Source organism: Passer montanus, unplaced genomic scaffold, assembly GCF_014805655.1.
Source record: "Passer montanus isolate IOZ18808 unplaced genomic scaffold, ASM1480565v1 scaffold169, whole genome shotgun sequence".
NCBI lineage: Eukaryota > Metazoa > Chordata > Aves > Passeriformes > Passeridae > Passer > Passer montanus.
The window spans coordinates 401,943-474,031 of record NW_024364159.1 but is presented as its reverse complement, the minus strand read 5'-3'; the positions used below and the strand labels follow the sequence as shown (position 1 = coordinate 474,031).

At 46.5% G+C, this 72,089-nt stretch overlaps 1 protein-coding gene across 1 annotated transcript; it reads right to left on the bottom strand.

Annotated features, from left to right (window-relative positions):
* Positions 1-46,981: 46,981 nt before the first annotated feature.
* CXXC4 (CXXC finger protein 4) lies at positions 46,982-71,130 on the bottom strand. The gene is made up of 2 exons (XM_039703790.1): positions 70,075-71,130; positions 46,982-52,563 (listed from the first exon to the last, which is right to left on the bottom strand). Exons 1-2 carry the CDS (start codon positions 71,128-71,130, stop codon positions 52,519-52,521), a joined length of 1,101 nt encoding a protein of 366 aa, XP_039559724.1. The 3' UTR covers positions 46,982-52,518.
* Positions 71,131-72,089: the final 959 nt, after the last annotated feature.

Here is a 72,089-nt window from a genome sequence, read left to right as displayed (position 1 = left end):
ACAAATACATGGCTTCAGTGGCTGCACCTTTTGTCCCCTTCAGGCTCTAAATGCTCATTTCTCTCCACTTCAGGGAAGGACATTACTGGCAAGAACAATTCTTCACACTTTTGACCAAACCAGCTACATTTCCCCAAACCAGGCTTTCAGCTCAAGCAAATAGTGCTCAACTGCTCTCCAATAAATGATCTTACTCCTTAAAGCTTCAAGGCAAAGCTGCCTGCTGAGCAGAAAAATACAATGGGTTCAGTGTGGTGCAAGTCACCGCAGACTAGGCAAGTGACACCACACATGGAACCCTTTCTGCAAAACCCATCTGTCCTTACAGACTTGTGAGACAATGAACCCAGAATAAGCATTTGGTTAATCTATTACCACTTGGGTGCCAGCAGTGATACAGCAGGGTTCAGTGTGTATGTAGGGCAAAAATCCAACCCCCCAGTCTTCTCAAAGTAATCATAATTTGAAAAAATAATTTTGTCATGGCATGAAAGCAAGGGACACACAATGAATGTCAGCATTTGCCTCATTGGCAAGAAACCCAAGTGGAATGGGTTATAGTTTCAATTATGATGAGCTCACCTAGTCTTGTCCCCTTTTCAAGGAAGAATGTGGCACCTGGAAAGAGCAGTAAAGGAGGGGTCCAGGCGATGCATGACTCTTTTTTTGCACATGCATAAGATTTTATGCAATCCCAATTTTATGATTCAATATTTATGAAGTCAAACTTTCAGGTGATAAACAATGTGATAGTGCACTAGCACATTTACTTGAGTCAGAAATGAGAAATGCTCAAAATCTTATCTTGAATAACTAGTTCTGGTTGGACTATTTGCAGTGAAGAATCAATTTGTTGAATTTAGTCTTTTTGCCTGCTTGTAAGTTGTCCTGAAACAGATCAAAACTTCCATTAATACATCCACAGTTCAAAATTATCTATAAAGCAATGCAAACATATTCCAGACTGAGTTGCTGGTAAGCTATTCATTTACTACTTCAAGTATTTGATATTAAATATTGAACTGTTTTTCCTTGGGCCCATAGCTCACCTGGTTTGTCAGTTCCCTGACTGGGAGAGCACAGCTTTTTCAGGTACCATATTTAAAAGAATTAATTGCTAAGATTTTCTTCTCTGTCCTTCACTTGCCTCTATCAGCTCTTCTTTCTAGTCTGTGATCTTCAGCGGCTGAATTTCGTAGCCTCTCAAAACAAAACAGCATCTTCAGTTAGGACTATCAGGCCAGCCTGGGATATTGGCTAGTGACATGAGGGAAAAGAATCGCACAAAACAACCACGTCCTTTCTGCTTTTGTTTTGCTATAAAATCAACACCATGTGTAGCTGATGTGAAGTTTACATAATTATTGCTTCATCTTTCAAGATCAGTGTATGAATAATCCACATTTTGAGGTGTTTTCAGAGTGGAATGAGAACTAGAGTTAAGTAAGGCAAAAAATGTCATGCTGTCATGTCTACTGCTTGATTAGAAATGGGCAGCCAGCCGGTGGTGAGGCTCTCACCACGACAGAAACAAAGACCCAGTGTTTTCCTGCTCAGCTTTCCCTGCAGTGGCTGTAGTGTTAGAGATGGATCTATCCAAGCTGCGTGGCTGTGATGCACAGAGCAACTCAGCCACACTTTGCAGCAAGGACTTAAAAAAAGATCCAAAACCCAACAGAGACTTAGGAAAAACAAGGGACATAACCAACCACAAGCCTCTAGTTACTGCCATAATCAGTGCAACTGCAAAAACAGCCAGCTCAGATGTCAGATCTGGTAGCCCAGCACTGACTGCAATATCAAAATCTTTTGCTGTGGGAAGCTGGGAAGCACAGAGATAGGAATGGGCATGGATTTTTCCCCAGCCTCGCCTGGCTGCCCTGCTGCCCTCCTCCCCATGCCACACAAATGAGCTCATGGGTGCCATGGCCCACACATCTGCCCAAACTGTTTTACACCACAGCTCAGCTACTGAGCATTACAGTAACTGCTGACAGGAAAGAGCTTAAATAATGCTCTCCAGCAATATCATTTTGATCATCTGTGGACTCAGGAAAAATTTCTATGCTGGCTTACACAGGTTGCTGTTTTATTTGCAGCTCTGTAAGCTTTGGATTGTTATTTTGAAAGGAAGGTGACTGCATATAAAGCCAGCTCTGCAAAGCGCTGGGAACAGGACAGGCTCTCATTTCAGGAAATGTATGGCTAGAATGTGGCTGCCGTAGGAAGGATCTGGGAAGCCATCACACATGCAAAACCTTCTCTTCCAGTAAGTGTTACTAATTTTCTCACAGATCCTCCACTGGTGTATTTAATTGAGATAAATAAAAGAGAGCCAAATATCTAATGCTTAGTGTTTTTCTTTGCACCCTCAACACTTAGATGCATTTTATTCATTTATCATATGCAGATTGGCTATTATTATGCAAGTACTTGCATGGCAGATAAGTAAATCCAGGCCCTGTGAAAAGCAAGCCCTTTCCATTTCAAGAAGTCAGCTATCTGCTAATTCATTTTACAGTGTGCAATCTTGACTGGTTACTTTTGCTTTTCACAGCTTTCCCATTTTAAAGAGAAGAACATGTTGTGGTGAAGTGTGTCCATTCACAGTCTGCAGCTTTACCCCAGCTTGCAGCAGCTCTTTGCAGCAGAAAATGAGAGGGGTTTCTTAGTATTCCTGCAAGAAAAGTCTACATTCTTGAAAACAGTGTGAATAGGAAGGCTCTTCCCCCACATAATGTGAGTGATACCGAATTCTGTCCTTCTGTGGGTGCAGTGATGTGAAAAATAGAAAACCTGTACTGCCTGACCCCATGGGTCTGTTCTACATCTGGAGAACCAAACGCAAATAAGACACGTCTGAAAATGGAAGCGTATGTCACTTGGAAGAAAGTGGGGAAAAAGACACCTTTTTTCACGCTAACATTTTTACATTTTTAAATAAATTATTCCATGGGTTCGTGGAAACAAAGAATGGTCGTGCTAAGGACCAGACTCTCCCTGCTCCTTGATGAGATATGCAGGACAGGGGAACACAAAGCAGGATGCAGGGCACCTGCATTCTCCCTGGGAGGACAAGGATATGAGTATGCTGCTGGCCCTGGCCAGGCACCCAGTGCTCTGCAAAGAAGTGTAGACTTGCTGTAGGTGACAGGAGAGGGATTTTCCAGTGGACACTTGGATACAATTTTGGGAAAGCCGAGCCATTCCTTGCTGACTTTATGGCCACCTCTGAAGAGCCAAGCTGAGACTTGCATAGCACAGGCACATTAGTACCACCCTCCTTCAGAGCAACCTGCTTCTCACAGAGCCCTGCTAGGTCCTCTCACCATGTTAGGAGTGGAAAGAACAGCAGCTGCTCCAGCTTTTGGTGTATACCACCGTTTAATCAGAATCTGCCTCCAAGTTTTAATGGCATAAAGAGACTTATGGGCTACAAAGTACTTCAAGAGGTCATCCAGCCCATTTCCTTGATTTAAGGTTGGATTAGTTACAGTATATCATTCCTGCCAAAGCTAGATCTAATCTGCTCTTCAAGATCTTCAGCAATGAAGATTTGACAGCCTCTGAAGGCTGCTGCCTCACCATCATTACCATTACAAAGTCTCTCCTTGACGCCTAACTCGATTCTTCCTGGCAGCGATTGAAGACCGGTGCTCCTTTGCCAGCCACCAGAGAGGAGATTATTCCCAGCTACCTTGCGGTGGCCTTTCATCTCTGCAGCGATTGGCTTCACACCTCCTCTCAGTCCTCATCTCTCTGGGCTAAACACAAACTCAGTCCTTTCTTGGTGGCACATTTCCTTCTCTTCTCGCCTCACTCCATAAAGGTGTGTGCAAGCAAACAAGATCAGTGCAGTTACAGGAATTGGGGAGAAGGCTTGTGCCTAAGTGAAACTGCTCAAGGAAATTCTGGTGTGCTGTCTGGCATTTGCACAGAAAGGTGTGCAACTATTTACTGAGCAATCAGTAAACATGGTTTCTAACCACGGCAACCTCTGTGCCATGCATCCCACATTGGTAGACAGCTGCTTCAAATAAATAGGCAACAGATCTGAAATAGCATCACAACACTGCCTTAATTATTAGCCCATTGATCTTGTATCATGTGTAAATAGGGACCTTAGAAAGCACTTATGGAAGAAGGAAACATGAATCTTAATCATCCCAGACAGAAAGGGGAACTGTAGAGAGACCAGGCTAGGAAAGGTATTACAAAAATTGCTTCCTCTCTGAAAAAGAGTACACCGATTGTCTAGAAAATATATCTATCAATCCAAATGCAGAGAAAAAACAAAAAAGTGAGTGATGTGACAGAGTATGCCAGGTGCCACCTGCTGTTACAACCTGCTTTTGCTATTATGATGTGTCACACACATGCGCCAACAGTGATGATAAATGTAACATGCATATGATGCTTTAATATCCAGGTGTTCATTCTGGATAAATGACCTCTGGATCTGAATATTGTTTCAACCCACAACTGGTGACTCAGTCATGTGAATCTCAAACTCTGCACATTACACTTGCAGTCAGTTGGAGGGCAGGTATTAGTGGATAGCAAATAGGGACAGTAGCTCCAAAATCCATGTTAAAGCCTGTTTATGAATACCCATTTAAATACACCATCTGTGGGGGCACCTCATCCACCTGTTTCATTCCAAACAGGAACCAAGGATGCCACCTGACATTGATTACAGCTTCCTGCCCTAACCTACTGCCCAAAAGCTCACCTTTTCATGGCTGGATACATCAACTGCTGGTGGTGACAAGGACCACTCTACCTGTGACAACATCTGCTCTCAAGTGACACAATGCTGCCCCTGCTCCGAATTTTAAGCCCCTGCGCCTTCAGCCTTAAGGTTTACCTATCCCTGCATGTCACAGAAGAGCCATCTGAGCATGGAGCATCTTTAAGGATGGTTTCTGAGCTTGTATTGGCCTCGTTAAAAAGCCAAGCCACTGCTGCAGTATTTTCTGTGTTGTGGCTCGTGGTTAACCTACACAGACTGGTGTGGTGGTGGTGAGACTCGGTGGTTTGCTGGCCACAAAGCCCTTCCTCTCCATCTTTCTGCAGCAACTTAATAGAAGGAGCACCAAAAAAATGGGATGGGAGGTTGTTTTTCCAAAAAGATTATTTCTGGAAATAATGTAATGGGAAGGTAGGGCAGGACTTGTGCTCCTCACTGACCTTGGAGAGCCTTGGCTGCTAATGGCAGGCGGTGCTCAACCAAAATGCACTCACTGATACTGGCAGGAAGACAATTGCAAGTGACAGCAAAAACTGCATTTTTCTTGAGATTAAGGTTCTCAAAATTCATCATAAAAACCCCTTAGCATTCATGTCTTTTTAGAAAAATGAAAGATTTAGGGTTTTTCATAATTAAGAAAGCTTTCAGTAGAAATATACATGAAATCAATGGGCACGCTTCATTAATTCAGATGAAACATGAACTATTCTGTACACTCCTGCAAAATGCCAAATTACCTTCATGAGAAACAAAGTAGATTCTGCCCCCGAAATTACAGGGTTTCACTTTGCAGCCAGTTAGTTGGGAAACACATGGCTTTCCCTGCAGCTCAGCCCAAACAATACAGGAAGCCACAAAAGCAAAATACGTGTAAGCTCCATTTGGCAGCTGTCTGGGGGATTGTGCCCACAAGGCAGGTGAGAAGAGGGATGGACATGTCACGTCCCACAGAATAGCAGTTATTATCTAAGCAGACTGAGCCACGAGAGGTCAGAGCCAGCACTCACCAGCAGCAGGCACAAGGGCGGCGTGTTCACCTCTGTTTGCACAGTGCCAGGAACCTGGCCTCTGTCCCAAAAGAAAGGTGACACCACAGTCCAGGATTACAACCTGGGACACGGGGGAGGACTTCACTGTTCCAACAGTCTCCCTCTCTGCACTCCTAACCCTGCCAGCTCCTTCAACCACCTGCGGAAATTGAGATGGCCTGGCAAAGGGGCAGCATCCGCCTTGGGCTCAGTGCTGAAGCATCCTGACCAAGCTGGTCCTCACAGCGCCGAGCACCTCTCAGAGAGCTAGCCAGCAAATCCTTCATTGTAAAATGTGTCCTTGGCTGCTTCCTCTGGTTTTCAGTGTAGATTTCTTCCCCTTAACCATGCATGCCTGCGTGCATCCACCCTCAGTGTCTTCAATTGCAGCAGCATGCTTAAATATTCTTCTACAGAACACAAGGCAAAGACAACTCACGGCCAAATCCTACCTGAGGCACCATTTGCTTCACCTCAACATGTGCTCCATACTTAACATTGTTAACATAATGTCTAACAAGTCTCCTCTTGATTATGTTGGCAAGAAGAGGGAAAAAAAGAGCAAAACACTGAGTTTCTGAATAGATTATTCATAGAACAATGAAATAAACTCCAGTCTAACTTTTCAAGTGTAAAAAGATGCAGTGTGTGGAAGCTGAGTGCTGAACTGAAAGGTGATACCAGCAAAGTGCCCCAAAGGAATGGGGCAAGGCAGACACAGGCAACACAAGGACAGGGCAAAGGAGCAAGGGAGGCACACCGAGCTCTGCCTTTATTTCACTCCACTGGTGGAAGAATTCAGGTTTTATGGTTGGCAGATCACACTTGTACCCTGCTTAGACCCAGTCAGAGGAAAGCACAAGCAAATATCAACTATATAAGAGGCTCAGGTCAGCCTTTGCCTACTGCAGACAAGTATGCACTAACAAATGCAGAAGGAAATCTGGCTCCCTCTGGACAAATGCAGAGCATGGAATAAATGTCATGACTGGCAAATTGCTGCACAAGTGAGGAATGCATTTAACCCTTTCCAAACACCCCTAAAAGCCATTCCAAGATCTTTTACTTTTCCGAGACTCCTCCACTGGAACATGTCTGCCTGTTGTGTTTGGCCTTGTATAAATGAATAGGCAACCAGAGAGGAGTATCCCCAGAGCAGGGTGCCTACATGGCCATAGCCCACCCAGCAGCAGAGTTTCTGGGGCCATCCAGCCTCACAGCCCACCTGGGAGGCATTTCCTCTCACAGCACCATACATGAAATGCAGATGATGTGTCTGAATTACAGCCATGAAGGTTTGGTCTCTCACAGTCCCAGTGACAGGTGAGTTATTTGCAGCTTCACACAATTACCCTTTCTGCTAATAATTTTCAGGCCTTCACAATAATTTTACCACCTGCTTAAATCTTCTCCTGTCCATCTTTCCTCCCTGTCAACAAATAGCTTGTGCCTAGTTATGCTTTTTTAAAAGTTACTTTAAAAAAGCCAGCACAGTAATTCCCTTTGAACAGCCAGACCACGTGGGCTCAAGCTTGAGAGTTTGAACAGCAGCTGTTGCAGAAAATAACCTATTCATTAGGCTTCCAAGGAGAGCCGATCAAATTACTCAATACAAATAATTTATCTAACAATTTTCTCTTTGCAGATAATCTACATGCAGGACACATTCACTGGGGCAAAACTAATTATTTTTTTTATTATTTTTTACAAAAATTTGTTAAAAGTTTTGCTGTTTCTGTACACGGTTGCTAGGAGCGTTCATTATTCGTGGGTCAGTATTTGTGCTGTGAGATTGGCACGTGCTATTGTTTCCACACTCTGCTGAGATGACCTACACTGTGAAACAGGCCTGAATAAAATTGCTGAAGCTTTGTCTTTCCTCTATAGGTAGCATTCTGAGAGGTGGATGTGGAAAAGCTGTCATGGGGAATATTTATATTGCAGGGCTGTTTCTCCCCACAAGTATGGGGCAGGAAAAGGGGGTTATAAAAAAATTGGTGTTATAAATGGATTCCAAATTGAAGCCTGCAGGAGTTCTTTCTTTGGTCTGAGACAGAAGAACATACATGTGTGTGTGTGTGCATGTGTGTGTGTGTCTCTGTGTGTGTGTGTGTGTATACATATATAAATAAAAGCCAGTATATGTTGGCTGTTTAGCAAGTTTACATTCCATTTTCTCTTGTCATGCTGACACAATTTATTTGCTTTTGTGTCTGGACTGCTATTTGCAAAGGGTGCAGTGACCACCCCTGGCCGTTCTCATTTGATTAACTGTCTAAAAGCCAGTTCTTTGGGGGCAGGTGGGAAGTTCCTCATTGGGTGGCCGAGAGTCCGTAAATAACAAGAATTTGCTTTTTCTGCAGTGCTTGGGATCCACCAATCTCCATTTCATAGCACGCTGTCAGTGCTGCTGGTGGGGGTCCATGAGGGGGGTCTCTGGTCCCCACCTCCCTGCACAGGACCCCTGGTTAGAGCCCTCAGCTGCCTTTAGAAGGAAGAAATATCCCTCCATGCGATGCTGCGCGCGTGTCAGCCCGCGGCACGATGATTGATGACACAGCTGCTTCGCCAGCCCTGTCGGAGAGCTCTAATTTAATTAATGGCTTTCGGCGTGTGCGCGACACAGCTCCTGCAGCACCTCCGTGCCCCGGGGAGCGCGGGCACGGCAGGGCGGCTGCTCCTGGCACCGGCAGGCAAATGGGAGGCTGGCAGGACAGATGTGCGCGCACGAGGGCCAGATGCCATCGGGCCCTCGCGGCTTGGCGCTAACCTTCACGCCGGCAGCGGCACGTGGAGCCCTGAGCCTCCCTCGGCAGGGAACAGCAGCAGCTTCGGAGCTGCTGGCATCTGCCACCTGTCTGCCATGTCCTCGGGAAAGCCGCGAGGAGCAGGTGAGAACCGCCCTGGCTGATGCCTGCTCCGCTTTCTGCCGGCGACGCACAAGCGGAAACACCTGGACCCAGGAGCAGGTGGGAAGGAGTCGTTTGTTTTCCCTTTGATTGGCAGCAAGGGGAGATCTCAAAGGGTTAATGGTGTCTTCTCAGCCCAGATGTACAAAAGGAAAAAAAAAAATAAAAAGGCATGCTAAGCTTTCCTGATGTCTGGAGAACTCAGAAGAATGTGGCAAAAGTATTTCCCAGATGTAAAATACTGCAGGATGTGTTTTATCTTCTATCACTGTGCCTTTTGTCCTTGTCAGGAGTAGGGGATGTGGAACCAGACCACAGAACAAGAAAATAGGTTAGAGAAAAGCTGGCTAACATGACACTCCCCTGCCCCATCAAAACTCCACCCTGGTTTAGAGTCTGAACCTGTACCCAGACCTCCCACACCTAACTCAGTCTTGCCTAAAGAGAAAGAATACTGTAAAATATCAACTAAATTAGAACCAGTTTTCGGGAATAGCTGCCTTGGGAGAAGGAATTGCGAGAGTTGCCTGCAGGTCCCAGCTTAGTGGGCTTTCCCCTGTCTCCCCATAGGCCCAGTCACTGATGAACTTTTAAAGTCCACCACTGATGAAGGCTCAAGTGTAACCTTTAAGCTTGATACCATCTTCACTCCTTGACATAATAAAGCTCAGCCTTCAAGAGAAAAGCTGCTGTAATCCAGATCTGCAGTTCTCAGTGCAAGAAATAACCATCAACAGAGACACTAACATGTTTTTGGTTTGCTATTGAAAAGAAGAAAGAACAAGGGCAAAGGAAAAACCTCAGAGAACTGCCATCAGTTCACAAAATGGTCCCTAGCCAAATGGGTTTGGGAAAAAGAATAAGCATTTTATTTTCTTCAGCATGCCCTGCAGCATTTGTCCATCATTTTCTTTGAGATGAGCCAGTCTCATTTAACTCCAGTATTTACTGGTAAAAATATTCCTCTATCTTGTTTTCCTGGAACATTTCAGCCTGGCTCTGCAGTCAGGCATTTCTGAAGAGTATTTGCTTCAGTTCAGCAGAATCTTCAACTTTGGACCAGGTTTTAAAAATAGTAAGCTTCTACTTTTTTTTTTTTTTTTTTTTCTTTTTTTTTTTTTTGGTAGCTTTTTTCCCCCCCTTTCCTTGCTGTTTTCTTTTCATTACCAAGGTACAGCTGGAAAGAAGGAGAGAGACAGAGATTCTCCTTTGTTTTGAACTTTCAGTTGGACCAAAGACTTGTGCTTCAGAAAAGCAATGCTGCTCTCCCAAAGGCCATCCTTCACTTGTGTTACGCCTCATTGCCTTGCCTCCCCACACGAGAGAAAACCCCCAACAATATCGTCTCCCTCGAGCTCTAAGAAAACAGGTAATGATGCATGGATGTGCAATGAAATTTCAAAAATGTGCACTGACTTTTTAGAAATATGCCAACTGTCAAATAAAAAATAAAATTAAAAATCAATCCTAGCCAATATTTAAGCTGTGAAGTCCTCAATAACACCAACTCTAAACTGAAGCCTCTGTCACAGCACAGCAGCTTGCCCAGTATTTAGTGTTCACAATTTACCCCAAAAATATGACCTGGTGCTTAACCCAAAAGATGGTTTGCTTATTGTTATTTTCTGTTGCAAGCCCACTGCTGATACACTCCAGCAGTCCTTGAATAGGTATAGATAGGGTTTTAATAGGTTTTCCTATTCAAAAAGCCTTCAAAAATAATAGCTTTTGTTGTATAATGATCTGACCACATGTATAGAGACATCCAGCAGGAAGGACTCTGTATTTTGTGCTTACATGAAGGTGAAGTGATAGCAACTCCTCCTGAGCTTAGGAGCAAAACTATAGATGCAGATACATTGACAAGTCAACAGAAATATGTGTAAACTTTCTGTGTCAAGTCATATTGGGTTTCATTTTCCCATAGATAGAAGTATTTATGGCTGTACCATGTGCTGTGCACCCAAAGATTTACTTTGGATGTGTGGATGTGTGGATGTGGACATAGCTGCACACCATCAGTGGTAGCACATGAATGAAAAGATATACATGTTAATTTTGCTTAAGTCTCCTTTTTAAATATGCTCTACAAGGACTTAAAGGAAACAGATGGATCTGAAAGAGAGAGAGAGAGAGTGTGAGTGTGTGTGTGTCTGTGTCTGTGTGTGTGTGAGCCTGCAGGGGTGTTTGTGTGTTCCTGCTGGCACATCCAGCAGTGTGTACGCAGAGATGTTGGAGCAGGGCAGCAGCCAACACACAATTCCACGTTCTGGATGGTAACAGATGTGTTACCTGTGAGGGTGTTTCCAAGCAGCTGGTACGCAGAGATGTTGGAGCAGGGCAGCAGCCAACACACAATTCCACGTTCTGGATGGTAACAGGTGTGTACCTGCGAGGGTGTTTCCAAGCAGCTGGTGCCATTCCAAGCCATGCCCGGAGCTGCTGGCTCCACAGGCAGTGACTGGGCAGGGAATGGGCAAATCGAGGCAGCAGAGGGGCCGTTGGGGTAGGCACTGGTGGGTGGTGAGGCCAAGCCTGCTGGCTGCCTTGTTCAGCTCCTGCTGGGCAGTGATTGAAAGCACACAGGACCTGGTTCCCTGTGGAGAGGCTGGAGCTGCAGAGGATGTGGCTGGCTGTGCACCAGTGTGCCAGGCAGCACCTGGGAGCCAGCGCCAACCCAGGCCATGAGGCTGCAGCCCCACACGGGGCCATCCTTTTGTGGCTTATTTTAACCACTTCATCAAATTGCACTCCTGGGCTTTTCACTGAAGGTAGCCCAAATCACATTTAGACAAAGCAATTTGGAAACATATTTTATTGAGAGAAGCCCAATAGAAACAGGTTTAGAAATAATCACATGCATGCTACACATTTTCTGGTCTCTTTCATAAGGCTTTTCAAACTAGATATTTGCATTAACTAAGCTTTGCATTTTCCCAGGATTACAGGTTACACTTTCAGCTCTGTGCTGGGGGTGACTCCCCTGTCAAGCAGTGAGGTGCCCAGCTGCCCACCCATTCCCCTTGCATGGGCAACCTCACTCTGCAAACCCCATCTTCCCAGTGTCCCACCCTGCCAGATATGTGGCTTGACCAGACACTGCCCACAGTGGTGCCCCATGGCCCCACCACTGAACGTAGCAGACCTGCCTTGGGACACTGCCACAGCGGGGACCCAGGTGCCATGCCAGGCTGGATCCTGGAGGATGCAGGATGGTGACACCCAGCGCTGTCCCTCTGGCCTGGAGGGTGGCATCGAGCACTGCTCTGATGGACTGTCAGGTCTGAGGGGTAAGCTCTGATCTCACCTACCTTCCTGTACAATCCACAGTATCATCAAAACCTGGTATTTTTCCCCCCAGACTCAGTACAAAGTAAATCACAAGTTCAGGCCTCCTACCTTTCAGATTTGTGTTTTCCCTCCTCCTCCACATGAAATATCTCTTTTTTTGCAACGTTCAATTGGCATTTGAAAACTACACCACAGGGGATAAAATCCCAGCTTCTCTTCACGTGTAACACACTCACACTGGCAAAGAAGTGGGCAGAAGGGCTCAGAGGGAAGGATGTGCAATAGGAAGGGGAAAGCGCCTGTGAATTTCCTTTATTAAAAGATGAGAGGTAAGTGTGTTATGTCTTCTCTGAAGCTGCAGGAGAATTGTTTTCATATAAAATATTTGAAAAGTTTGCCACAAAGTCTTTCACCAGTCTTTCAGGAAAAAAATTATTAGTATTATTTACTTTGTTCTAGAAATATTTTAAGAATTTAAAAGTAATCCCAGTTTTATGGGCATGGTATACTTACTCTCTTTACATATGCTGTAAAAGCAAAAATATTTTATGCATCTTATTCAAATCTATAAAATATCATTACAGAAAATTGTTACTTTTATTACTCAAGCTGAACTTTTATGAATAGCTACTCCATTAGATTTACACACTTTTAGAGTTAGAAGTGACACTGTAAAGCACAGGAATAGCTGTGATATTTATTTTAAGGGCAGCATTACCAATAATTTTCTGATAACAATTCTTTTTCTGCTCAGGTTATTACTTTATTGCTCCCTAACTTTTTTCCCCCAAACAAATTTCAAGGTGTAAATCCAGCACTTACAGTGACAGATGTCAGAGGAACTGAATGCTCCTTGCAGATCTTCCAGAGTTTCTTTCCTTGTTTGTCCCCCAGCCATTTCTTTCCTTCATTGACCTGGCTTTTCCCACCCAGCAGAACGTGTCCCAGGCTGGGCTCGAGGGCAGGGTCCTGGCAGACAGGGGATGCACTGATGCAGGCCATGAGCTGCTGTCTAAGGTGGGATGTGGAGCTGCAGCACACAGCATTTGAGGGTGGCTGGAAACCATTTCAATTTGAGTAAGAGTGTAAAGGGATATTTATTTCCATGTTCTCAGACAGGAACACATGCAGACCTCCCATATTTCTAACTAGGGTATCCCAGACAAGGAAATGCATGCACAAGATACAAAGGCAAGTCCAGCACATCCCAGAAACATCAGTAAAATGTCTGCAGCTGTGCTGTGGGACCCCTGGGATGTCTCCCCTAACCTAAACCCCTTTGCCTCTGGCTTGCAATACTCAACTTCCATGCAGATATAATTTCCAGGTCCAAAGGACAAATCTGACAAAGCTCAGTAGCTCTACATCTGGAAATGCCTCCTTCTCCCCGTGGCAGGGAGCCCTGACAGCACATGGCAGTCCCTCAGTGCCACACCAGGGAAGTGTGTTGCAGCACACTGACAGGCTGCCCAGGGAAGTGGTGTGGCCACCAGCCCTGGAGCTATTTATAAGATGGTGCAGATGTGGCACCAAGGGACGAGGTTTAGTGGTGGGCTTGGCAGTGTTAGGTTTGTGGTTGGACTTGATCTGAGAAGTCTCTTCCAACATAAATTATTTAGCCACAGTCACAGTCACTTGCAAGCTCTGAAGCAAACAGGAGCAAAGGCCTTCTGGATACAGGACTACCACAGAAACGGCAACAACCACACCAGCCATGGGCACATGCTGGATTCAAGGTGGCTGGGAATATGGCTGTCTTTGAAGGTGGGTGGTGAGCTTGTACAGCAGCTTTCCCTGTGTGAGGCATTTCCATTCATTCTCCCAAAGCCTCCAACGCTGCTGCTGCCAGAGATAATGCTCTGGACAAGAAGGACAGCTGGTGTTGCTTCTGCATCCCTCAGTGTATTGCCTCCTTTTACCTCCTCTATTTCTTCATTCCTTCCAAAGTTTTGAAAGATGCCGAGGAACAGAAACTACAAAGCTAGAAACAGCATTCCAGCCAGCTCCCAAATATTGCGAAGCTTTACCTGGCAGCTTCTTGTGACCTCCCTCCTGCCTGTGCTTCTTGAGCCGTAGAGCAGGCACATGTGGCCCCAGCAGCCAGAACCAGTCCCACAGCTCACCATAACTCGCCCTGAAATGCTAACAAGCAGAGGGCAGCAGTGCTAAATACCTGGATGTGAAAGCAGAAAGCTTTCTCTGCGTGTTCCGGCCTCAAGAGAACATTTGTATTGCATTTTTAAGCTAATATCGGAAAACTTTTCCCACTGAGATAAAAACAATAAAAATAAAAGGATTGTGGCCTATGACACTCATATCTTACGCCTTCAGGCATCCTATTCCTCTGCCTGTCACTTTTATATATGCATATATAAAAAGTGTCATAGCCTGCCACTTTCTACATATAAAAATATTATAGTGGGCACCAGTGGCGACCACTGTATTTTAGTACACAAAAAAAATTACATGAGGACATCACCTTGGTTTTTCCTACTTAGAGTTTCCCAGAGCATTACATTTAGGGATCAAGATATTGATATGTGTTCTCTGTATGAAAGTTAAGAGATAGACAAGAGTGCTTTATTCAAAGGCAACTTAATTAATCTCTTTGTCCATACATGAATTAATGAGCTTTTTTCTCTGTTATTTGCAAGTATTTCATACTTTTGCAGACAGCTACTATGTCTACAGCAAGTTGGAGAGTTTATTTTTAAACAAAAGCAGATTTGATTTTTAGGGATGCAACAAGTTAAACCTGCATACTGAGGACAGACAAGGAGTTTCTCATCTCGTGATCAAGCATTTATAAGAAGAGCACTATACCATGTTCAGATAGGAGCTGGAGCAATACTAAACTACCACCAGCTCAGGAAGGGTACAGCAAAGGGCTTGTAAGGCCTCTCAGGCAAGCATTATTGGTGTCCTCTCCTCTGTCTTTTGTTTCATTGGTAGCATCAGGAATTACAGAGGTTTTTGTTGAAATCTAAAGAGAGGCCTGAGGGAGCACCAGAGAAAAGCCAGCCACTACTGTTTCAGGAGCCCTCCACTGCTACTAAAATTCCTGCACGGTTCTGGGCAAGTCCTTCAAATGGCACCTGAACTGCTCCCGAGAGACTGGGGGACCTGGTGCCACCATGGTGCCACTTGGGGAGCACAGATCAAGCAGAGTCTGCTCCTGCCAGCTCTGGGAATGTTTATGGGGCGTGGTGGGTTAATACGCTCTCAGCAGTACAGGAGCTGTCAATGACCAGCAAGGTCTGGGGCCTGAGTTAGCAGTGACTGTGTGGGACAGACCATGTGGGACCAGTCAGAGCTGCAGCATCCCTGTGTTTCTGTGACACAAGGGAGTGACTAGCACTGCTCAGACAGTACGCACCCAAAAAGTAGGGTAATCATTAAAAAAGAAAAAATCCCTTTACAAAAGTCAGCCACTCCTTCTGCTCCCCCAGAATTTAGTGTTTCAGCCTGTCTGTTTTATTCCCTTTACCCTCCCCACTGACAGTACAGAGCACTGCAGCCTGTACTGTAGAGGACAACTACTTGTAAGGTTGTTTTCCAGCTGGGGTTTGGACTGGCTCCTTCCTCTCCTCTTGGACTCTGACATTCTCACCACTGAGACAGCAAAAGTGTGTTGTTTCCAGAGACACTCTGTGAGCTGAAGGAGATGGCCTTCCTTGAAAAATCAGATGTATTTCTGGGTGGGAAGTGCACTGGGTATGCCAGTGTGGAAGATGAGCCTCCTGTATGCTCATAATCTACTTATGACTGCTTATCTATTAATGAATAAGGCCTCGGGAAGTCAGGTCTAAAACAACAGCAAAATTGATAGTTAGGAGAAATGCAAAAAAAAAGTGAATTTTCAAAAGCACTTAGTATTGACTTCTAATGAGTACATTGATTTCCAACACCATTTCCAGTTAAATAGCTCTGGTATATGAAATAGGCCATAAATATAGAGAAGCTGTAATACTAAATCATAAGTACCTTATACCCCAGTCTTTAGACCAAGACTAGAGCATGTGAGTAAGTATTTGGAAAAGCTTTTTTAGGATTCAGCTTGAGGGACTTTGTGTTTTCTCAGAATTTGGCAGTTAAGGTAGCCAGAAATGCTGGCTCTTAAAAGTTTGCAGGAACATCAAAACGTCCTGGTGTTCAAACAAAACTGCCTGAGAATGCTGGTCATCCTAGATGGCAAAAGGCAGGAATCTGGAAGGTAAAAATGGTAACACACAGAAAACAAAGTCGGTAAGTAGTGAAATAATTTTAAAAGGTCAGTGGTGTTGGAAGCAGACATCAAAAGGCAGAAAAAAAATCTAAATAAATGTAAATCCATTCAGTCTTGACTCCTACAAGTCATTAAATATTTCCCAGCAATGCTGTGCTAGCTGCTCTGTGTACTTGGGCTTGGAGGAGCATTTCTGCCTGCTCACACACTGTGGGAAGGCAAATGGCTCTGAGCCAGGGATTCCCAAACAGCAGCATCTTGCCAGCCTCTCGCAGTGCTGCCAACCACTGCTTTTTTGCCCCCAGCTAAACTGGAGTGGTGGTTTAGGTTGCTTTTTTGTTGTTGTTGTTGCTGTTTTGTTTTTTGGGGTTTTTTCCCCAGTGTCCCTTGGCTCTGAAATTAATTCCTTTGGGATATGAAAGTGCCAAGATGCACTGACCTCTAGCTTGCACTCTCTGCTTGGGTGGTTTTGTGGTGTGTTGCCAAGGGGATGCCTAGAAAGGCTCAGGATAGCCCAGAGCAAGGGGTTTAGGCTAATTTTAGGGAGGGAGGAATTGTATCAGTTGGACGGGTTTGTGTTTTCAGGGGATTAGCTCAATTTTAAACACTTAAGGGATCTGTTAAGGCACCTGAACCATCACGACTGGCCTGAAAGCACTTTCCTAAGGCTACACCATTGACAGGAGCAGAGAGAAATAAAGCTCTCCATTCTTAGAGCTGTGTGTGGGTACAGCGTGTGCAGGATGCAGTGTAGAGGAGCCTGCTCCAAAATCACCTCCACCAGCATCCACACTTCCAGTGCAGGGGACAATGGTGGCCAACTTACTCTTGTTTCTGTGGGTTTCTTTTTCATGCAGGTACTGATGGGTGGGACATTTAAAATCCTTGGAAAGTGAATACATTAATAAATATGCAAGGGTTTTTCTTTCTGTCTGAAACTGTTTTGTTCAGCATTTTCAGGTTTCACCTAATAGCTGGAATAGGCAGTTTATCTCTTTCCCTTGATTTATGTATCTTTACTTGGGTTGCATGTGGAGGAAAAGGAAATGTGGAGGAAAAGTGGACACTATGCTGGTTTTGGCTGGGAGTTAGCTCAGCCTTCATGGTAGCTGGTATGGGGCTGCATTTTGGGTTAGTGCTGAAGGAGTCTTGGCAGCACAGAAATGTTTTTGTTATTCCTGATCAGAGCTTGCACAGAGTTAAGCTCTTTTCTGCTCCTCACTCCATCCCACCAGCGAGGAGGCAAGAGGTGCACAAGGATCTGGGAGGGGACACAGCTGGGACAGCTGACCCCACCTGACCCAGGGGATATCCCACACCAAATGGTGTCAGTGTTGGCACCTAAAGCAGAGGGGAGAAGGAGTGTGGGGGACATTTGGAGTGATGACATTCATCTACCCAAGTAACCATTACATGTGACGGAACCCTGCTTTCCTGGGGATTACTCAATTTCCAATGGGAAGTGTTGAATGAAGAGCTCCTTATTTTGCCTTCCTTGCATGCACAGCTTTTGCTTTCCCTGTTAAACTGTCTTTATCCCAGCCCATGAGTTGTCTCACTTTTACCCATCCAATTCTCTAGCCCGTCCCAAAAGGGTCAGGAGTAAGTGAAACATCTGCAAAACCAGACCATGCACCTATGCTCCTTCTAGGAAAAAATAGGAAGAAAGAAGGAAGAAAGGAAAAAATCTCCTAGGAAAATAGGGAAAAGAATGGATGTTTTCTATCCCTTCAGGCAAAGGCTGAAAGAATTTTAAAAAACCCCATAGCAGCAGTAGACTGAACAGCTTTTTCCAGTCATTTTTATCTATAAGAGGAGCTCTAAAGGTGGTCCCCCTCAGGTGCTGCTGCTGTGTCAGATCCTCTGCCGGAGCAAGATGCATATAGCATCCATGTATGGATGCATATAGCATCCACATGTGCTTTGGAGGCCCACAGGACAGCCCATGGGAGGAATGTGGGTGGGACAGAAAAAAGGGGGCCAGGTAGCAAGTGGCGGTGTGAATTCAGCTGCTGCCCATGAAAAGCGTGACTGAGAATCTAATTCTAGGTGTTACTTCGCAACACCGGTGAAGTATCTCTTCTCTTGATGGAAAGAAGCAGCCTCTGTGGCCTGGCAGTGGCAGCCTCACGGTTATGGATGTACATGGACAAGGGTCAGCATGAACACGGCGGGACCAGCCGTGGGGAAAGGAGCCCAAACATCTCCTTGGTGGCCAAACAGCCTCTGGCAGGTTAATTGTTAGCCACGGTGTACACTCATGTTGGGCACACGGGGCCCATCCCGCTATTTGCCATCCTTGCCATCCTGTGCCAAATCCATCCCCGGCGCGCGGAGTTGCACCGGGGCGGAGCGGCACCTGCCCATGGAAAGGACATTCCAAGAGGATGCTGGAGCTGAATGCGCGTGTTAAAGGGGAAGAGCAGGGTCGGGGAGCCCGAAAGCCGGGGAAGGAGGCTGCAATGGCTCTACTGGGGCCACGTCAGCGAGACAGGGGAGCGTAAACAGCCGCGGAGGAAAACGAGGGCAGAGCTTGTAAAGCCGGTGTGCATTTCCGAGGCAGAGCGGGAGACATCTACCGGCTCCCGCATCCCCTCCCGCTAATTACGGCGCGGTTTCCTCTCCTTTCAGCTGACAGCCGGGGAGCGTAATTAGCGCCTAATGAAGCCCCGAGAAGTCAGAAATGCGAGAGCGCGCTAAACAATAAGCGCGGTGCGCCGGGGCGGGCTGAGCGGGGCGCGCAGTGGTGGCACTGCCACCGCTCAATGCCACCGCGCACTGTCACCGCTCAAAGCCACCGCGCACTGCCACCGAGCGCAGTGGTGGCACCGCCACCGCGCACTGTCACCGCGCACTGCCACCGCGCACTGCCACCGAGCGCAGTGGTGGCACTGCCACCGCTCAATGCCACCGCGCACTGCCACCGAGCGCAGTGGTGGCACCGCCACCGCGCACTGTCACCGCGCGCTGTCACCGGCAGCCCCGAGCGCGCCGCCAGCCCGCCCGCCGCAGACAGACAGCTCGAATTAATCCCGGGAGGCGCGCGTGACAGCCGAGCCAGGCAGACAATTAGAGTGAAGGAGGAAATTGGAAATGGCAAAGGTGTGAACATATGTCAAATTACAACTAAATGATAAATTACAATTCTGTCATTGAAATAAGCGGTAATTAAGAAGGATTTCAGCTAGCCCTCTTGGAGGAGAGAGAGGAGGAAGAGGAGCAAGCAGATTTTTCTTCCCCCCCCCCCCGCTCCCCTTTTTTTAAAAAATAATATAGTTTGGGTGTGCTGGCTGTATTGTTTCCATCCATCGCATACACTGGGGCTGGTTCGTCCTCTTTCTTTCTGAACGCGTTCATGTACTTAAAATATAATACCTTGCTTCCCCCTCCCCCCTCCCCATCCCCCTGCCTGGCAGAGTGATGGTGTCAGAAATGAGCAGGGAGCTGATAGCAACTGATAAAAACCCATATGGAGGGATTAAAAAAAAAAAAAAAAGCCCACCCCGACCCTCCCCGGTCTGTTTAAGCCGCTGCACTCTAATTATTTTAAACAAGCCTGGCGCAGCACAGCTGACAATTAGGAAACCCTGCTTGCAGGCCCGGGGGATTCGTGTGAGCTCTCATCATCATTGCCGGCTCCACGTCCTTCCCGCTTTGGCACCGCGATGGAGATTCGAACCAGTCAGGGAATCAGGGATTTGGAAGGCAGAATCCCAGCCCAATTCAGGAGCCATGGCACCTGAGGTCCCTCTGGCCCCTGGGCACATCCACTATGGATTTTTTTTACAGCAATGGGATTTCTGTGGAACACGACTGCTATTCCCCAGCTGGTGTTATCTGCTGAGAGGCTGTGCCAGCAGTTGACACTGCTTCTCCCCACAGAGGGGGAAAGCGCGCCTGGGTAATGATGAATGTTTAGCTTCATGGTAGCACATTTGTCATGTGAAATTAAAATAATATTGTGTAAACAGCACCTTTCAGCTAAGGAGCTGGAGGTGCTGTGCAAATACAAATGGGGGTGGGGGGGTTAGATATCAACTATATGCATAGGTAGACTTTGTACCTCAACAGGACCTGTTTCTACATAACAGAGTTGTTGCAGAAATTTATCTATTGGCAATAATTGTTTAAAATACACTGAAGCCGGTTTAGCGCACAAATCAATATTAAATCTCTACAAAGCGATCGGCTCCCTTTGCGTTTCATTACATCTATTAGGTTTAATTAATCTGCAAATGGAGTGACATAAAGATTTTTTTTTCAAACAGCAAGATAGGCTAATTACAGGTCAAAGGCTTTTTATGTGCACCCTTATCATCCCTTACGTGTGTATGTCCATTATACACAAACGGGTAGGAGATGGCCTATGGATACATTTGCACGTTGATGAGCTGGCTTTGAAATGCAAGGTTTTGCACCAGCCCTCCCTACTTAAACAGGAGAGGAGAAGGAATAAAATAATTCAAAGTGTTAAATGCTTCGGCGTGCTTTCCTGACAGCAAGGTTGGCGCTAGTGACCATCATGGGGGGATAAATCATTTTGCAGCCACTGCAGCCAGAAAGTGAAGTTCAGATCCTGGAGAGCTTAATTAGGAAGCATGTTAAAAGCAAAAGGGTGAGACTCATGTTAATTATGTGGGGTTCCTCTTGGAGCAAACCCAGGCAGCAACAGTGCTGTAAGGCTAAGGGAGCATCATGTTGTTCCCTGCATTAATCAACCCATGTTACTGGTATGACACAGTTGCTTATACAAAACCGCATCCAAATGCAATGGCAAACGGCAGGTGGAAGCTTGGATTTGATTGTACTTGATTACTGTGACGTAACCATATGTTTTTGGAGCAGCTCCATGCTCCAAAGAGTATTTCAGATGCCAAGTGGGGTGTTGTAAGAGCTCTCCTGTGCTGGCATGATTATGCAGCCCGAAGGTTTTGACCAGACTCTGTGAAATGTTGGGATTTTTTTCTAATGTTAAAAAACTCTGTGAAATTAAAGACTTTTGGTTATCACATGTAAGAGAACTTTCAATATGAGGTCCCAAAGGCTTTATGGATTAGCAACCCAGTAAATTTTTCTGCTTTGTCCTCTTGATGAGGGCTTAAATCTTATAAAAATCCTAATTGTGGGGTACATACACGCAATGTCTACAATTCCTGCCTCAAAATTAATGATAATGATGATAATAATAATAAAGTTTCGCTTGAGTAATCCCTTAGTGATGATAATTAGGATAATGGTGAAACTTAAGCTAAAAAGACGTAACTGCTGCTCTCTGAAGCCCTTTAGCTCCCCCACTTCAGCCCTCTGGAATCATCATTGCCCTCAACAAAATGTGAACTTCTAGAATACTCTTTGTCAGGATGACCTGTTTCCAGCCATTTGCCCCCAAACCTCTGTGATCTGCTGGCAATTTTTCCTTTGGGAAGCCATCCAGCAGACTACAGGAGAGGGCACAGACTGGTTTCCCAACAGGACCCCTCTCTGGAGTTTAAAGGGGCGCAGTTCCCCCTCACAGGTGCTTCCTTGTTCAGACACTGTCGTGCTCTAACAGCAAGTGGAGAGTTTTGTACAAGGAGGCTTTTTCTGTAGGGGTGGAGAAGCCCAAATGAGCACTGGTAATAGCCCAAGATGTGTGCTTGTCAAATCTCTGCCAAATCTCTTCTGGTGACAAAGATCACACCGACATGCTCTTGATTTTTCCTACATACTCTTGATTCAGGCCAAAAAAAATAGGGTTTTCTTTCCTGCTCCTCTGTGGGCTGGTTCCCCCAACCCCCTGTCCTATTAGGATTACTTACTGCTCAAAAATTTTCATAAATCACAGGTTTCAGCTATGATATTAGTCTATCAAAATCTGAGATGCAATCAATAAAGTTTTACTAAGCAGTCCTTATAAATGATGTATTAGAGCCATTCACAAAGGAGGTCTGAAATACCTCATATTTTCTATAATATTAAGTGTAAAAGAAAATAGAGAAACCAGTGATATCAGCAGGGAAATGGTTGATTTGACTGGTAAACAGCCCTGGTCTCTTCAACTCCCTCTCTCCATCCATTCAACCCCATATGACTGAAGTATAGGATGGTCAGCCTGTACTTGTGTTTCAAAAATACTACATGGAAACTGCCCTGCAGATGATGCCATTTCCAAGATTTTCACTTGGTTTTTGTTTTACAGGATCCAAAGTCTGATATTCTGCTGAGAGACATCAACCCACTGGGAATGCCTGGAATGGGTATCTGGAAAGGAGCTCTGCAGACATTTCCACAAGAAACAAATTCTCCCAATGGGTTTGCTGCATTAACCCCGCCAATGGCTGATATTGTGTCACTGATCCTGAGATTTTAAAAAAAATGGAAATGCAGCACTGACTTTGCCTACCCTGTGTTTGATGTGGGAGAAGGAGTAGGAAGCAGGCAGGATCTTATACATGTACTGGCCTGACAGAGGTATTAAAATACATCATCACCACCATCAGCTGTCATTAGCCACTCCAAGCACTGAGTTATGGCAGGGAAAGCAGAGATTATATGTGCAACAAGGGGGGAAACAGCATTTAAGGCCAGGAATATATTTGGCACTGACAGGACTCCGAAATCGTTCAGCATGAGAGTATCACCCATTCCATGGATGTGTCGAGTATGTTGTTCCACACTTTTGTGGCTGTAGGTCAGCGACTGGCTGTGATTATCACACATGGAAAATGGATTTGCAGGAAAGATGGCCTGTGACAAATATTATATAATCATTCACCATTTGAGGCAGTTCCTTGCAGATTCAGAGAAACAAAGATAAGAGCAGCACACTAGTAATTCAGGCTATTTTGACAATCACTGAAGAAATGTTCCAAAATTAACTGCATATAAGGTAAAAAAGAAACTGCAGAAATAAGCAGATGAGCAATAGTTTGCACAATATTTTTACCATGGTTTAAAAAGCAAAATAAATTCTCATTACAAACACTTTAGCTTGACAATCTGGGATACCATTACCAAAGATTTTCTACCTTGACAAAAGCCCAACATTACAGCCTTCAAGAATCTTGTATTAGACCACAGCTGCTTTTAGCATTTTAGAAAACCAAGTTCAGCTTCCATTTGAGATTAAAAGAATATAAAACTAGTAGTTTTTACTCCTGCCATGCACATTAAATCATGTTCTAATAAAAAGCAGCTGACTGCAACAAACAAAGTGGATTTGGACAACTACAACCTCCTTCATGCTATGTTTATTTTAGACATCAGAAACAGGCAGGAGCACATCAAGTTTGCAAGTGTCAGGCTCTACATATATGTTTGAATTCATGAAAATTACAGGCTAACCTGGAATATTGTTTTACGGATTCATTTCCTCCCTGTCCTTCCCCATCCCTCTGCACCTTCAGGAAGCCTCCTGTGATAGCAGCCCCCTAACTTGTCCTGTGTCTCTCCAGTCAGGCTGTTCTGGCCCTGACCCAGATTGCTGTCTGCAGCTGCCCAAAATTGATTTATCTTCCCACTCGGGTTGCCGCTGATGACCAAAACATCAGAGTAATTTAAGATTTGTGGTTGTCTGTATAAACGGATTCCTTTCCCCCACCTTACTTTACAAACCAAAGTAATGCTTCAGTCTATCTTCTTGCCACCAGCGTTCTTTGAACTTCATTTCATAACCATAATGCTATGGTAGCAAAAAACATCTGAAAAGGATACAGCAATTCACAGCAAATTAAAAAAGTATGTCCCAGAGTCTAAGCAAAAATTTACAGTCAGCAAATGAGTATGGAGAATCACAGACTAATCATAGCCTTGATTCAGCAAATATTTGGCAGGTATCCTGACATGCCCCACAAGCCCAGAATAAAATAGGACAGAGAAAAAAGCTGAGGGACAAGATAAGACAGGAGTTGTGGTGTTGGGGAGGAAGCAAGGGCATGGTGCACCATTTTTTCCAGAGGGAAGGTGGGTGCTGCAGACCAGCAGCATCCTGTTGGGTGTCCATCACTGCAGTGCTCAGCAGCAGCACCTCCAGCCCTGCTCTCCCCTCACACAAAGTGAGCTCTGCAGCCACGGGCCCAAAGCTGTTGTGTGGGGCCTGAGGACACCCTCAGGCATGGCCATGTCCTACCCTCAGGCACCATTCAGAAACTACACTGGCAGGGAGGAAGCCTGCCCTGCTCCAGCTGTGTCCACTCCACCAGGGAGACCTGCACGGACCTGCAGAGCTCAGAGAAATTCCTGCTGGGGCAGCTGCACTGGCAGTAGCTATTGGGCAAAAGTGATGGGAGCCCCTGTGGGACGCTCCACTGCGGCTCCAAGCTCACTGCTCCAGCCCTGGGCACACGTTCCCAGCCCCTGGAAGCCCTGAAGGATGGCTGGTTTGGGTCCTTCAGAACCACACACAGAGCCCAGCACGTGGGATTCTTTCCCTCCCACGAGCCTGCCGGCACTACACCAACACAGACACCAAGCAGTGATGAAAGCATCCCGAGTAGCGGGCTCATCCATGACATTTCCACTTCTCAAACTCACAGGCAAAAGGGACTATCATTATCCACTCTTAACGAGGCCCTTAATGATGATCCTGTTGCTCGGTGACTGGCGCGTTACCGACAGGTGCATATAACAACACACAGCCAGAGCTGCTTATAAATCTGTGACCTATTCCAACTTAGACTTGCCGAGGACCTGACCCAAAATATTTATTCCCTCGTGGAAAACAGATACTTCAGGTCTCCTAATGGTCTCCAGTGTTCCTGGCTGACCCAGTTTGGAGCCTGAGCTACACTCAGCCCTATTTCAGCACTGCACTAGTTCCTTCAGAAATGGTTTCCTTTAAAACTGCCTCCACCAAATGACACACTCTGGAAATGTTTAGATTTTTTTTTGAGAAAGAGAGAAAGAGAAAGCGAGTGGAACTAATCAGAAAATATATACCGGGTAAACTGAAATGGGCATTATGTAACATCAATAGAGTTCCTAATTAATTCAGATTCATTCAGATTTTACAGTCCTTTTCAGAGTCACCATTTTTGTTCCAACAGAGGGGAGGAAACTATAAGATAATACAAAAATACATGTGACCACAGCTCCTGAGCATATTAATGAAGAGAAATGTAGAAAAGGCAGGATTTTTTCAGAAGAGCAGAATAGCATCTACAGTGATAGATGCAGGGTACAGCAAAATAGGTCAGTAAAGGGAAATATGTGTAATGAATTATATAAAGCTGTATCTATAAAAATGGATGTATTGATGAAAAGTGATTTTAAAATGAAGGCTCAGATACAAATCATTAGTCCCATGGCCAAGACTAATATGTATTCTGCGGTAATAAGCGATGTCATTACAAGTGAATAACAATGCTGTAATGGGCAAGGAGCCTTGCTGGGGGAGGGGACTGATTATCAAGCAGTTAGGAAACCTTTTCTCAATTGCTCACTTAGCTTTAGTCGCCTCAGGTGCTGGCAGGGGCAATTTCCAAAACACAGTAGCAATGCCAAGGAAGATAAGGAGGAAATTCAAAATTTGGAGAGGTGATGCAGGGCTGGCCCACTGAAATCTGGGGGTATGTTACCACGTTGGGTAATCTTTGGAAGCAAAAGAAATCACCCTACTCTTAGCTGGGTGACTAGAAAGGACCGCTGAGGACTTGAGGACAGAGTGGATGGGCAAATCTCCGGCTGCATCCCCCCTGCATTCCCGATGGGCCCTTTGGTGCACCGCAAAGCCCGGCCTGCCCTCACCAAGAACCTCCCCTGCTTTTCGCACCCCTGCTGTGTGCCCAGCAGGCGGGCATGGCACACAGACCCTCCTGCTTCCCTCTGCTCCATCTCCCCGGTGCTGGCACCCTGCAGCCCAGGAGCAGCAGGGTCTGGCCCGTGCTGGAGCCGTGTCTGCAGCTGTGAGGGAATGGATGTGCAGCCCTGAGCTGATACCAGCTGAGCAATATAATGCAGGGCCGTCAGGAGCATTACTCATAGCTGATGAACACATACCTTTCCCAGTGAAACACATACATTCCAGAAAGAAATGCATAGATCATTTGCTGAAGCACATTTATTATAGCGAAATGTGTACCTCAACTAATGAAACGCATAGATCATATAGTAAAATGATTATGCTCATACCTAGCAGGCTCAAACATTTATTTATTTTTAACCAACTTATTTTGGTTAGGAGGCTGAGCATGGCCCTCCCCCTCCCAGGGATTAGCAGCCCAAACCCCATTTTTTTCTTCAAAAGTGTATTTATTTTCCCATCATACAAACCCAGGTTTCCATCCCAAGCTCACTGAAAAATAAATTACAGTGGAGCCCTCTCTTACAGGAGCTGAGCATCCAAGCTGAAGACAATTTTGCTGTTGAAGATAGATTTTACTACTGAGTATTAGTGGATACTATATCTGGTGTGCCCACTAATTAAAAATTATGTCTGTGTACTACAAAACATTTTAGGCATTCTCCCTTAAATGTTAGTTTTGCTGCCCACTTGAGACATCTTCTGCATCCTTATTAACATCTTCAGCCAGAAATAGGTTGAGTCAGTGGCCCTGCAGGGTCGGCCATAAACCAGCCATTCCCAGTACATAAATTCAGCTGGCTCCAGCTCATGCCCCGAGGAATGAAACAGGTCAAACACTTTCTTTATGACTGAGGAATCCCCTGGTACACATGTGCCACCCATATCCCCAGCTCAGCAATGCTGGGAAGGGATGTAAATCCCAGAGTCACGCTATGTCACTGACATCACTGACACACTGACCCACTGGGAAAACACCCAGCGCCCTGACCCATTCTGTTCCATGGAATCCCAGCAGCAGCCAAAGGACAGCCACACTCCTTCCCGACGGCTGGCTTAATTAACAGCAAAGCTGTGTTTTGAAAAATATAAATGAGGGGGTTCTATTTTATTGGACTGGCCTTTCCTCTGCTGAATTGTATCTGTTTGAAAAAACAACCTAGGGGAGGGGGGCACAAAAGCAAATTGCTTTTTGGAAGGAGCAAGGAAGGAAAAATAGACCAATAAAAGCAAAAACCGGCAGAAGATCAGGTATGAAATGACTGCACTCAATATCCTTTCCCCCTTTCTTCCCCTGAACACCATTGGTTTCCAATTGTAGAGCATATCGATTTGAATTTTTTTTCATGTTAACTTTTAATTGCCTCGCTACAGCTGCCAGGCAGTGCCTTGCTGAGCCCATTTCCAGCCGCCATCCTGAGCTCCCCACCATTCCCAGCACCCCGCGCTCTCCATCAATAGGAAATCAAGCGGCTGCTCACAGAATAACTCTTCCTACTTTTCACACTTAGCAGCGGAGCTTTTTCAGCCTGCTCGCGTGTCACCAACCTTCGGAGCAGCTTCGCCGCCCAACTATCAGCCCTGCTGGAGACTTTTTATCTTCCTTACAAACTTATCTTTCAAACATGCTTTTTAATGTGTAATCGTTGTTTGCTTCGGCAGGGGAGGCTTCCTTGGGGCTTATTGTGCTTAACTGGCCCTATTGTTGTGAGCCTTCCTGATAGAAGATGTTGTAAAAATACATGGAGGTCAGGCTGGATATTTGCGTTTCCATTTCATGGAGATAACGATATTTTCCTTAAGTTATACGAGTCTCATTTCATTATTCCGTGAACCTCTCGGTGAACCTCGGGCTTCACCATATAATTTATGGTCCCCGGTAAAATACAATGGTGTAATCTCGTGATTTATGTGCTTCATTTATAATTTGATCATTTCGGTATAATACGTGTTTTCCTGGGTGATTTATGTACTTTCACCTGTAACGTGTGTGTTTCGTGCCATGATATACGAATTCATCAGCCGCGTGCTATGCCCCTGATGGCACTTTCCCAGGGAGGAAGGTGGGACACCCCAGCCCGAGGCCGAGTCCCGAGGTTAATTGCAATCAATTCACCTTCCATGCAATTACACTTTCATCTGCACGCGCCTGTGAAGTGAGCATGCTTAACGCCGTATCAGCGGGAAAGCAAATGTGCCTCCTTTCCCCTCAGAGCCAATAAAGCCAGCCGTGGCATAGGATTACAGGGGGGCAGCGGGGACAGCTTAGCCCTCCTTTCTAACATTTCCATTGAGAAGGTGCTGAGAATAATTAATTATGTCCCCTTCGTGCTGATTAACGCAGGTCTCGTTTCGGCGAATATCCCGAATGCTGACGAGGCAGCAGTAGCCTGCTCTGATTTCAGGAGAGCATCCCTGTGTGGGCACAAAGCCCAGGGAAACAAAACCACACCCCTCCCTTGCTCCCTCCCTCTGAAATAAGGGCTGGAAGGAGCCAGAGGGACCACCCTGTCTGCTCACTTGTGGGATCAGCTGTGCCCAAAGTTTTCTCTGTGGTGGCAAGCCCACCACCCTTGAGGTCACACACTTTGTTCCCAGCGCTTTCCACCTTTACTCACTCTTTTCCAGCCTCCTGGTCCCCTCCTGCTACACAGCCTGGGCTTCTGGTCCTAGCCACCTCGCCCTCCACCTTCCTGCACCTACCATTTAGCCTCAGCGTAACTAAACCCTGCTCTTTCCACTCGCCTGTGCAGGACATGCTCCCAGTGCCACACAGCATCCTCAGTGCTCTCAGGTGAACTCTTGCCAATTAATCCATATTTTTCTCCAACAGCAGTGCTCAAACTGGACAAACTGAGGTGGCAGACAATGCTGCTAACACTGGGGGCAGAAAGTCTCTCTCACCTGAGATTCACCCCTTGTTTCACCCAGTGAGGCATCTGCTTTTCCACAGCTTTCCTTCATGTTCAGCTTCTGAGGCTCTCCAGCCTCAGCAGATCCTTTCTGCCTGTTGATCTGCTGTTTTGCTAAGCGTTCCTGACCAGGAATCTGCACCATTTATTCCCACCTAAAACCACTCCTTTGCACTTGTCCTTATTGAAGCACCTCACCTTTTCTCCAGCTGTTCCCTGTTGCCATGCATCCCACCATAGGAATGGGGCACAGTGGTGAGGGTTCATTGTCAGTGGGTTTCTCCCACTCCATGGTCTGCATCCCTGTGGCATCTACAGGAAAGTGTGGCTTGAGACATCAGGAGCTTTGCTGAGTGAAGATATATGATATTCATTGCCTCTCCACATGGCTTATTGCCCTGTCATACGAGGAAATAAGGTGAGTTTGACATGATTTGTTCCTGACAAATCCCTGTTGGCTGTTACTTATCTCCATGCTATATTCTAGAGGCTCATAAATAATTTGCTTGATTATTTCTTCCAGCACTTTTCCATGTACTAAGTAGGCTGACTGGTCTATGGCTCCTTAGTCCCCTTGCTTTCCTTTTTTCCGAGATGGGCATTCCTGTTATCTTCTCCCAGGCTTCAGAAACCTCCCCTGGTTGCCATCAGTTCTAAAAAAAATAAAATTGCCAGCAGCTAAATGCTCTTTTTGTGAGCTCCCTTGGATCTGTTCTTGTGGAAAATATCCTGCTGTATTCTTCTTCCATCCTAAATTCTACATTAAATTCCACATCCTTGTTGCTGAGATGAACTCTGTCAAGCTAAAAATGTTCATAAATGGGTAAAGCTGGAGGAAAAATAAGAAAGGTATGGAGTGCTTTTGTCTTCCTGACATCACCTATTGCTGGCTTTCCCATTTCATTTAACAGTGGGCCACCCTTTCCTGGTCATCATGGGAACTAACTAAGATACCTGTGGAACATATCTGCATCGGAATGAGATATTTCCATGTGCTCTCTTAGAATATATATACGCATAAGGATGTATAAAACTGTGTGGTTGTAACAAATACATAACAAAGATACAAGTATGGGTGTAAAACAAGCTGGTGCTTTGATACCAGAAGGGGCAGCATGGCCATGTGGACAGGGCATTCCCCCAGCACCAACCCTGGTCATTTTCAAATATCCCAGCCTGTGAGGTAGCTTGCCAAAAGAAATACCACCAAGCTGCAGCTTTTTACCACATGATGAAACAAAAGCCCAGAACAAACTTAGTGTCTTAAAACTCAGCTGTATAAACAGGAGGAAGCTGGCATGTGTGCAGTCTTTTAAGTGTAATCCAGATGTGAATCCAGCTGTGGTGCATCCTTTCCAAAGCCAGGGTCTCAGGAGCAGGGACTTACACAGCCCTGTCTGCCATGCTCCCCTCCTCAACACAGAAACTCAGGCTGCTGTGTTCCTGTCAACCAACACTGCCCTGGATTAAGGAGCATCTCTACACTATCCTAAGACTTTGAAATTAAAGATCAGTTTGCAAACATTGATGGTATTTGCTGGGGACTCCCTCTCCAAGAGGGGGAAATTGCAAGTGGAGACTACTTTTTACAAAAATAAAATATTTTGTTTAATTGGAAATAATACAAGCAGTATCTTGCACTATAAAAATCAAAAATACAAAAATGAAACCCTCAAACCCCACAAAACTCCAACAAAAGCATGCAGCCCCTCAAAGACCTGAGCAGTAACCTGACTGGTTTTGTGAGATAATATTGGATATCCCAGATAATTAAAAGCATCTTTCAGGAATGTGGTGCTTTGAAGATCCTATCTATATGTCAGAAAAGCTTAGGCCTCTTGTGTCTGAGATCAATTACTGTACTGGATAGGAAGTAAATGGTGCCTTGGTGCAAGTGTGGAGGGAATTTTGTCCATCTTAGTTGAAACCAGTCCCCCAAAAACTGGTCTAAGGAAGTACCCATTAAACTCCTGCCCCATAAGAAAAGATGAAGAAGGATTTATTAATTCTTGTCTCACTGGGAAAAGACCTCTGAGAGCATAAGGTTAGTTTGCATCCGCCAATTATTGCCATTTTTTCTTGGCCTTGCTCTCCAAAGGGCAATGCCACATCTGGTCTCTGTTTTGCATTGCCAGCACCTGGGTGCATCCTGGAGTGTCGCTCATAATCACTGTCACTCAGCGCAGCCCACAGACCTTCTAACAACTGGGGGAAGGAGAAGGAAACAGGAGAGAGGGAAAAGAGATGTATTGCAGCCCGTGGACACAGCCAAGCACAGCAGCATCAAAAAGCTGCATTTTGGAGTGACCTCTTCCCGCTGGCATGTCTGGGGTCACAGAGAGGCACTGGCAAGCACAGCCCCAGGAGGGCTTGGCAGAGATGGAGGACAGACATCCATCCCAAACTGGCCTGCATGTCAGAAGCTACTGCAGTACCAGAAATGACCCTCTACAACTGCAGGCAGCCTGTGCAGGCCCTGGGACCTACCGTGCTGCAGCTGGCCAGTCCACTGGTGCTGCTGTCACAAGTAAGGTCATGAACTCCAGGCATGTGCCAGAGAAGAAGATGTGGGGAAGAGTGACGTCCCAACTTCACAGCTCACAGCCTGCCATCAGGTGTCCCATGAGCTGCTCTGACAGAAGGTGTCTCAGAACCACATATTCTGGTCCTGGGTCTGCTGCTGGCAGTCAGCTTCTTGGGGAAAAGTGACCTCCCAAGCTCGTGGCACAGCTGTGGGAAGGCTGCTGGCAGAAATTACCTCAAAACCACATACTCCAGTTCATAGAATCAGAGAATGGTTTGGATCAGACAGGACCTCAAAGACTTTGTTTCCCCTGCAATAGACAGGGACACCTTCCACTTGGCTGAGTTACTCAAAGTCCCATCCAGCCTGGCCTTGAGCCCAGCAGTTCTGGCTCTTTTGGTGACTTATCAGCCCCCGCTGCAGAACTGGCTGCACCAGCACATGCCTGCCACTGACCCACCAGCTGTGCAGCCAACACTGACACAAGAACTAACATCATCCAAGCTGCCCATTTGCTCTCCAAACACCCTGCACACACCCAGCCTTCCCACCCTGCTTAGACCTCTGCAGTCTCTTTTCCTTGACAGGCTTCAATTCCTAAATTGCATCTGATAATGGGCCTGAATAGAGATTTTCTCATTACTGACAAGGACCCATTCCCAGCCACAGCAGCAGGGGCTTCCTGACCATACCCACCACCATCGGCCCTAAACTGTCACCTGCATTCCTGAGGCACCTCTCCAGGTGTGATGTTAGGTCAAGAGCAGCCTCAGGGAAGTCCTGCACAGGACTTGTGCCCTAGAGAGCAGAAAGCTTGCAGGAGATGAGACAGCTGCCACCCTCAAGGGTTTGCATGGTTCTTTCTAAGGAGCCACAAAGAGTGCTCCAAGAGAGCACCAAAGCAGGAGGATAAAGCATGGACTCTGTCAACCAAAGCATAGGATCAAAGCCATTTCCTCCAGACACAGAAGGAAACAGGGCACTTGTGTGGAAGAGACTGGCCAAGGGCCAGCAATGACCTCACCTCAGTATATTGGGTGTATTTACCAGTGAGATGAGATCTTCAAATATGAATGAAGGAAAAAAACCCAAAATCTGAGGAGGTTGGTCCCATGCTCTCTGTAGAAACCTTGTTTGTGTGGTGAATATTGAACTGGAATCCTGGGTGAAACAAGAAGTGTAGCCAGGTACTTGAGGTGGCATATAAACCTTAAATATGTTTTTTCTGTTCAGTGTCATTATTGATACGGATCAAGCTCTGATTGCTGTAGCTTTGCATCACGCACTCTTTACCCTGTATTTTTAAGGTCAACAAACATGGGTTTTTTTCACCTATAACTTCATTTAATTTAAAGTATAGTGAACAACAGAGTATAAACACCAAACTTTTGTCTTGGCAAAAATAATAAGGGAGCTATAAATATTTTAGTTGACAAGTGAGGTCCTGGCAAGACCAGCATTGTGCCCAAGCACTGAACTCCTACTCAGACAAAGAATTTGTGGGTGGGACTTGGCTCCAGACAGCTGCTCAACTGAATAACCTCACCAGCAGTGTCGATGTAACATGGACCTACCATTTTCAAATGTCAGAGGACTGGGCTGGACAGCTCCCACCAAACCCTTCTGCAAAATGCCAGCACTTGGCCCAACCAGCACAAGTCATGAGAAATGCTGAGTTTTATGGAATGGGAGGCTGAATGTTATGAAGAGACCTCTTTTCTGTACAGCACTTCAGTGTTTTACTAGAGCCACAGCAAAGCAATTATTAATGTCCCCAAAGCTCTCACAGGAAGGTGGTGAACTGCAAGTGGCCACCACCAGCAGCCCATGAAGTGCATTGGTGGGAAGATATGCCTATATTCCCTAAGAAACATTGGCATCAGCTTAAGCCCTGGTCTGGCATCACAGGTCAACACTGACGTGACACATTACCCAGAGCCTTGGGAAAGCAGCCCCAGGTTCATGATGATTAAGTGGACAATCTTCTTAGTCTGACCATTGGTGTAATTTTTTGAGGCTCACTTTTAGGATAGGTAGGTGCATCAACTGCAGCACAGCAGCCTTGGGACTGGCAGTACCCATTGCCACAGAATTTGTAACAGGATTTGTGCCCCTGGAAAGCACAAGCGTGATGGAAAGGGTTTTTCCAAGAGAGTGCACCTGTGTAAGCTGGGAGATGTGTGCCACTGTAGTTTCAGACCTCTGGTGAAAGCCAGGCTCAGCACAGCCTCCACTTTGGAGTGGGTGCTTGTGCCAACAGAGGTAGGTGACAGCCATCAGTCCCTGGGAGGGCCATGAGGTGATGCATGAGAAGGTTTGGCAGGGAAGAAGACAAAAGCATGATGCTGTGATGCTCAAGACCGTTGTACTTTTGAAAGCCAAGCAAAGAAGAGCCTTGCTCTCTCTAGTGACACTGCACGTTCCTTGTAGCTTATGACTCTTGTGACTGCAGAAATGAAGGAAGAAGCAGATTTATCTTTGCTCTCAGGAGGCACCCAAAGACAAGACCAACATTAAGTGAACCTGCCAGGAGTCCACAGTGAGCACCCACAGGAATCAGGAGCACCCATTGCCAAAGAGTTTGCAGCCAGGAGCCCAGGAAGACTGCAGGAGGGCAGCAAAGGGGGGAATAGTGTCACCCATCAAGAACAGAGCAGACAGTTCTTGGAAAGAAATCCTATGTTCAAGCAGTTATCTCCGAAGGTAGGCAGGACTGTACTGCTGCTTGCTCTTCAAATCAGAAATGCTTTGCAAACAGCATCCGAATTAATGTGAAGGACTGAAGAGCATGTAAGTGCAGGTTTTGGGGAGGAAAGACTGAGCTGCTCTTTGTGCTGCAGCTGGGGAGGATTCCCAGCCAGCTCCAGCCATTCCTGCTGGAGCCATGACTGGATGGCCAGGCACGATGACACCAGCAGGAGTTGGTGGGGACAGCACACGAGCTGGAAGGTGGAGTCTGACCCTGCACCAAACCCACACCTGGCCCCTCTGTGCAGCACCAAACACCCCTCCCCTTATCTGTGATGTCCCGAGGACACCCTGCCTGTGCCACCACAGACCCCAGTGGTGGTGTGGGACCCAGCCAGGCAGCCCCCAGAGTGCCCCACAGGTAACTGAGAGCCTGGGGCCACGCAGGGCCACCTCACCCTGCCCCAGCATGGTCAAGAACAGCAGGGACCCCACTGCCAAGCACGGTGAGCCAGCCTCCTCCTCTCGTTTCACCAGCTCCTTTTGCAGGCTTATGATTTCCTCTCTCATGACAACTTGACTGCTGCTTAATTGTCTGAGGTACAGGGAGGCACCTCTGGCACGGAAACCATCATTCAGAGAGCTAAAAAGTGAAAAAAAGACAACCCATGTCTCTCAAGCATTTCTCACAGCCTCTCCTAGCCCAAAGCTGAGCACCTCATTGGCTTGAGGGCAAACAGAAGGGTCAAAAGCTGCTCCTCCGTTTCATTTTAAAAATTAGAAAACAAGACTCAAATTATTTTTTGCCTCCCAGGCAGGAAGTGACCCATACTTATCCTGCAGCATCTGGAACTGGCAGGCTGGGGTCTGGGTGGGTGACTCTCATTGTCCCATGCCAGGATTGGGAATACTGAAAGTAGTGGGTCTACATGTCATGCAGCTTTTAGGAATGACTTTCCTGCCAGAGACAGGTAGGCTTGATCAGGATGGGAATACTGCTTATTGGGATGAATTGAGAAATTATCTTTAAATAAATTGAAAAGAAAAAAAAAAAGGGGGAAAAATCTGGAGTCAGTGTGTTTCTTTCGCCTGCAAGATGCCCGTGAGCTTTTGTGTCTGTTTGGCTGCAATCTCCTGGTTTCTTTGTTGTCGGAGCGCATTTCACTCTCGTGTCAAAGTGTGTCAACTCTAACCTTTCCCTCCACAATGCTGGCACCTCTCCAGCCCCCCAGCCCGCTGCCTCAGCCAGCCACAACACCCCCTGCATGGCCAGCAGCACCTCCTCCCCCTCGGCACAGGCAGAAAGGTAATTAAAATTGTTGAGGTATTTTTGTTGTTGTTGTTGCTGTTGCTTTCTGAGGCTCAACAGCGTAAATGTGACTTCTGCTCAATTAAGCTCTGGGATAAAAATAAAAGGAAAGAAGGTCTTAGAGCAGTTCTTTATTTCTGCACATTAAAACTGCAGCCTGAGATTTACTGAGACCCCCTCCCACCACCCTCATTGAAGGAAACCTTCAAATAAATCTTCAGATAGAGATGTCTCCAGCCAAAATGACCATTATTATCCACAAGCAGGCATACACACACACACACACACACACACACACACACATATCAGTGCATATATACACATGCACACATACCTATATATAAACCCCAAATCTGTTTGTGCCTATTCCTGCTAATGCTAAGGGTACATTCCTCCCCATTACAACAGCATTTGCACATTTATAGGAGGAATAAAGAAGGAAAAGAAAAAAGATGCATGATACATGCGGAGGAGCCTTTCCTCTGCCATCCAGAGAAAGAAGAACTAAAAGGATTATAAAAGTTCAGATTAAAATGATATAAAATCTAGCATTTGGCTCCAACACTAGTGCCTTGGTCCTCTGTAGCTAATCTGTATGCACTCTGTGACCTCCTCGCAGCGAACCCTGCTAAATATATTATTCCCACGGGGGCTTTCACTGCTGCTTGGTGTCAGAAATCAATATGTATGAGGCGCGTGGATGGGAATTTCTAATAGATCTGCCTGGCCCTGTGCTGCTTTTCAATATCTGCCTTGGACTATTAGTGCCGGCTCGGTGCCTGTGAAATAACCGAGATAATCTTTTAAGGTGCACTGTTAAGGTGGAACCTAAATGTTGCCGTTTCAATTAAAACAAAAAATACTTATATATTTATAGATATATGTAGATAGATCAGTCAGCATTGTGCATAACCTTGCGTGTAGCCCGATTAAAAACAATGATGGGGATTAAAGTATTAGGGCGAGTATGCTAATGTCTAGATTTCTGAGCAAGAGCTTTGGTTTCTTTCTTATTTTTTTATTAATGGAAAATTGCATAGATTCACGGGAGGAGGGGGGAGGAATTAAAAGTGGAGGGAATGAGGGATGGCACATTGTCTGTGCAATCGCCTCCATGCCGGCGGAGGCGCGGAGGTGAAAGAGCGAGATCGCTGTATTGCTGCAGATAATGCACCCATTTTACCTCAGCGACACCAGGCTGTGCCTCTGCAATGCTCTCCATTTTAGACGGGTTTGTGCACAGTGGAGTTGTTGCCTGAGTGATCCTGCGTGGGTTTTTGGGGGGGTTGTTGGGTTTTCTCGACGATGGGGGGAGCCTTTCTCAGTTATTTGCATTCTTGCCCCCAGATGTGGCTTCCCCTGACTCTTCTGAGGGCGCTGGAGGTGGGCAGGAGGGCACAGGTTGAGGGGTGACCCCGCAGCCCCCACCCCAGGGCAGGGTGTCCCCCCATGCAGGCAGGCGAGGCTCAGGTCTGGGAGCCAGCTGAGGGAAGGCTGCATCCTGCTCTTTCATTCTCCTTCTCACTCTTTGTTTTCAGTTGAATGCACAGAGGAAGCTGTCTCAGCTCAGTGCACAGAGGTGCGGCTATAAAAGCAATAACTGGCTAAAGGACTGCTTCACTCTCCCTTTTTTTTCCCTTTTTATTAGGGGAAAGGTAATCACTAATCCATGCATCTGCTCCCCCAGCTTTTCAGGCGGCCAGGCTGAGTTCAGCCCTGTGCTGGAGATGACAAGTGGAGAGTCACCACCCCAGAGGATCCCTTTTAGTCATGTTTAGCTCTGCTGCCCTTGCGAGGTTGTCACCCTACCAGAGGTTGAAGAACTGGCACACAGCCCTGGTATTTTTCTTTCCCCCTCTCTCCTCCTTGCACACTTCACTTAGCATGGCCCAATCCAGCTGACAACTCTCCAAAGTACCCTCGACTGCTTGTCTGGCTTGAGCTGGAGGCAGGGGGGCAGGGAAGCAGCCCACCAGTAAGGATGTGGGTCTGGGGAGAAGCACAGGGAGAAATCTCTACCTTAGGAGTGCTCACACCGTGTCAGGCCTGTCCATCAGGATAAAAGCAAAAGGGTCCAAAAGGAGCTTTTACGCATTCGAATTTCACAGCAACCCCTTGAAATGAGAGGAAGATGGAATTGGATCTGTTCCGTTCTGTTTTATGTAATAACTGTGCTTTTCTCCACAGGTGCCATGACCCTGCAGGATGCAGCCCTGCTCCCAGAAAGAGAAAACCATCAGTGTTACCTGAGAAATATGAACATGGCTTTTCTGACACTTTTCGGCTTCAGTTTCTGGTTAAGCATTAGTGTGGTGCACAGACATAAAATAAAAAAAATAAAAAACCCCAAACAAACAAAAAAAGTACTCAGGGTGGTTTTTGGAGCTTATTGTTTTGTTTGTTTTCCTTTCTTATGCTCAGTCATAAATAAGCCACAAATCTCTCTAGCCCCTGAGAAATTTCACCTGAATATACTCCTGCCCCACTCACTGTAATAAATAGACCAGAGCAGCAAAGCTCAATTCTAGATTTAAAAATCCACCTGCAAAGACTGCAGGTATTTACACCCAGAGAGGGGCTTTCCAGCAGCTCCTCTGGAAAACAGGACCAGGCAGGGATGTGTGCATATCTCAGCTCTGCTTCCTAAGATCCTGGTCCAGCATGGAGGCAACACTGTTGAAGGGCACAGGTACTAAATTCCAGGCGTGTAATTTGGATTAATTTATCCCTTGCATCTGGGAAAATGCAAATGTTTATAAAGGGCTCCACCATTCCTGGTGGGTTTTATCCCAGATGCCGAGATCCAGCTCACTCTGCCTCAGCTTCTCACAGTATTTATAATACAAACACTTCTAATGTAAGGAACTCAATTCCCAACCGTTTAATAGGGCTGAAGTTCCCTTCACGCCTCCCCTTTCCCAACCCATCAATTAGGTAGGTATATGTGAAAACAAACAACCTGTGTGTTTTCTGCATCTCTAAGGAGGTGTAATGGTGCAAAGTGCTGGTTATGTGCATTTACTAATGGGAAAAGAGGAGCAGAGTGGGTCTTTGCAAACGGCAGGTTTGGTTTTTCTGTGAAAAAGAGCAGCTTTCAGCAGCACAGGCAGTGCTGGAGAAGGAAAAGGCAGGGATTGCATGCATGCCCAGCTTTGCAGAGTGGCCATGGTGTTGCCAACAGCAGGAATGGTGGGATGAGATCCAGAAGCTGGATGCCCTGATGCCCCAGATGTGGCAGGCATCAAGCTGTAACCCAGAAAAATTCTCCTCCCTGAGTGTGGAAATCCCTCATCACTGTTTTCCTGATCCATTTAGTCTCCTGTCTTTATATTCATGGCAGCAGAGTAGGCCATGGGAGTCCATTATGGTGCACAGCTGATGGTCACTTTTAGTTTGCTTTTCTTTAGACCATGCTGACCACTAGAGCTCAACTACAGACCTGAATCCATATTTAAACAAAAGGATTCCTTTAATACATTTTTAAAATCCACATTCACACCTATACTTCAGAGAGGTTGCACACATCCAGCTCTCAAAGAGGCCTCCAAAGCAGAAAAAATCCATGTGGGGCTCCACCAAACCAGAGAGCGACACACGAAGCACCCCTACTTGGTCTTCTGAGTACATCTCATGGTGAAAAATATCACCAAGGTGTAAAAATCACGTGTGCACATATCAAAACAGCATGTGAGCCATTACTGACAAAAGCACTGGAGCTGTTGGGGGCAGCAGCCTACAGAAGGTGGACCAGCTGCTCCTCACACTTGCCACCATCCCGTGCCATGTTCACACCGTGCAGCACCAGGACAAACGCCCAGTGAGGCAGAGCACTGCTTTGTCTGACCTTTTGCCACGACCTCTGCCTTATTGTCTCACAAACCACATCTGCAAAGATGGGATTTGACAAGAAGTGTCACGTCTCTTCCATCCTAAAGGCAAATAAATGTCCCTTTCGATCACGGCAGTCACACGCCACTCCTGGCTGAGTGACACCCCAGCCCAGCAAATTACTCCTACCCTAGTTGCTGCCAGCATCGGAAATGCAGCTGGTTTGGAGACACTCCTGGATAAAGGCAGAACCAGCAGGTCCACCCTGCAATACTCACATGCAATGTAGATACATCAGCACCCAAGTAAAAGAATCACTTTCACAGTAAGCACGACAAAAAAGCTACCAGTTCCTGGTGAATGTTGAGATCCCTTTTTCCACCCTGTTCCAGGGAGTTCCCTCCACACCACTTGAACACCATTGCAGCTCCCTGAATTGCTCCTCTGGTGTCCTACCGAGGTGCTGCCCACACTCTGTGGGCCGAGTACGAGCCAGAGTAAAAGGGCTTGAAAGCTGCTTGAGACAGGTGTCCATGAAGCCAGAATGTCGAGGTGCTGCCCACACTCTGTGGGCCGAGTACGAGCCAGAGTAAAAAGGGCTTGAAAGCTGCTTGAGACAGGCGTCCATGAAGCAAGAATGCCATCCAAACCTGAATCAAAGAGCCCAGAGCAGCTCCAGAGTGCAGAGCCCTGGGGTCAGCGCAGGCACTGTGTCACACCGCTTCTGTCCTATGCCAGGCACACGGCCGGAGCAGGGCGTCCCTGCAGGGCATTTCCTGGGAATGTGGCCGTGCGCCTTGCACTGCCAGACTGCTCAGGCACTGGGAAGGGCAATGAGGAGCAGGTTCCTCTCATGAGGGGCCGGGGAGAGGCAAATGCTCTGAGGCAGCACGGCAGGAGAGACCAGCAGGGGCGGCGGGCAGGGCCAAGAGCGCAGGTGCATCCACGGGCCATGCTCGCTTCCTCCGCACACACCCAGACAGCCCCTCTGGGGCTTTCCCCCTCTGCTATTTCCTCTCCTTGCAGGGCTGCCACCTTCCTCCGGTGAGCACATTTCCCAGCACAGCAAGTGATGCATGCATTGGATAAGGGATGCTCTCAGGGTTGCTCTTTTAAATATCTGTCTAGCCCTCCAGAGCTGCAGCATCTTTATTTGTGGAAGTGCATGTTTTAAGCAGTGTTTCCCTCCTTCTCTGGCTAAATCACCCTCACCAAAAACTCTCTGTCCCTGCCACAGCTCTGGCAGCGCTGGCGATCCTGACCTGAGCCTGTTTTCCCGTTAAAAGCCTCCTGGGAGCGGCTCTCCCAGGGCAGAACCCTGGAGGGAGCCGCAGGCCGCGCTGGGCCGGGCTGGGCTCCCCTGCTCCCGGGCCTCTCGGGAGCCCAAGCAATTCATCTCAGCCTTCTCGGCAAATTACCGCTGTGACCACACAACGCGAGCCGGCCATTCCGGCTGAACCCTGGCCCTGCATTATCCACACGGCGAATCCCGCTGAGCCTGGCATCGCGGCCGCGCTCCCGCAGCTCGCCTTGCCTCCCAGAAGGCAGCTCCCAAGAGCTGCTCCTGTGGCAAAGGCAAAACTCCATCCAGTGGAAAGCAGGAAAAGTTTTACATCTCTCAACTCCTCCAAAAAATTATGAGTCCAGGTGCTGCTACAGCTGCATTCACTCCCAGCTGCTCTAGCTGCAATCCAGCTGAAATTCCCCAGGAAGGGGCTTCCTGCATTGGTCCATGGGTTTCCAGGGAGAGCGAGGCCAGATCTCATGGAGTTGCTCAGCTGCACTGATCAAGGCCTGTTTTCCCTCTTTTTCTCCCCATGAGGAAATGGGGGTTACGGAGCCATTCAGTGGCATGGGCAGGAAGGGGGGAGAGAAAGAGGAGTGGGAACAGAGCCAAATCACATGGCATGTCTTTAAAGAAATAAAAAGTACTAAAAAGACTAACAAACCCAATCTCCAGCCCAGCACTGCCTAGGTCCAACAGCAGAGATGATCTTTGGGCTGTGCCTGGTGTGGCTGGGACACTGGGGCAGCTGCAGGCATATCTGCAGTCGTGTGCAGCAACACATGCCCACAGTTCCACCGCTGCTCCTCTGCCTGGAGGTGTCCCTGGCCCCAAGCTCCAGGAGCAGGGAAGTCCCATCTGTACAAATGAGAACAGCCCAACAGAGCAGCTGCTGCCCTGCCCTGGCATGCCAGGAGCCAGCCACCTGAATTTGGTGACCCCATAAGGCGTGTTCCAGCCCGGAGGGGCAATTTCTCCTTTCAGCCCCTAGGCTGCACCAGGGATGCTCAGCTCCTGTGGTTACCTCAGGCGAAAGCAAAATTGCCAACCCCAGTGGCTTTTCTCCTGTCTCCTCCCCAGCTCCCGTAAGAGGTTTTGGGCAGCCCAGTTAGGACACAGCCTTGAGCAGCCTGCTTCTGTTTTCCATGGCTATTGGCAGCTCTGGTACCCAGCTCAGCCATGACCTGTGGGAATATGGCAGTGGTAGCATCAGGCACAGGCATGTCCCTGGTAGGCTCAGATGGGGAATGGCTTTGCTCCCTGAGACCATCCTCTCCTGCAAAAGTGGCAAACACAAAAGTAAAAAAAGTGTTTGAGGGAAAGGCATTGTGAAAAAGGGAATTCAGAAGACAAATATCATGTTCTGGGCTGAAACCAAAAAGCATTTCCCAGTGCAAGTTCCCCATTCCCATCTCCCACAGATGAAGTCTGCTACTTCCCAGCCACCTCCCCAGTCATTTGCAGGCAGAAGCAGGGGAAAGCAAGCAACACTCTGCATTTAGAGTAATCTAAGAAAAATGCTGACCTGCCACGGCCAGACAAGATTGCTTTTTCATGGCTCTGGATTCCAGACTGTGCCAATTCGATGCTCAGAGCCTGAAGGATCACTGAGGCTTGGCACAGCTCAGTGCAGCCACTGCAGCAAGCGGAGATGCTCGCCCAGCAGCAACAGCCAAACACAGCATCCCCAGGTGCCAAAAGCCACGAGTTTTGTCTCCTGCACCTGCAGAGGGGCAGGAGCAGACCCCAGTTTCACAGGTGTGGTAATGGCAGCAGAAGGCACTTGACCCCAAAAAAAATAATGTGGAGGAAGAACAAGGAAAAAAAATCTCCCTATAGTTGAACCAGGAACTCCAACACCCACTTTGTTTAAGGGGAAGATATTTGAAGGAGCAGCAACAACCCACAGGAGGAAGAACCACAGTGGTGTATATCCCACATCTTGTGCAGATGGCTGCCAAATTGGTGGGAAGGTGACACATCCCAGGCAGCACAACAACTTTAAAATAATAATTAATGAATTATTACTGACAATTGGAAAAAAAATCCCAGTGGCTTGTACAAATGAACGTTGGCTTCTGGAGTTTCTAGCGATAATAAATATTTAAATACCTCCCTTGTTTTAACATAAAGCAGAAGAGAAATGCAGCAGTCGCAGTGGGAGCGGCGAAGTGTCAGCACAGCAGTGTGGAGTGTTGGATCAAAACACAGCAGAAACTCGCATCCCATCTGCAGGGAGAGGGGAGGGGCCACCCCAGCCCCGGAGTGGCACTGCCAGGGCATCACCATCACTCCCAGCGCATTCCTGTGAACAACCATCCTGAATACAACCTGTCTCTGTGCTCAGCACACCAGGCCAGGAAGCTGACAAACTGGGTTGCTGGTTCTTTTCAGTAGAGCCAGAGACAGAAGCTGCAGCCCTCACAGTGCAAGTGCCCGGAGAGCATCTCTTCTGCCTGCTCCTTGGGGCACAGTTTGGCATCTCTGGGAAGCATTTTGGCTGGCAGTGCCACAGCCATCTGCTTTCCTTGCCCAGCTTCTCCTTGCCATCATACAAGTGCTAAGGATATTCCCACCCAAAAATCCCTGAGCCACCCCAGCTGCTTCCAGCCTTGCTGGTAGAGAACTTGCTGGTAGAGACTGAGTCTCCCCACACAGTGCTGCAGAATTAACACCCTTCTCACTCCCTCCTTTACTCCTAGCAAAGCAGGTGGCAACATCTGCAGCTTGCATCACCTGAAGTGCCTATTACAAGGTCCCATTTTTGGTGGTTCATAGCTTTACTCAGACCTTTAATCCTAGAGGCTGAAACCTTTCAGGCAAGACATCTGCCTCCAGCTCAGTGCCTGCCTTGAGCTAGGTGTGCTTTCAAATTCCTCGCAAAACCAACTCAGCTGTTTCCAAGAAAATAATTAAAGAAAAAAATGGCTAAGACCTGTCTTTCTTTAACTTCTTTTCCAGAACCCTGGCTGTGGCCAGAGAAAGTTTAGGACATGCCAGTGATGGATCAAGCACATGTCTTATTCTCTGCCCCTCAGAAATCCCCCTAGATTTTCTCAGCACCAGCATTTTAGGGCACATGTAACCTACACATCCACTGCTATCATTGCAATCTGCATCAGCTTCCTGACCTTGCCATGCTGGGGACGTAAATGTCCAACACTGACTGCTTGAGGCTGGTATCTGCCACCATTTCCCTGTGGAACCCAGTGGCACAAGCAGGAGGGCAGCAGCCCACACACTTGATGGGGCACCACTCCACACTCCAAGCACCTACCTTGCAGGTGCTCCAGCCTGCAGGAGCTCAAGCCTCTGTGCAGCTGCAGCCACATCACCTTCCCAGGACACAAAGCACAGAGCTGGGGACTGCTGGTAGGAGCCACAGCATCTGCCATATCTGCCTTCCTCCAGGGAAGAAAGGAGTTAAAAGGAAGGAAATCAGGGGAAAGGGGAACAAAGAATGAGAAAGAAAGAGTGAGCAAATGAGCTTTTTCCTCTGGCTTGTTGGGGAGATGCAGTTTTTTCTGGCTGCTGCAATTCTAGCTTATGTTATTGAAGTAAGATGTGCTGGGTCACAACAGGAAAAGGAAAATCATCAGCTAATAATCCTGCTTGTGCTTCAGCTCTGTGGTGAGACTGCCTCAGGATCATCCCCATCTTCTAAAAGTCACTCTTTTCAGCAAAACTAGGAAAGACAAGAACTAGAGCAGTGGTCCCCAAAGATCCCTGTCTAGGACAGCTGTGCCACTGGCAGGGTCACTGTACACCGAGGCTGGGTCCTGTCCAGTCCAGCTGCGCCATTCAGTGACACTTGATCTCACTGCTTGTATTCAAGGCCTGAAAGCTGACAAAACATGAGCCCTCCTTCTGCTCTTAAATTCCCATTTGCTCTTTGATGAGATTAAGATTACCTGTGTGACTGGGCCACCAGAGGAATGAAAAATACAATTTTTTTGTATAATGTTTGTGACACACTTCAGATGAGCATATGGAAAGGATGACAATTTCTTTGCATAGAGGACTACATGTAGCTGTGTACAGACATCAGGCCAATTTTAGCTTTGCTGCCTCTCTCTGCACAAAGTGCCATTCCACCCCAATGGCCTCCTTGCAGAGACCACGTAAAGGGTTATCAGTTACTGCCAGCTTCCTCATCTACTGAGACGTCTTAAACAGCTACGACATGAGAACTCATGTTCCTTCTGTGTACTACACGTAGCATTGCCAAGCTGTTTGAGTTTGAACTAACCACCGAAAAAAGAAAATACTCCACCACCTGCAGAGTCATTTCTGACCAGACATTTGCCAGGCGCAGCAGGTCAGGGAGCACCAGACCCCAGGAGCGTGAGAAGACGCTGGCCCTGGCCCCGTGTGTGCTGAGGGGTCGCCTGCCCGCGCGTGCTCCAGCTGTGCCTGCGCCGACACGCAGCCTGCAATGAGCATCACCCGGCCACGGCCAGCCAGCCACACTGCAGGCAAATGCTCTGCTTAATTGGTCTCAGCTGGAGGCTGCCCTGTGCATGTCAGCGTGTTTAAGAAAGCAGGTCTACAGGAGAGAAGACACCAGAGTAACCAATTAAAGAAAAAAAAAAAACCGATTTCCCTTCCCCCTCTTTCCCAGCCCTAAGCCCTGGAAGTTTGTTTTATTTTTAAGGAGTGTTTCTCACTGTTAATGAAATCAGCTTGAGAATAAGGTTTTGTTGTTGGTATTTCCAAGTCTAGTACTGACAGCATTTGTGGAGATAGTTACAGAGACCTGGTTAAATCAAGTCAAGGTTTGCACCTTTATTTCTTCTTTTTTGTTTTGTGTGGTTTTGGGTTTTTTTCTTAAAAAAGAGGAAAGAAGTGACACCAGGAAACGCTTCATCCAGTTCAAATCCAAGTTTATTAGCCTGTAAAAGTCTGTTTCCACACAGTAATCATAATAAATGAATGAATGTTTATGGAGCGTAGCATAAAAATATATGGAGTCAGCCATAGGTTGGAGTTTATGATTGCTCACAAAAATTAATCAGCAGATCACATGGCATTGCATCAGAAAGGCAAATCAGTCCTAGGAATGCAAACAATCAGGATAAAAAGGCAAAACAAGTAAGAGCAGAGTATCAGAAAGCAATAATTAGTTCACAGTTCTTAATGTGGGTGACAGATTTTGTTAGATCAGGTTATTTACTCACTAATTCTCCAAAAAAAGGTTGAAAATCAGTTGTAATAATTTTGCATTAATCTCAGTCAACATATCAGCTGCTCAAATTCACTGTCAGTCTCTAGGTATGACCATTAAAATGTAGGCATGTAAGAGACTAGGAAATCTGAATAGCCCAGGTCCTTCTCCTACAGCCTGGTGGCCACCAACACTCACTATAAATCAAAACCTAATGTGAGACAAGTGGGTTGAGATGTTCTAGTCCCTGCCTGGACACTTAAAAACCTTCTCTCTTCTTAAAAACCTTCAGCATGCTACAGGCTGCTCAGTTCTGGGGAAGTTCACTTCTCTGCTGGGCATAGCAAGCCTGTCCCCCTGCATGGGGAGGGTGTTGGACACCTGGCAGAAACTTGTGTGTGTCACACGTACCAGGGAGAGGGCAGTGGGAACATCCCCCATGGCTCCTGTCCACTTTAGTGCTGATGTAGGACTGTGACCAAGCTGATGCCCGGACTCTGCTCACAAGCTACATCCAATGCAGAGAAACCCCTGTTAGGAGACTTGAGTAAGCACCAGGAGTTTCTGACCTAGACTAACTCTTCTGTTTCCCAAAGGAAAATGTCTAGCCAAAAAGAGATGTATTTCTTCTAATGCTTTGGGCTTTTCTGAAGAAGTGCAGAGGGTTAGTCTTATTAACTCCATAAAGAGAGCAGACTTAAAGGAGCAAGGGAAGAAAGGTGGTTTCTTCTCAAATGTAGGATGCTTATACACATCATAAACCAAGCTGGGGAGAACTGCACTGAATAATAAATCCAGGCTCTGGCTGACATCATGAAACCTGCAGAACCTTCTACCAGAATTCTGAATTATTTTCTATCCAAGATCCTTGACTCTGCAAGTCAAGGCCCTATAAGGCCAATCAACCCACTGTCACAGCATCTTCTGTTACAGGGAAGTCATATTACACTAAGAAGCACCTTCAGAGTTGGTTGGGAAATTAACCCATTAAGGCCGGCTTCTAAAACTTGTTTTTCAGGAATGGGGGGTAGCATGACAAGTTCTTCCTGATTATTACACTACTAATAACGTGACAATCCTTTAATATCATCTGAGAACTTAGAAGAGCAGTCAAAAACTTCCAGAACATCACAGCTTCTTTAGGCAATCTAGATCCTTTTTCTTGCAAGAATAACATTTTGCCATCTGAGTTTCCTTTATTCTGCCTGAGTCAAAAACTTCCAGAACATCACAGCTTCTTTAGGCAATCTAGATCCTTTTCTTGCAAGAATAACATTTTGCCATCCTTGGGCAAAACAGCTCTGCTGAAGCACCCAGCAACCCAGCTGAGTGTATCCACCCTAAAAACCAGCTGGCAAACCAAGACAAACCTACAGGGGGAGCAGATCCTGCAGCACTTCATCTTTCTTTCCTCAGATAGATACAGCGGTTTCAAAGATCATTGTATGTTCTGTAGTTATTACAGAGAAGAAGAATAATTTCTTTCCTTTATAGATTTTGGGGCCATTTATCCATGCTCAGTGCACACTGGTAACTGAGTAGATCCTTACAGTGAAGCAAGATCAAACTTATAACCAAGCCACCTATATAATATCCTCCAATTCCACAAGCTATCTGGTAAAGCCCATGGGAACATGGGGAGGACTGGAGCCTCCCAGAAGGCACACTGCCCTGTATCACTAGACTGTTCATAATTTCAGACTTGTTCCTTGGAAATATATAAGAGAGCATTGACATGGCTAGTGGCAAAACCAAATTGAGCCCAACACAGCCTAGAAGAATTGAGTTTCCAAACAAAAGGGTATTTTCCGTTCTTTAATAGGCTCAGTAATAAGTTTGTCAGTTTTGGATTTGAAGAATTACCTGCTTCTTGACTGGGTTTTTACTTTTAGTTGCTTGGTTTTGTTGTTTTGGGTTTTTTTTTTAATTAAAAAATAAAAGCTATAAAAAAACTAGAGGTAGTTTTAAACTGCAAGGTTCATGTCTGGGCGAGTATTTCTTCAGAGCTGAGGGACGTTTTTCATTCAGACCAGTATAAAACAATACTTGAGGGGAAAAAATGTTGAAAGAGAAAGCATTAAAAGAATAGGAACTCGGAGACCTCTTCCTGCTTCCAAATCGACCGTCTCATGAAATGAGTGTATTTCCTCCCTGTGAATTCTATATTTAATCCAGAGAGATCACTGAGTATGCCTGAGCAACCTGGCAGCCCTTTTCCTCCTCTTCAAACAGACCTCAAGATTCACTCTTGTCTAATGAGCGGTCTACGTCTCCCAAGAACATATATCCTTATGGATTTCGATGAGAGCAGACAGGATCAGTGGAAAATCCACTTCTGTTCCTTTTTCTTTTGTTGCTTTCTTGAAAAAAACAAAAGGATACACCAAGGCTCCCCCTGGAAAATCAGCTGGCATTGAAAGCATCTCACAGACTAAAGGACCTACCTCATTTTTCAAACTAGTTCAAAATTCTGCTTTGGCACCTAAGAGCAGACTTTCTGTTGATTAAAGGAATATTCGCAGAAAAATGACGTTCCAAATTTCACCACAATCAGATTATGTGCCTGTCACAAGCCTTCCCACCTATCTCAAGTCGCTTCAATACCAGCAAGTAGTGTGGGGAAACAAAATGTCAAGAGAAAAACATTTCCTTAGCAATGTATAGGTTTTGAGACAGGTAGAGAGCTGAACTTTGAACTGAGAAGCAGTAAAACAGAAATGAAGATAATGTTGTCATTCTCTCACAAAACATATTTGTAATTCCAAGTACTCCAACAGCAACGGGATGATCTATCCTCAGGACTACTGTTTGTTGCAAGAGCTAGAAATGAGATTTCACCTTTGCATGCTTCTCCATACAAAGCTAACTGCTAATTTATCACACCACCCTCGCTAGTCCACTCATTTGACACAACACAGGTCTGCATTAATGGGTTTAAGGCTTTCTATAATCAGTTTGCTCTTACTTCACTAAACTTTCATAGCCTCAAAATCTCAAAGTAACATTCCTAGTCGAAGAAAAGGCAGTATTTTTTTCTGCTACTTTAAAAAATCCAGAGTATGATGTTACCTTCAGTTATACAACTTATGGGGTTTCCATCAATTGCCAATTGAGAAGGAATAAGCTCTGTGGCTATTGTACCATCACTTCATAAGCATTCATTCCCACAGGCAAGACTCAGGTCAGCATTTGGACCTTCTCGCTCATTTTGAGGGTTCTTTTGTAAAAGAGGTTTTCTTTGTTTAAGATCCCACAAACAGGACCTGTTTATGGAAAAAGAGAGATATTTTGAATACTAAAGTCCTTTATTCAACAACACAGAAATATCACAAAAACAACTTTACTGGGCAAATTGAATGTTTTTATACAGTTTTGTACATGCCCCATAAGTGATTATTTTTTCATAAATACACTGTTTTCCAAAACTGTTTTTTTCCATAATTGCACAAGCATACATACACCTTACACAAATATCTATTAGAAAATTTAATAGATAACTGCACAGTTCAGAAATAGGAGAACACTGTGAAAGGAGTACATTTCTGTGGCCCATGTTTCTGAAAATACCCTCCTAGTTCCCTGCAATTGTGAAAATGGAGTACTTTCTAACATAGGAGCTGTCTTTTATTCACTAAGAATACAGTAGAGCTCAGCGTGAAACTGCCAAATTTAATAAAAACAAAATCTGAAACATTTAGCTGTTACATGAGAACCCACTGTTTGATATCACTATGCATCTAACCATGATCAAAGACCCACTACTGCTTTTTGCTGAATGCATTCGACCCTGAATGGTATGTTCATTTAACTACTTTCTTTCTTCATTATTTGATTACAGATATAGCCCGTTTAAAGACTTTACATTCTTCAACATTAATTGTAGGACTTACATACCAGGGGGTCTGTACAAAAGGGAGTATTTTCCCTCATAGGGAGGGTCTGTTATTAATTGACAGAATGGGTACGTGTGCCTCCCTTTCAAGCTTACTATTTTTCATAAGTTTATCTGGGGTATGCCAAAAATGCTTCCACTAGGCTTAGCGCTCACTCCTAGAAGACAGAAAGAGTTCTGCTTTTTTTTTTATTGCCCACACCCATTTTTTCTTTCACTGTGAGAATGAAGAACGGAGAAGAGTACAAATTTTCACATTGGAAAATGGTATTGGACCTTGTGAAAAGCACAGATTTGGTAATTAGAACTTGACAATAATCTGATTGACAAATATGTATATAAATGGGGAGGGGTGGGGAGGGCAGTGGGGAGAGACAGGCCAGAAAATGGATTTCCTTCTTCAAACATCACTAATTAAAATGCTCTATGCACACTACATCATATTAAATACTGTTTCAGCAGAATCTAAAAACCTGATGGTGCAAAGGAACAACAACTGAAATGAAAACCGTAAGGGTAAATCAAAGAAAAATCACCTCTCATTCATTTTCAATAATTAACAGGTATGCTTGTTTGTGTGTTTAACAATTTTGGATTGACATGTAAAACACCACAATTACAATATACAGATCCATCAGTTCTTTAAAACAAAACAACAAAACGAAAAAAGGAACCACAACAAGACATGCAACATTAGGGTATTAGACAGTAAGTACATTGCTATGAGTATCTTTGTACACCTAATGTAGCCTGAACTTAACTTTGCCTCTGCTTCTGTAAGAGCAGTGAGAGTTTTCCAAAGAGCAAGGCAAGCTTACCAGCCAGATGTGCAAATAAGGCTTCAGTTTGTAAGTCAATCAGCACTTTGGTAGAGAAGACCTTGCAGAGCTCATATTGGTCTAGTGATCAGTAACAGAGGCCCCTAAAAGTCTCCAACACAAAAAAATTCCACACACAGCTGCCCTACAAACAGACACAAAGCTCACTGAATTGGATGACTATTCAACTGAGGATCTCACAAACTGTAAGAGGGGCACCATGATAGAAGCATTTTAAGTGTGACATTCCACCTCTGAAAGCATGTATGTGACATCACACGACGCAAGGACACAGACACATGCACTGACCCTAAGCTGAGGATGCCCAGCCCAACTGTGCCCTCCAGTTACCCTGGCTCACCCATGCTCTGCCTGGTCCTGCTGACACACACATGTGGCTTCAGGAGGTTTCTCTGCCTCCTGACCATCCCTTGGTCTTCTCTTTCTGGGCTGTTCCCAGCACCTGCCAGCCCTCACTTGCCAAAGCTGGCATCTTCCCCACCTGCACAGGTCCCACACTGGAGCATTCCCAACCCATCCCTTGTGCTTTACCAAGTAAGTGTGACCGGGGGCCAAAGGCTGAAGTACTTAACAGAAACTGGAAGAAAGTGCTGAAACAGTAGGAGATTTACATGTGCTGTGCAACATTAACCTGTTATTTCCATGCCCAGCACCTTGTATAAAATGATAAATCTATCAAATACATGGCACAACAGCATTCACTTACTTTGGTGGCATGGCCTTTTCACTCATGAGTGGTATGACAAAGCCAAGCGATAAAAAGTGATGATCAACTGATAATAAGTATCCCTAAGTAAAGAATCCTCTGTATTTTTTTATGGCATGTCAGCTATATCCCTCTGTGTGCTGCCTTTCCATGAAGTAGACATTTCTTCCATACAGCTAGAACAGGAAGAACAGCAAAGCATTTTTGTTAGGGCTTAAGGGACCAGTCATTCAGCAAAGCTGAGATCAGTGGACCAAGAAACGTGTGGAGAGAAGTGGTCTTTTTTAAAAGCATTAAAAAAAATATTTTTTATACTGCAAAAATATCCAGGCTCTCAAATGAGCACAAGTGCAAGTGAGACCTAAACCAGTCCAACTGTCAAAACTCACTTAACTGTGAAGAGCTCCACCTGAACCAAAAATATGGCATTCCATTTCATAAAATATTTACTCCATTGACTGAATATGTTACATAAGATCTTGTAGGTGAAGGGTAATTAAACTGAGTCATCATTTTTCCTAAGGTCTCATACTCTGGTTTGTATACTAGAACAACCTTTATTTAAATGACTAGTTTTGCACATTTGCCTATGCTGGGCACAGTGAAAAATGAGTCAGACACCAAACAGCATTTTTGGAGAGATACCCCTCTGTAAAGCTCCTTTGGAAGCAATGCAAGTGCACAAACCACTATTCTAATATAGTGCTTGAAAGATTAATTTTAAGTGTTACGTCTTCTCCTCTCACAACACCACAACAGAAGGTAATTGCTAGATGCATCACAATCTTTTTATCTTGGAAAACTTGGCATCAAGTCTCTATGGAAGGATGCATGGTAAAACAGTGCTGCTGTTGCTGCTGCTGCTAAACAACTAGCAAAATAATAGTTAAAGCTAGAATTTATTGCTCCGGATTTAATTTGCAGAACCACACTGTTGTGTACAAACCGTTTATCTCCATTGATGCTCAGACATGATTGTCTCCTTGTGTCTAAACACACAAAATACAAGCGGCTATCTGTACAGTTTACAGTACTGAAACACATATATTTGAAAATGAAGTATAGATATGTTACTTTTCAAAGATACATGACTTTATAGCAGGGGTTTACCCAAACTTGTTTTTTTTTTTACAGCCACTTTAAAAATAGACAACAACTTCACTAGTATAGCTAAGTTACATCAAAGAAAGAATCGGTGTACTGAATGTGAAGAAGCTGGCCAATTCCCCAGGCTCACAGGTTTTTGTCTTTTGCTTTTGAGGAAACCCCTATACATAAATGAAAATAGTGTCTGAGTATATTCTTCAATGGTGGACTAAGCAGTTTCTTAAAACAAGACTTTAGCTTGCCATTCACTTCGGACTGCCTCGAAAATAAGATACACTACTGCTTAAAAGAACCATCGGAATGCTTCAGCGCTGGGAACAGGTGTTCTCTAAAAAAAAAGCAAGAAAACAAGTTAAGCTTTCTTTTGTGGCATTGGCATATTCGAGTTCTAGTTGTTCTTTTCCTTTACATTTTAGGCATACTTTCAGTTATCTAGGAACAACACGATGCGTCCCATTGCTTGGCAATTAATAGAAACATCCTTCTCCAAACACACTGTTTCAGGATCACACACAATACATTGTACTCAGTATGTAACACACCTAACACGCTGACTTCTCCTTAGTTTCTTAACAAGGTAGTCATGAAAATGCAAACATTGCTAGAAAAAATATCTGGAAAACAGACAGTGCTTTCAGAATAACCACACGGTTGTACAATGGCTCCTGCCCTGACCCGGCATGCTGGGCATGCAGTCATGGCTCGGAGGGTTTGTGGGTTAAACAGACACTTTGGCAAGACCGTGCTCAGACAGGGGAGGAGCAAAGGCCCTGCTCTGTCCCTCAGAAAGTGTGCTGTGTCTTCAGACACCTCAGAAGGAGAGGTTGGCATTTTCAAACCTCACCTTGTTCCACATTTAGGTTGCAATGTAGAAAGAACTGAAAACACATCCACGACTTCATTCCAGGAGGGAATCACTGTGCTGACTTAGGGGTGCTGCCCAGGAATGCTCCTGTCCTTTCTTTCACACACGTGCAGGACCTTGGCTTACACAGAAACAGTCCTGTGTAAACAGAGCTACTGCCCCCCTCCTTCCCCCACCTGCTGCACCCTAAAAATGATACCCACTTGCACCCAGGTGCCTCCATACACATTGAGTAGCAGCAAATTCCCTTCACAGCCTGAAAGTACAACCTACATGAGAGGCTGAAGGGACTGAGCCTGAGAAGGCTGTGTCATTTCTGTGAGGAACTTCTCGTCCTCAATTTCCTTCAGTCTAAAGCAGCCTTGAACCATGCATCTCCAGACCCTCCAGAATTAATGACTGCACTGTCCAGGGAGGGGAGAGTGAGCCCTAACATGACACCCTATCAGTCTGTCCCAGCTTACAAGTACTTGTTTTATTAAGAACTACCCACAAAACAGTAGTGTTATATCTGAAAAAAAAAAATCTACTAAAAGCAAAACTCCTGAAATTTGCAAATTAATATTTGTAACAAAGAAGTTCTCATGGATGTTGCTGGTGCCACATTTAAGTACATGTCTCTTTTTGAAAGAATTCTTTTTTGTTTTTTTGGGTTTTTTTTCAGGGAAAACCTTTTTAATGTTTTCCTAGTTTTTCCATAAAAATCCAACAGACCATGGATCCTGCAGTGCACAGGTGCATTGTACTTGGTGTCACAATATTAGTTTCTGAATTCCAGGGAACTGCTCATTAGTATGGCATGTATTTTTTGTTGAATAATTAGCCCAGTTTGTGATAAACAGGCTCAAGCAGTACACAGCTTCTCTTTTTGTAAAAGCCATATGAAAGGGGAGCTGTTATTGTTATGTTTATTGCTTCAGCACTTGGAAATACCAGAGATCAAAATAATTCTGCTGTATTATCAGAACTCTGACCTGTTGTCAATTCAATATCCACTCCCCCTCCACAAATGTTACACTTCAATAAATCATCCGAAAATTAACTTCCAAGGACAATGAGCTGGTGTGTTGAATACAAGCACCCTGACTAGTGCGAGTTCTCTTTGTGTTGGTGGTGCAAAAGTAGGAATTGCTCATATCCATCTTTACCAGTCCCTGCTCTCCGTTTACGTGAGGTGAGCACGAGCACAAGTAGTGACAGAGCACGGCAGCCCTCGCACCCAGGTACGTGAGGAGAGCAAATGCAATTTCCAGACCATCCACAGCGGTCTGTGTGGGCTGTAAGATGGCTGCTGAGAGCGAGGTTTACAGATTTATAATTTATAAAGAGCTTGGCTGCAGACGAGGCTGGAGTTCAGAATGGCAGGAAACAATCGTATGACTAAATTGACCTCAAAAGAACAGTCAAACATGCAAGCATATTAAACTCAATACATTGTCTTCACTTGAAAACTAAATGTAATATTCTGCTGTGGGTCCATCTGCCTGAACACAAAACCACAGCTAGACAGAGAGATTTAAAGACATAGTCACTGAGACGGCTTTTATTTATTTTCTTGCCACATCAGGTTGAGTTACTGTCAGACGTTGTCATATCAGCTGGAAGTAAAGGTGTAATGTCTGATTAAAAGGTCATTCAGACCTTTAAATACACAGAACAGTATTTTTGAAGGGCAAGGCTGTGGTTTAATATGTGTGCTTTTGAAAAACTGCAAGATAAGGAATTTTTGTATCTGTGTACCAAGTTCTAATTAAAGATATACATTTACAATTAAATATCCATTGCACTAACTACCAATTTGGGAATGAATTATTAATCCACCCTTAAACAAAAAAAAAAGAAATCTTTTAAAACTGAACAGCTAGATCAAGTTAAATCTTAACCAGTACATGCAATGAAATCCATAGATTTCACCACTCCAAGAATCAAGGTTATTTGCAGACAAAGAGAGACCCTTCAGCCCATTTAGAGGTTCAGCACAGCAGCACACAAGTTTAAGTGCAATGACCATCTACTGCTTGGCTGTATAAACCAGCACTCCCAGCTGGGGAATCAAGCTCTCGGCGAGATTACAGCGCATTTCTGGATCTCTGTGCTGCCGGTGGGGAATCGTTATCCTGAGTGACAGGAAAGACAGATCCCCCTGGAAGCCTAGGAGGGGTGGTGAGGAGCAGAGCCAGAGCTGATCAGCACGGTTTTGCTGTAAAAGCCTCCACTGCTCGTGCCAGTGCAAATGCTGACAAACGGCAGCCTTGCTCTCAGGAGGATGCTCAGAAACCTGCAGCCCTGGCTTCTCCAAGAGGGTAATGCCATAAAGCATGGTGCTGGAGGGGATTTATCCCTACATAAACCCAGGATGAAATGTCTTCCACACTTTCAAACTTTCTGTTCTGCTCTCTATGTGCCAGCTTTCACTGCAGAAGAAGTAGCTTGAATATCTGAAATCTGAAAATCTAATTATTGCCTAGAAAAATGAGTATCATATAGGGAACCACACATGCCACATTTTTGGAGAAGGAGGTAAAAACAGGCAATGGAAACCAACAGAAAATCTCCTCAATTAAGCAGAAAAATGATACCTCTGTATCTGTCCTGGACGCCCCATAGGGCTGTGTAAAAGCAGACCCTTGCTGTACACAACACATAAAAAGAGCATGCTGACAGGAGCTGCAAATTCCTCACCAAAGTCTGTTTCAACACTTGCATTTTCACAGCAACAGCACTCAGTAAAGAATGATGCCTCCCACTGCCCTCTGGGGTGACTGACTGAAGGAGGTATGGGATGCTGGGACAGAGGGATTTGCTCATCCAAGGCCCACCTGCTTGCCCAGCCCAGCTCTTGGTGAGCTCAAGCCTACCCCACCTGCCAGAGAATCCTCTCTCCTCAGCTCTCTGAGTCTCACACCCACCTGAAAGATGTGATACAGATACAAGGAATCAGGAAAATTGGCTGCACCTGCTTGGGATGCTGCTGCTGCTAGGGTGCAGGAAAAATTCAGAGCTGTCCAACCAAGACTCACTGTAAGTCAACTGTATTACTATTTTCTACAAGGCTAGGGAATCATTTGAGGTGAACTGCATTCAGAAATAAAATAGAATACTAAAATATATCAGAGCACTACATGATTATGACCTAATACTTTACCAATGTTAAAAGATATTGCATTATGTAAGAATCCTTTGATGTTTGATCCATGAGCAAAAATCCTGCTCTCATTGAAGTAAACTCATATGTTGGCTACAGCAAATTATGAGCCAGATGTGGCACTCCTCATTCCTCTTGAGGAGCCCTGGAAACAATCCAGCTCAACAGAGGCTCTTTGGGAAGTCTATAGGATCTGAACTATGTCCAACACAATCTTGGCTACCTGGTGGTCTTTACCGAGACCTATACAACCACAGAAATAAACAGCGCATCAGTGAATCTGAAATTCACATGGCAAATGGCATGAAACTGGTGGATTTCCCAAAGCAGCAGGACTGGTGCTAACAACACAGGGAAAACTGAGCTTACCAAGATCTGCAGATAACCCAACATGAGCTTCTCAAGTTGGAGAACAACTCCTCCTTGAAATGTCTTGCACAAGAGGAGCAGTTTGGCCCGCTAAGTTATAGACACATATATACATGTATATGTGTGTGTGTGTCTATGTATATCTCAATATATCTATATATACTGAGAAAGAGATATATGGTCAGATATAGAGAAATCTGGTGCTGTGTGGTGGCCAAAACAAGTCAGCTGGAAAGTCCTGACCCCTGCATGAAATGTAATTTGAATCAATCAGCAGCACAGCCCTGCAAATACTGACCATCACTGGCCATAAACCAGTGCCTGTATGCTTTCCTTACACTGTGTGAATGCACCTCATCAGTCTCACAGAGTCCACATCACTGCCAGCAGGAAAGCAAACTGGTCTTTACTTCATGTCACACCTTGTATTTCTAGTGCCACAAGCTAAAATTCAGGTATCCAACAGTCATCCTGGAAATGACATCAGCATGGCTCATACATAAACAGGGCAGACTCTGGTGCAAATTCAAAACTCACTTTCCATCCCCAATTTCCCTCTCTGGAAAGAATCATCCCCACACAATAGCTGGGCTCAGGGCACACGGTGGTACAGGCACAGCCTCATTGCTGGCATGGAGCTGTCTCACACTGTGATGGGCTAAAGCCCAGCAGAGGGATGCGGTCTCCTGACCGCCAGAGCACTGTAAGAGCACAGAATGATTTGGATGGAAGAGCCTGTATAGATTACCTCCAACTCACCTGCCATGGGCAGAGACACTACTCACTGCACCACGTTGCTCAGATCCCCATCCAGCTCAGCTTTGAACACTGCCAGGGATGAGGCATCCACAGCTTCCCTGGACAGCGTGTTCAAGTCCCTCACCACCCTCAGCATTTCTTCCTAATATGTAATCTAAACCTACTTGCTTTCAGTCTAAAGATTTCTCCTTTTCCTACCACTGCGTGCCACTGTAGAAAGTCCCTCTCCAGTTTTCTTGTAGGCTCTCTCTAGGTACTGGAAAGAGAACCATCTCCTGAACCACAGAGCATCAGCATCTCCTGACACACAGGAAGGCGGGTGGGAGATGCCGTGTGTCCTGCACCAGCCTCTTCTGCCACTGCCAAATGCAGTCTGGACAGCATCTCCACTCCTTACTTGCCTAAATGCTAAGGCACCCTGAGAGGAAAGCAGCCTTTCAAAGTATCTGCAGCCCACTTTGTTCTGCTCATAAATATACATTACCTACAGCAATGACTTTGGGGAAAACCTCATGATGCTCAGATTCAGCTCACACAGTCTCCTTGAATGTTTTTCTTCAGGCAAGGAGGCTTAGGGGCAAGAAAGTAGTGTGTGAACTGCATCCCCTGGAAATGCAGAAGGAAAAAGCAGAACCCAGCATGTGGCACGTTTCCCCCAGCTGCTCTGCTGCCTGTTCTGGAGGCATGCCAGGAGACCCACCACGCTGACCCAGCACCCAGGGGGCCAGCTGTGGCTGCAGGAGGAGGAGTAGATGAGGCTTTGGCACACATGCACACCAGCTGGCACAGGGACAGCAGGAATAGCCCTTGTCTCAAACTCCTGGCATCCTCCCACCCAGCCACAGGCCCACGGGAGGGATGTGCTGCCCCAGCTCTGGATGAGGTGTGAAACAGTCCACGAAGCTGCCGCTTCCCACAGCTGCCAAAATCCCTGGCTGCCCACCAACGCTGTGCTCCTGCTCGCTGTACGAGTTATCAGGCAGTAACAGATGTCCTCTAATAACAAGCTTATTATTGGACTTAGCAGATAAAAAGGGACATGTACGCTGGGTCAGAAGTTTGGTGGTGAGCTTTCTTCCACAGCCCACCTTAAAATATCTCTCGCCATACCTGAGCTACAGGCCTGTCTCCCTTCATACCAAGGATGAGATTTAACATTTATTTTAAAAGTCAGCTTTATTTGCTCCGAGAGGACACGCATCTGTGTGCTGGCAGTTATTTTTCCACTTGCACTGCATATCTCTCAGGCTGTATTTGAGACAAACCAGATTTAGAACACACCAGATTAGGAAAACTCATTTGACTTTCTCTGCCGCCAGCTCCACTGAGTGAAAAGTAAACCTTTGCTACAGGACATTGCAAGTAGAAATATTTAAAATGTACTCCTAAGTCAGGGTCATGGTTTGAAAACCCAGCTCTTCTCAAATAGCTCAGAGGTAACCTCAGGAAATTTCAGTGGAGCCAGCTGGGGAATAAAGCATTTGTGCCAATGGCCACGGAGACCTGCCACTGTACAGCCAGATCCTGCCTCTTGGACCTGACATCAGCAGCAGGCCACAGCTCCCCAGCCAAATCAATAGGATTAGTCAGAGAAGTAATGTGTTTCTCCACAGGAGAAAAAAGGAGCAAAGCTGTCCCTCATTTACATTCACTGCAGACCACAGTTTATTTTATATATTAACTTTTTTTTCACTATATAGATGAGATCAAATTTGGGGGAATGGGGTCCTGATCTGAAAAAATGCGTAATGCCATTGGGGAAAACAGACGGCAACTACAGATCAGAAATCGTAAGGAATACAGACTAATGCTGTCAAAGAAAGAAAACCAAAACTCAGTCCCAGGAAATGTTAGTGACAGAGCCCCTCTCTGTGCCGGTGAGCATCCCCTTCAGCTCTAAGGGGAGCAGCTCCCACGCTCCACCATCGGCCTCGGCACCCCGGGGGCCAGCCCGAGTCCCTGAAGCAGAGCAGCGGCGCACAGAGGGTACCGGCACAGGGATGCAGGCACAGCCAGCCCCGGGAAGGAACACACCTCCCCTGCCCATGCCCTCCCAGGCTGGGAGTAGCTGCCTGTGGACGCCTTCCAGCACACTCCCTCCCTCCCTTGTGCCAGCGCAGCCCTTTTGGCCAGCGAGCCGGGGGACGGGGCCAAGTCTCCACCTCTGCCGTCTCGCTCGCTCCCGAGGGGAGCACGGCTTGGCCGCCGGCTTTCCCGAGCCTGGCATGCCGCAGGCGGGGCTGGCAGCGGCGGCCAGCCGGCCTTTACTGCCTCCTGCCCCCTGTCCCTTGTCCCCTACCCCTGCCACCCTGCCGCTGGCTCCAGCTGGCCGCCCTCCGGCCTCGGCCGGGGCTCCTCACGGCTCCCTGCCAAAGGCAGCGGGGAATGTATCACAGGTTTGGCTTTTCGGGTGAGGGGTCTCCCACATGTCACTGTCAAAGGGAGTCACGTTTCCTTCCCTATTTCTACACCTCTCTCGAGAAGTTCCTGCAGTTCCTTCACTTTTTCAGCCAGCCCTGTACCTGAGGCTGGAGCTGCTAAGTCTGCTGGAGTGCCTACTCAGCTTATGGGATTATTTTGACTTTTTTCATTTATTATTTGCTAATATTATTTCATATTATTATTCCAGCAGCATATGAAGGCTTCAGGCAGGATGAGGGATTGTTTCTGTTGGTTCTGCCTGCCTGGCCTCTCATCCAGTAGGTCTGGCCTCTCTCCTGCTTTTTCAGGAAGGGCTCATATAAGCTTTAAGGAATGTTACTTCAGAGCCAAAGATGATGCTAAGCAGGTCAGAAAAGGTGCCATTCAGTGCTCTCATACTGACTGTGGGAATTAGTATCAATAGCCAAATGCTTTATTAGCAGAAAGCTATTACTGACAAAAGTTTTAGAGAGAAAGTCTTGGATACAAGTTTGTTAGCACCATGCAACATAAAACCCAAGACTCTACAATGCACAAGACACTAAAAAATGAAATACCCACACCAGTCCTCAGCTTCTGCTTTTGCCTAGGACCTGTCTAGTTACTTCTGCTGACTTCTCTGGCAGACATTATCAACCAGAAGTGTGCCTGCCTACTGCAATGGATGTACCACGTGCACACACCTCCCCCTCTCTCACACACACACTGCCATTCACCTTCTCCCTAATCAAATCTCTGTGAAGACCATCCATCAGCCCCTATCATTTATCCTTCCCACACACACCAGCTCACAAAACAGAATTATTCTTGTTAACATTCATTCCATTAATGAGAAATCCCTGCTGGTTCATCATCCAGTGGTACAAGTCTTTGCACTCACAGGCTGACATCTCTATCATCCTCCAAACTGCTGCCCTGGGGTACAGTAATCTCTTACAGACTGGTCTCCAAGCAGAGGAGAGGCACGTTTCTTAGTACCAAACCTAAATTTAAATCTCTTTCCTTTGAGCTGCTGGGGCTTCAGTATCTTTTTCTCCTGCATGGAACCTAAAATCAGCTATGATGCCTCATTGGTTAGCTAACTGCTTCTGTCCTTCGGGATTTTTCATATGCTGTTGATAAAAGAGCCAGTGAAAAATATATCCATTAAATTCTTGGTCTCTGCTTGCTTGTTTCTTTTTTCTGCAAAGCTTGCAAAAAAAAAAAAAAAAAAAAAAAAGGAAGGAGAAATACAGCAATACATCACTCAAATGCAGCACTTGATATCTGAGCTGAGGGAGCCAATGCCTAAGACCCATCACAGGTGCCAGTTTGGCTCTCTTGTAGCCAAGCACCAAATGAGCACCATGTATTGTCTGACTGATGTAGGAAAAGGAGCAGCAACACTTTCATACAACAGGTCACCACAATTCCTGACTGGTGAGGGAAACATTAATACATTGTGAATGGTCTTGAATCCCATTCTTTCTCGAGTGTGTCTTCTGAAATTTGCAAGGATGACAATTAAGACATATCTCAGTAATTATTTTCATGACACTCTGACCTCTACTGGACTTTGACCTCCAATTTACTCTACATCAGCCTCCAAGCAACCGGCCAACCATTTCATCACCTCCCAGAACTCAGATGAGCTGGTGATGTAGAGGGGATGGGTTTTACATCATGACTAAGATGGTGTAATGAGTCCTCCCTCACCCCCTGCCACGTGGGTCACACAACCCTTCCAAATGGATCTTCTTCCTGTTTTGTTTGCTTTAAATTAAAAGCCTTTTTTTTACTAGTACTACTCGCTTTGGAGATCACATATTTAAGAATGCTCTGTATATTCCTTGCCTCTCCTTTTCCGTTTCCAGCATCTTTAATTACCCTTGCTCTTCCCTCCTTGTAGCTTCTACACAGGCTCTGAGAGCTCTTCAGCTCTCTTCCAAGCCTGTAACTGCCAAGGCTGCTGCACGCAATCTCCAATCTCCCATCACAGTTAGGATGTGTAGGACAGACGTCACTGAACTGCAGTTGCTTTGAGGTATTTTTTTCATGAAAATGGGGCAATTTCTTGTGTTTACATTGTGCCAGACTGCTATGCTCCAGCTTTCCTAGGAAGCACAGTACACACCACCAAAGAAACCTTTAAGACCAAGAAGTCCTCATGCAAGAAATCATCATTTTCAGCCTCTCCTTTGCAAGTTTCCCCTCTCTCTTTCACATCTGTTGGCTTTTCTGTATGTATGCCTTTCTCATTTTCTTACCCTTTGAACAACTTGTTTGGAAGACAAGACTCCACCTATTCCAAAAGTTCACCCTGATATCAAAATTTTCTCCACAAACTCCAGTCAATTTTTTAAAATTAATTTTAAAAACTGGTATGTGATATCCATAAGGGCATGGAGAAAGCCCTGCTTACCCTCATCAAGGTTCCCTTCAGCTCTGTGAAATCTTGGTCTTCCCCTGCAGAAGTTTTGGGAAGATGGTTAGTGGTGAGCTCTTCAATTGCCTCACCTGAATACTAATTTATTACAGCAGCAAACACACCTTGTGCTCTTCTCAGCAAGGGAAATGTCACTGCATCTTCAGCCCTACACTGCACCCTTCAGCGCTCAGTCTGCCCCATGGTAACTGAGTCACCCCTGAGGAGGAGCAGGCACCCCCTCACTGAGCTTGACATTATAACCAATCCTCAGCCGCTCTGGAATTCTCCTCTGTTTGAACACTCTGCAGCTCTTCTTACCTCCTCCTCTGCCCTCATCTTAAGAGATATCCATCCTGAACTCCCTTGGATTTACCCCGTTTTCCAGTATTTATTAAGTTCTTCTCTCCACCTCAAATTTTAATACTGCTTCTACACCTCCTAAACCAGTGAATAATCTCTCATATCGCTGTCAGAGATAGCTTTTTAATCAAATATATAGAAAGATAACTTCTAGTCAAATGAAGTCTGATACCAGCTAGTGGGGATCCTACGTAGAAGTACAACAGACACCATGACCACAGCAGTCTGAAGCAGAAAAGAATACTGTCCTGAGAAAGGAGAGGTGCAAAGTTCTAAAATGCCCAACACTTCAGAGATTGAGATAAAGAAAAATACTGAGTAGAGCAGGGAAAAAAATAAGATCCTATGGTGAGTATGGGAAAGGCACTTGATGAGTATGCTGCCTGACAAGAACACAGTATCCAGCATGACCCAGACTGCCTTTATTCCTTTTATGTTCGTGTATCTCACTTGGCACCACTGTCTGGTTAAAGAGGAAGGAACAGAGAAATTCTGGAAAACTGCGAAAGAATTAAACAGGCTTCACGCACACCTGGCTATGGATTTTTATAGTGTTAATTAAGAGGATGCCGAAGAGTTCCAGGGAGGAGAAAATATTTCCCATAATGTCTGAGAGTAGAAGTTAACAAGCCTGCTGGGATCTTTTTAGCCCCTGCAGAGCTAAGGCTTCAACATTATTAAATGGCTGTCGCATCTAAAGTACAGTGCAACATAACTCAACACACAACAGAGAGCACAGGATGCTGAAATGGGGGATGACTTTAGATTACACCACAGAGTACTTCAATTTCAGGACAGGTGTTTGCATGTGACTGAACAAGATATGACTGTGGAAAACAATTAAAGTACCCAAAAGAAGAGAGAAGGCAGACATGCAGTCAGGGCTCTCAAATAGCAGAAAAGGTGTCAAAGGAAGCTGCATGCTTCAAGACATTGTGGTTCAGCACAATCATCCAAGCAGATGAGCTATCAAAACCACAGACACTACAGAAGCAGAGAAATGCTTTCCCTGGTGGTGCCACTCCTCAGGAGACATGGTGTCTGCTGCCAGTTTTTAAGCACATAGTGGGTGGCTTAGGAATTATTGGCCACCAAGGCTACAGTGACATGAGTTACTTACTGCTCCCAACTCACTCGGGTACATACAAAAAGCTTATCTTACAGCCTTTCCCCATGCAAGCAGCAGCCATTTCCCATTGCCACCACTGATCAAAAGGATTATGCTGTATTTGATGAGTCTTTAAGGTGCACATTCTAGGTTTGCCTGCTTAGAATTATTTCACCAAGCCTAACCCTTAAAATATATGCATGTTAAGAGTTGGAAGACTACTAGTTTTCTTTTTAACAATACAAATTTTTAGGATATTTGGAAAAGACCTGTTCTTAGTCATTGCCATACATAAATGCATGACACAGCATACAGAAATTAATATAAACCTTTTTTTAAACTCTCTAGGGCACTTTTTTTTTAAAACCCAAAAAGCAGCACCAGGATGTTGTTTTCTGACCAAAAAAAAAAAGGTTTATGTTTCTTTTCTTTCCCCACTACCAAGAGATTTCTTGCTGACATCCTAACCCATTCTCCAAGTGAGCAAGGACTCCCCTGACTCCAGTAAAGGTGTTAGGTGTGCACTTAGCAAAGAGAATTGCATGGAAAGTGACCCCAAGATCCGATAATATGAGCATACATGAATAAGCAGACAAAAATTGAGACTGTTCCTTACTGTTGCCCACCCCCAATCAGTGGTATGAAGCATGACATTCACATATCTACCAACTTAAACAAAGTCTCCTTAAATGAATCAGGCATGATGTGTATAGTCTACAACAATTTGTACAAACACAGAATTGGAAAAGATTTTCCAAACATCCTGTAGCTGGCATAGGACTCCAAGTCATGATGGTTTTTTATGTACCTCTAACTGAAATATCTAGTTCAAAGTGACCTAGAAAATTGGGGGGAAAAAAAGAAAAGAAAAAAAAAGACACTTATTATGCTAATTACTGCTCAAAAAAATCCCAAACCACCCTCATTCATCATCTTTCTCATGACACATGTAGCTTGCCCAGCCTAAACAGAACATAGAGATTTCATTATGTCAGCTTAAAAAAATAGATTAAACAGTCACAACACTGAAATCCAGAGTCTGGCACAGAATCTTGATGTTCCAAGTGCATAACCTAAACCAGTACTTAGAAAACCATGCAAAGAACTACTGAGTGCAATCAAAATTCAGAACCACTGCAACCAGTTAACCTCTCTTACCATACAGACAATTTCACTAGCAAACAATCATAGTTCAATGATTTAAAGCAAGCAATTTTCAATGCAAGTAGAAAGCAGTGTTTGTATGAGAGAAGCTGTTAAGTCCCTGACCAACCTACAATTTTGCAGAATTTCTTGAAATTCTGTTCAGCTCAGTACCAAGTCCCACCACTAAGAGATCTTCTTAGGCAGGAGTAACTTCATTTTTGCCCCCTCTTAACTACAGTATGCACAGTGTATCATATCAAGCAGCCGTTTATACTCTAAACTGAACAGTAATGTCATGGGGTTTGGGCACTTTCTGTGCTTTGCAAGTATCACACGAGGAAAGGGAAACAACAACACATGAAACAGAAAACCAGGCACCATCCAACCACATTTCAGAGGAAATCACTTGCACTCAGTCATCTGCCAGAAATGCAAGGAGACCAAAAGTTTGCCTCCTCTGGGCTCTAAACATATTCCTCCACCCCATGACTTCCACTAATTGCAGCACATTCCTTCCCTGCAAGACGTGAACCAAACGCAGAAGCTCAGCTCCCTGCAAAGAGATTTCTGAGCAGCAGAGATCAGGCACTGGTGAGCAAAGATGTAGCTGCTCGGGTCTCTGCTGGAGGTGGCAGTAGGAGGCCTGGTGTAGTCCCCAAGAACCTTCCAAGGTCAAAAGGAAAACTCATCATACAACATATGTTTATCCCAGACACGCAGGATCTGAATGAAAGTGACAAAACCTCATGGCAAAATGTCCAACAAAGGTCAGATCTAGCCCTGCCTCTCACTTCTTCCCCTCCCTGCACACACACTGTCACATGGATCATGCACCATGTTGGAAGCCCCAAGCACGACCATCACAGTCACCCAGTGAAGGCTCTCTTATGGTGCTAGCAGCCAGTTCCAGCACCAGGCACACTCCCTGCCGGCTCAGGCCTGGGAACAGAAGAACAAGAGAACGCTGGCAGAGCAGCAGGGTCACAAACGAGGAGGAAAGAGGGGAAAAAACAGCTCTCAGGGCTCATCAGGGCTTTGCAGCCAACGCCAATGCAAATTGCGCCCGGGGCAGATGGCAGTTCTTGCTCCAGCTGTAAACGCCCGGGAACAAGGACTGCTTTTTTGCCCTTTTGCAAAGTGTTTAACACATGCACACAGGGAGCCTCGGCCAGATGGAGGGCTATGAGACAGAGGCAGGCAGGAGAGACAGCCTGTCATACAGCAGCACTGCTGATGTTTAGTGATGAACGTGCTACAAGGTGGTCTTTCTTTCCACCTTCCAGTTAGCCCGCTGGATCGTGTTAGCCGCCTGCTTCTTATCAGACTTTACAGCTCCCCCTCACCACTGCTCAATTCCATCATGCCGTCACTTAACTTGTGCATGTAATTTAAAGCCAGATAGACAGCGGGGAAATTGCTTCCTCTGAGGCCCCTACTAATTGACCCCTATCCACAGAGCTCAGCAGTCTTCCCTTAACAGCGCTCGCACGCGCTACCGCAACACGAAGTGCGAGTTCGGAGGTTGCCAGCGCAGCCTCTCTCCCCCGTGGCAATGCCATATGGTGTTAAGACTTTCAGGATCAGACGCCGCTGCTGCTGAAATCAATCATCACAACCCATCCCTGGAGAAGGCCATCTCAAAATCCCACTGGCTTGAAGCGCAGCTCAGCCAAGTGCCTCGGATTGGAGGCTGGTATTGACTCAATCAGGTTGGTATGCAAACGCTCACTTTAATAGCGCACATATCAATTAGCTGGGCTGTTACAAAGAGAGCAAGTGGTGCCCACTACGATGACAGCATGCCTAAACAGCTGATATTTCACATTTGGCAGGACCCTTCAGCCCCTGCCAACGCAAGTCAGCCTCTCTGCCTGAACTTGCTGTCACGCTAATGAAAATGAGCACTGGGGCAACTGAGATTCACACACTGAATGGGGTTCGCCTAAAAGAGAGAAAAGGATGTGAACTACCACCAGGCACCTAATCTTCACAACCTGCAGCAGAAGTTACAGACATGTGCACCAATCAGAGGGATATAAGTAGTCTCTATGGGTAAATAAAGATTATGTCTCTTTAAACCAATTGTAAATCTGAATGAACACAGAATATACATACACAAGTAGGCAGCGTGCAACGTGACGTCAATCTGATTTTTATAGATTTATTATTGCCGTACATAAAATTTCCTAGTAATAATAACATTCTATGAAAAATACTAGAGCATTGGGACACTTTTAATGTGAAAACAGTACAAGAAAAGTAGGGAAAAAAAATTCAAGTGTTTTTAAAAAAATGCGGGGCGAGAAGCATTCCATGAAAAATGCAAGGGTCAGGAACTGGAAAGCATTCACGTGAATCTGTCTTCAACTCCATATACTATCTTTGAGAATTATATGCTGTGCCTTCATTGCACCAGTAGAGGAGAATTAAAGGAAAAAGAGAGAAATGGTTTCTGTGGGGTCAGCCAGTTTATGGTTTATTGGTATTTTTTAAATTTTTCATTTGTTTTTAAACATGGTTTCACCCCTGCTGTAAATCACCCCTGCACTTTGCAGCCACTGTTGAGCACAATTCATGAATCATCTAAGTGTGTATGGGAATGTGAGCCCCTCAATCCTTGACACATATCCATGGGTGTGTGCCAGCTGAGGTGCCAAGGGATCATCCACGCAGAGCAGTGGATTCCCCGGGAGCACAGACCAGGAGTTGCTCCAGGCACTCACTCTGCAGGGAGGCTGCCCTTGCTTACCCCCAACACCAACACCGCTGCCACAGGGCCCTCCTGGAGGCCCTGTCACCCTCTGACACCCTTCCAGCTGGTGGCTGTAAAGCCAGAGCACTGCTGCTGCACCTGTGCTGTAGGCAGCCCTTCTGTCACTTTATTAATTTTAATTCTTTATAAAGAAGAAAGAAGACATAAGGAAAACAGCATGTAAATAAGTTATTCTTCCTCTCCTACTGACAGACCACACCTCTGTAAAGAAATTAGCCACATCCTGTGACAAAACTTTGTGATGGGCCATGACCTGCAGAGAAGTGATGCCTTAAACCTGTTTCCTTCGAGTCACTGTACAGCAGCAGAGGAGCTTTTGTGTTTATGTATCTGACAGAGTACAAATAGGAGAGCAAGTGGGGGAAAGAGAGAATGAAGAAAAGAAGCGAAGGCAGGTGGTTATGAGAGCACAAGTGGCTAATTAAACCATGGGTTTTACTAGTCACAGTGGTTAAACAATTTTAACGGGAGGCATTCTCATAGCACGCCTGAAAAGTTTTTAACACTACCAAACACCTTTGTCAGGTGCAAGGAACTTCTGGAAATGTGCTCAGAGATGCACACAAACCCATAGGAAGATCTGATAATGTACAAATTCGTTTCTTCCAGAGATAGCTCACTTTCTGCACAGATCGATAAACCATCAGAACCTATCATTTATCACAAACATTAAATCCCAGCAGCACCCTGGTTTGCAAGCCTAATGAGGGAACTTGGCACACAAAGGCACTCTCAGTGCTGGGTAGTATGGGGGGAACTCTCTATGCCTCTGGTTCAGGGAGTCTCTTTTAGGCTATACTCAGCATTAACAGACCAGGGGGTTAACTATACTTTTTGCAAACTTGCTGCAAAACCAGCAAAGGCATATTATTGAGAAAAGCAAGAGCTGAAAACCCAGTCTAATTTCTATCCCCTGGGAAGTCCATCCTGGCTTTTGTGTTACTGATGCTGGGTCACCATTCACAAAAAAAAGAGCTAAAAGGATGCAGAGCTACAAATTAAACTTTCAGCAAGGACAGTTCACTCTTGCAAGAAGGAGTTAATTAGTTGTTTTGATGAGGCTGGTTAGGAAAGAGTTAATGCTATCAGCCAAATGTCAGTGAACCCCCAAATGTTGCTTTTGTCCCATGACAGTGTCAATACCAACACTATTATCTCAATTTATTTAACACAGAACAAATTAATTGGCTCTAAGTGTTGCTTTTTCCCTGGAATCCCTCATCCCATCTCTTCTTGGAGAGAGCTCCTGCGAGCAATGAGCAAGGGAATAAACCGCTATGCAAACACACACAGGCACACACACACACAGAGAGAGAGGGAAGTTGCAATTTCTCACTTAGTTGCTGATTTCTGTGACTACAAATCTTGGTGTCACCCGCCGCACACTACTCCTCTGTACTAAATCCATCATCCTTGACACCTTCAGACGCATCTGAGATGTGTGTCGAAGCAGCAACACTACAATTTTTATAATGACAAGGAATTAAGTATGATTACTAGTCTTTCACTTGTTTCCTTCCCCTAACGATACCATCCAATTGCCATTTTCCTCACGGTTGTGTATTTTGGTTCCCATTGTCTGTCGTACCCAATACAATAACTGAAATGTCTGCGACATGGGATCTGCCTGTCTCTCGTATGTCTAGCAAATCTGAAAACCTGTTGTTACAGCTTTGGGGAACACAATACATTGTCAGTTCCGAGGAAACGTTGTAAAAATAACCGTACATACAGTTCAGTCAGAAATCAGTTCAGTCATACCTGTGCTATTCTTCCATTGTGTTTAATACACCACGAGCAGGTTATTTCATAAAGGGCATTGCCAAAGAGATCACTTGGGTGCGTTTCACCTACTACTGGGCTCCGCGGCCCGTTGTCTGTCTGGGACACATTGCTACCAGCCAACCTGGAGAAGAACTTGCCATTGCTTTCCCTGAACTTCTGACAGCGAGAACCTGGTGTTCAGCTAAAACTTTCCCTTTCCCACCTCCCCGCTCTACAAACCGCCCCGAATCGTCATGATTGCCATTAATTAAAAAAAAAATAAAGAAAAAAATAAAAGGGGAGAGAGAGAAATTTAAAAAGAAATAAGAAAAATAAAAAGGAACCAGAGAGCCAGCAGTCTTATGGAAACAGCACGGCAGGTAAACCAGGTTAGCATCGTTCCGTCACGGCCACGAGCTGGCGGGGCGGGGGCCGGCGCCCCCCGGCCGTCCCTCCTCGGCCCGGGGCCGGGGGCCAGCGGCCGGCTCGGCGGGGCGCCGCGGGAGGCGGCGTTTCTCTTCCCTGCGGGGCGGAGAGGGGCGGGCGGCGGGGCCGCGCCGCGGGGAGCCGCGCCCGCGGCGGGGGCTCCCTCAGAGCCTGAAGGAGGCCTCGGAGAAGGGATGCTGCATCTTGAAGCTAGACAAGAAGCACTGGAGGGGCGGGGGCAGGGGGTTGAGGAGGGACGGCGGGAGGCTGGGGAAAAAGAAATCATCTCCTCTGACCTCTAACGAAGTGCCCGGTTTTTTCTTAAGCTCTTCACATTTCCTAAATTTGCAGATCTGGTGTCCCGTTTTGCGGTTCCTGCAACTGCTGCAGACTCCACAGTTGATGAGCCGCTTGCAGGGCACGCACACCCCGCAGCGTTTCCGCTTCTTCTTGGCGGGGTTGCCCGCCCCGGCCCCGGCCCCGCCGCCGGTGCCGCCGGCCCCCCCTCCGCCTCCGCCGCCCCCCGCGCCGGCGGCGGCGCCCAGGGCGGAGGCGGGCGAGGCCGAGGCGTGGCTCTGCGGGCAGTCCGCCAGGTTGGCGATCTGGAAGGCGCTGTCTGTGACGGCGGCCGAGGCCGCGGCGGGGGAGTGCAGGGCCGTCATGACGATGACCCCGGGGGGCAGGGAGAGGCCGCCCAGCGCCGGGATGGCCGAGAAGGTGCCGACGCGGTCGGGGAGGTTCATGATCTCGGCTTCGGCGGCGCCGCACTTGAGCTTGTTCATGCACTCGCCGGCCAGCGGCCGGCAGTGCTCGGGGGCGAGGGTGGAGAGGAAGTTGCCGTTGGCCATGGGCAGGGCGGGCTGCTCGGCCGGCGGGCAGCCGGGCTTGCCCAGCCGCTGCGAGTCGCTCCGGTGGTGCATGCCGCCCCTGCCGGCGTGCAGCGAGGAGGCGGCGGCGGCGGCCGCGGAGGCGGCGGCGGCGGCGGCGGAGGAGGAGGAGGAGGAGGGTTTCCTCGCGCCGCCCGCCGCGCCGCCGCCGCCGCCGCTGCCCCAGAGCATGGCGGTGGCGGCGGCGGCCGTGGCGGTGTCGCAGTTCCAGGGGGACATGCCGATGCGGGCGGCGGCGGCGGCGGCCGCGCTGGGGAAGATGGGGGTGGTGATGCGGGCGATCTTGGCCGCCTGGGGGAAGGCGCCGCCGTTGGTCTTGTAGAAGGTGGCGAAGGAGCGGTACCTCTCCATCTCCGAGTTGTAATCCACAAGGCTGTTGAGGGCCCCCTCGGGCAGGTGGCTGTCCTTGGGCAGCCCCGGCGCCTCGGGGTTGGGGCCGCTCTCCACGCACACGTTGGTGTTCATGGTGGCCGGGGCGGGGGGGGGGGCGTCGATTAATCCTCCTCCGGACGCATCCCCGCGGTCGGTGCTTGGCCGGGCAGCCGCTCCTCCGGCATCCTCACGGGAGCTGCCGCAGCTGAAACACAAAAAGTCATTTCCGAGGGGGTGCGGGGGGGCGCTGACGGCCGCCCACGGCCACCCCGGGGAGGGGGAGCACACACGGGTGGGGGGCAATGTCGCCGTGCCCGCGGGCACAGGGCTCGCAGCGCCGGCCCGGGCGGAGCAAACCCGGTCCCGGGACAAGGTGGGGGGCGGGGGACACGACACGGGGGCCGGGAGCTGCCCACCTACCAGCACCGGGAAAAATGAAAAGGCAGGGAGAAAAAGCGGGGGGGACGACAAATAAAAGGAATTAGAAAAAAAGAAAAAAAAAGAGGGAGGTGGGGGAGGGAGCCGCCAGCTGCCACGGTGTCCTTCCGAGCCCGGCGGTCATTAGCTGCCTGCCGGCACAGCTGGCTCCGCCGGGCGCTGGTTGCGGCGGCACCGGCTTCCCCGGCCCCCCCGCCGCCTCCGGGTACGGGGGGGCTGCCTGCGGGACGCGGGGGGCACGGGGCTAGGTTTAAAAAAAAATAATACTTAAGCAATTTCACAGCTTGTGATCCCGGCGCCTGCAGCTGTACTAACGACGGAGTATTTATCCCAGCCTCTCGGGGAGGATTCCCCGTCACCGCCGCCGGGGGCTGCGCAGGGAGGGCTGGGGACACACACACCGAGACGGGGACAGCCCCTCTGCGGGCGCCGCGGGGCAGGGGGCTTCGCCGAGAGACAGCCGGGAACGCTCGGGAGGGCACTGTACCTGCTGAACCAACCCTCACCGGGGAAAGATGGCTTTCTGCTCCAGGCTAGGAAAGTTTAGGAGGGGGCTAAGGACACGGCGTCCGTCTTATTTCCTACCGCCCCCTTTCTCCCCCGGGGAGGTGAAG

Excerpts from the sequence above, each read along its gene's own strand:
- CXXC4 (XM_039703790.1), bottom strand. The coding sequence starts at position 71,130 with ATGAACACCAACGTGTGCGTGGAGAGCGGCCCCAACCCCGAGGCGCCG. Across the intron at positions 52,564-70,074 it reads AACCGGGCACTTCGTTAGAG|AGAACACCTGTTCCCAGCGC; the intron begins GTCAGAGGAGAT and ends CTTTTTTTTTAG.